The sequence below is a fragment of the Oncorhynchus tshawytscha genome, linkage group LG02, assembly GCF_018296145.1.
Source record: "Oncorhynchus tshawytscha isolate Ot180627B linkage group LG02, Otsh_v2.0, whole genome shotgun sequence".
Lineage (NCBI taxonomy): Eukaryota > Metazoa > Chordata > Actinopteri > Salmoniformes > Salmonidae > Oncorhynchus > Oncorhynchus tshawytscha.
The window spans coordinates 45,313,606-45,384,697 of NC_056430.1; the positions used below are offsets into that span (position 1 = coordinate 45,313,606).

Genomic DNA, 71,092 nt, shown 5'->3' on the forward strand with positions numbered 1-71,092 from the left:
TTCTCCTCGTCTTCAACTCACTCTGCTTACACTTTCTACCATTCTTCTTTAACAAACCATCTCCCCTTTTTCCCGCCATTTTCAACCGACTCAAGCTCACCCTCTTCCTCCCATTCTCTCCCATGCTCTCTCTTAGACCTCCTCTGCCTCTTTTTCCCTCCATTCCTCCTCCATATTCTAAGTATAACGCTCCTTATGAGAATTACTGCACTTCTCCTGACATACATCTTGTTCTTGCCTTGTCAAGGGATGCCATTTAACCGCCTGTCACAATCTCTGTACAATCAGCACGAACCCCTCGGGATGTAGCGTTTCAACAGTGCATCCCATTTATAAAGCCTTAGTGTCCGACCATAAACACTTCATATGTTTTATAGGCCTACACCACAGTAAGAATTAAGCATTTCCTCTCACAAAATGTTGGACCCTACTTTTTCAAAATACTATTTCAAATAAATGGCAAACATTTGGTATTGCTAAATATGCATCAAAATCATCTTGTTTTATTAAAATGTTGATATTTACCCCAAATTTGTACAGTACAATCACAAAAAAAAAGAAAAAATGGCACACTCACTGTTCATTGAGATGTTTATTAGTTGATTGTAAACATTAAGAAAATACACTTTGTTGCGTCACCCCTCTCTGAACAACCATTTCAGATATATTTAATTGGGAAAATATAGTTCAGTTGGTTTTATTGCTATAACACAGTCGTACCTTAAGGGACAATGGAGGCTCAAACCTACAGGGACGATGATAAAACCATACATAGACACACACATGCATAGCTTTATGCATTAACACCGGATAATAAAAACACATACGTCAGAGAAAACACACTCTGGTACATATGTTTATATGTGTAAACACTTCCTTTTAAGTGTGTGTTAAAAGGTATACGAGCATCATGATGGCCACGACTATTTTGCCACATAAACACTTCCCCTATTAGCTCTAACAGAGCCAAGTAAAAATAAACTATGACACAAAGAGAGAAAGAGCTCTGACGGAGAGACACCGTACTGTGGTAACTGATAGATTTCAGACCAAAATGATCAGGGCAAAGCAATCAATCAATCTTGGTGACAAGTCCCTTAGTTAACTCCAGACTACATTTAAAAAAAAACAACAACAAAAAACTGACCAATCGAATCTTATCAATTCCTTATCAATTATTTCCTATGAATAAATAACTACATTCCATTTCAGAGAGCCATAGCTATATAGGAAGTTAGTCAAGGCTTAGTATGTAGAAGCAGCAGGTTACAGCTTGTCATTACAGTACCATTATGTTCCATCTACAGCACAAGCAGCAGAGCAGAGTAGGAGTGGTCTGGTTGAGACACATTTAGAGCATGTCATATTTCAGCCATACCTAGAGTGGAGGTTACTGTAGATAAAGTGTAGGGAAGAAAGCAAGGTCACAAGTAATGGCGAAAGCGAGGTCACAAGTAATGGCGAAAGCAAGGTCACAAGTAATGGGGAAAGCAAGGTCACAAGTAATGGCGAAAGCAAGGTCACAAGTAATGGCGAAAGCAAGGTAACAAGTAATGGGGAAAGCAAGGTAACAAGTAATGGGGAAAGCAAGGTAACAAGTAATGGGGAAAGCAAGGTAACAAGTAATGGGGAAAGCAAGGTCACAAGTAATGGGGAAAGCAAGGTAACAAGTAATGGGGAAAGCAAGGTAACAAGTAATGGGGAAAGCAAGGTAACAAGTAATGGGGAAAGCAAGGTAACAAGTAATGGGGAAAGCAAGGTAACAAGTAATGGGGAAAGCAAGGTAACAAGTAATGGCAAGAGCAAGGTAACAAGTTGTGCTCAGTCAGAGAATCACAGCCATAGATATTAAGGTAAATGAGGCTGATGTAGCAGCATTGCCATTGCAATAAATAGTGAGTACTAAACTAACCTCAAAGCCTAGAATGTATTATTGTCAGAGGTCTGGTTTCCAGGACACAGATTAAGCCTAGTTAATGTAGATTCTCCATTGAGCACGCTTTTCAGTGCAGAACTTGGCTTAATCTGTGTCTAGCAAACTGGACCAGAATGTTTTGTTATCAGTATAATCACCTAATTTGTCTTTTCTTTGAACTGTCTTAGTAACATACTGTAGAGGCCATGCCAGGTGGTGAGGAATAAGAGTGAGTGATCAAGACACATGAATAGACTGAAAGTAAGAAGACATATACAGCACACCAGTCCCAGGGTTACAAGACCCTCCGTTCACACCGCAGTTTGGTCCCTCAGTACAAGGGAGCACATTTAAAGCACAATGCAGTATGCTGTTGGGTAACACTTCACTTGAATCCTGTGTCATAAGAGCTACATAGCATTATCATAATCATGACACGACGGACGCAATAAACCGCCGTGACAGCTGGTGCTCATGCCATCTCTTATGTCATAATTGTAAAAAGTGTGACGGAGGGTTGTAAACACTCAGAAACTAAGTAGCTGACTACAGTCCTTCGTCAACCCTAGGAAGCGCCACAGTACCATCTTTCGGGAATAAAGGAGACAGACTACCGGCTCATGAGTGCACAGCACCGCTGTCATATTCGGTCGTCCTAGGTGTCTCTGATCTGAGGGAATTCCTTGTAGATCTCCTGCACTATTAGCTTATCCATCTGTTTGGCCGTGGCCCCGCCCTCGTCCACTCCCGAGTCGTCCTCTCTTAGAATCCTTTGCAGCGCACCCTGTAGGTCGGAGAGGCGGTGCCGGTGCTCCAGGTAGTCTGTGGAGCGCATGACGGAGTGCATGAGCGCGAGGTACTCCATTCTCAACTGGGAGGAGGAGGGAAAAAAGAAAGAAAGATCGGAAGGCGAAAGAGAGAGAGCGAGAGGTCATTAACACAGTCACTATACAGCAGACATTCGCTTTCCTGTTCGGGATGATGTCATGGCGAGGGTTCCTGCTGGTGTAACAGTATATCTTTAGTCCGTCCCCTCGCCCATACCTGGGCTCGAACCAGGGACCCTCTGCACACATCAACAACAGTCACCCACGAAGCATCGTTACCCATCGCTCCACAAAAGCCGCGGCCCTTGCAGAGCAAGGGGAACCACTACTTCAAGGTCTCAGAGCAAGTGATGTCACCGATTGAAGCGCTATTAGCGTGCACCACCGCTAACTAGCTAGCCATTTCACATCGGTTACACTGACTGGCCATTGGAAAGAGGCGTGGTGTGTGTGTGTGTGTGTGTATCAGTCTCACCTTTTCCCCAGGTGAGAGGTCAGAGATGCATCGAACAGCGATATCTATCATCACCATCATGTCCGCGCGGTAGAAGATGTTAGCAGAGCCTCTGCTGGCGAAGACATCCTGCAGGAACTTAAGAACTGAGTGTGGGGCAGGGGGAGCATGTTTAAAGACACACACAGGGTCATCTGGAGAGGAGAGAAAGACCAAGTAAGAGAGAGAGAAAAAGAGAAAAAGGTAAGCATAGAATGTAAAAACAGAAAACAAGAAGCAAAGGAATGAGAGTAGGTTGGGGAAAAAATGATTGCATTGAAATGAATTGAATTGCATTGAATAAAATCCATGTTAACAAGTGTGTGCCTCACCTCCTCGGTTTAGTAGCAGCACTATTTTCTCAGAAAAGAGCTTCACGTTTTTCTTGATCAAAGTCTGCATTATCACGTTGCTGCTGGGCACTGAGAGAGAGACAGAATACAGTACCCACCTTCAAATACCACACTTCGAAGGTCAAACACACACAGTTAAAGTAATTCAAAATCTTTCAAAAAAGGAATCGGGTCTCCATTATCCCAAAGCATAAAGCAGTCAATAGGCAACATTCCCGATTCACTATTCTGATAGCACATTAAAGGGGCCCTTCACCATTTCTTCACCTCGCATTGATTAAATACATTATTAAATTGGTGTGGTGCTGCAGATCACGATGAACACGAGGTTGAAAAGTAGTGAAGTAGCCCTTTAAAATGGCAATCCGCAGTTGAAACACTAACGAAGCGTTTACCCGCCAATGTTTCGGGAACAAAGCTGAGGGGTGGGGCTGGAGAATTGTAACCACTCTCACATTTATAGACAGATCTATGGATGCAAAGAATGACCATCCATGATATAACAGTTAAAGTTTTAACCTTATTTTGAGACTTCACAGTGTTTGTTTACTACTACTTTTGTTTACAAACATTGGAGTAAAACAAGATAATATTTTGGGTTCTGACGGGGTACGACGGTTTAACTAAGCTCGTCATGAGGCGTTTACAAGTTATATCCTTCAGGAATCAATGGGTACATATTAATCACTTAGAAGTGACGTCCAAAACGGATGCAGCAACTGCAGATGGCTAAAAACAAAAAGGTGTTTGCTCTGTTTAAAGCCTCTGTCGACTCACCTGTGAGGTGCAGGTTGAAGGCCAGGATGAGGTTGACGCAGAGGTCAGGGAGCTGTTCCGTGTGGTCAGAGGGAAGACCCTCCTCTACCACATCTAGCAGGAACTGAACAAAGCTAGCGTTTAAGTGCTCTGCGCAGGGAGGGATGGAGAGAGACAGAGAGACGCAGAGAGAGAGAGAGATGAGAAAATGTCAATTCTATCAATCAATCTATACATTTTGGACTTTTGTTTCTATAGCTGATACATTTGGCTTTTAAAGCAATATCGTGGTGATATTTAAGGGGGTTAGGGGATATTGCACGTACCATAGTGGTGATATGGCACCTGCTCCCCCATAGAGAAGATCATAGTCAGGACCAAGGCTGTGTAGCACATCTTCTGATGCTCTAATGAAAGAGATACAGGCACACACACACGTTAATGAAGGAGATACAGGCACACACACACACGTTAATGAAGGAGATACAGGCACACACACGTTAATGAAGGAGATACAGGCACACACACATTAATGAAGGAGATACAGGCACACACACGTTAATGAAGGAGATACAGTCACACACACGTTAATGAAGGAGATACAGTCACACACACGTTAATGAAGGAGATACAGGCACACACACGTTAATGAAGGAGATACAGGCACACACACGTTAATGAAGGAGATACAGGTTAGATGAAGGAGATACAGGCACACACACACACACACGTTAATGAAGGAGATACAGGCACACACACGTTAATGAAGTTAATGAAGGAGATACGTTAATGAAGGATACAGGCACACACATTCATGAAGGAGAGACAGGCACACACACATTCATGAAGGAGAGACAGGCACACACACATTCATAAAGGAGATACAGGCACACACACACATTCATAAAGGAGATACAGGCACACACACACATTCATAAAGGAGATACAGGCACACACACACATTCATAAAGGAGATACAGGCACACACACACATTCATAAAGGAGATACAGGCACACACACACACATTCATAAAGGAGATACAGGCACACACATATTAATGAAGGAGATACAGGCACACACATTAATGAAGGAGATACAGGCACACACACATTAATGAAGGAGATACAGGCACACACATATTAATGAAGGAGATACAGGCACACACACATTAATGAAGGAGATACAGGCACACACACATTAATAAAGGAGATACAGGCACACACACATTAATGAAGGAGATACAGGCACACACACATTCATGAAGGAGATACAGGCACACACACATTCATGAAGGAGATACAGGCACACACACACATTCATAAAGGAGATACAGGCACACACACACATTCATAAAGGAGATACAGGCACACACACATTCATGAAGGAGATACAGGCACACACACATTAATGAAGGAGATACAGGCACACACACATTCATGAAGGAGATACAGGCACACACACACATTAATGAAGGAGATACAGGCACACACACATTCATGAAGGAGATACAGGCACACACACATTCATGAAGAAGATATAGAGGGGCACAGATATGCTGAATAATAAAGGCTGAATCAGAAAGACATAAGGAAGGACACAGAGGTCCCAAAGAGAGAGAGAAGAGAAAGAGATGGATGCCAGAGGAATAAATGGATACATTAGAGAGAGTGAGAGAGAGAGAGAGAGAGAGAAACAGGCAGACGGAGAGTGAGACGGAGAGAAAGGCAGAGGAAGAAAGAGAGCGAGAGAGAGAGAGAGGGGAGGCCTCCTCACCCTGCGTGTCAGTCTGCAGGTCTCTGGCCAGCTCCATGGGCAGGATGGAGTTGAGGAGGGTGGAGATGAGGGCAGAGTCCAGGCTACACATCGCCCCAAACACCTTGAGCAACAGCAGGCGTAGAGACACTCGGTGCTCCTGCACAGTGGCACACAGGAAGTAACACACAGTTACACATCGCTTACAACGTGCCAGTGAGACGTCACTCAATCTATGATAATGAAGTACATTCCTAGCACCAACAACACATTTAACAATAGTGCGGTCCTCTTGGGTGGGCAACAGGAGAACAGTAGCGACGGTGTGGGAGTAGAATCTCTTACCATCTGATAGTAGGACACTAGTGACAGCACTGGCTCAGAGTGGTTGACCCTGCACATCCTCTTACACACCACTGGATCTGCATCCGTCTGGACGGACACACACACACATAAACACACACACTTCCTTAGATCCAACAATTACCAAAGGTCTCAGTGGTCCTCTCACATCAAACCCCAACAGGTAATCAAGGAAAGTGTTTGGCTCCGTTCCAAGCAGAACCCTATTCTCCATATAGTGCGCTAAACAGGAAATAGGGTGCCTTTTTGGGATCCAGGTGCCAGCCCTGAGTCAACTGTCCCCGAGTTCACATGTCTCACCAGTATCTTCAGCAGCTCCTCCAGGTAACATGCGATGAGGGAGTGGTCTTCGTAAAGGGCCCAGCTGCGCTGCTGAGAGTCGTCAACGTGACGGGCGAGGTCGCCTAAGATGACCTCCAGGCGCTGTTCATCGTGACACACTTGTCCCTGTGGCAACGCAGATCTCTGATCCTACAGGGAGAGGTTGGGGGAGGGGGTATGTTACGTGCACGTGGAATCTGTTTGAGCTGACAGAGCCACTTCGGATGGAAACATTGTCACAGTTATAGTCGGTATAAAGAGCATTGTAGTTTTCAGGCTTTCCGGGTTTCTTTGTGTACAGTTTCTCGTCGGGCGCGGATGTATAACGTGCGCATTTGACAACGTCACTTCCCAGAGCAGGGGTCGTCAACTAGATTTCAGCCGCGGGCCGATGTTTTCTTGAGTGAATGGTCAGGGGGCCGGTATATAATTTAAAATTCATTTGTAGACCGCAAATTGACGGCAAGAAGCCCAAACATAAATAATATTTGACCCAAACGTAATAATTTGATACAACAGTAGCTAAGATGGGGAGAAGTCTGTCCACAATGAAGCGCTACTCTGCCTTCTTAACATCACTATCAACAAGGCAGGTCCTACAGGCCCTAGTTTTGTCGCACCGGGACTACTGTTCAGTAGTATGGTCAGGCGCCACAAAGAGGGACTTAGGAAAATTACAATTGGCTCAGAACAGGGCAGCATTGCTGACCTTTAAACGTACAAGGAGAGCTAACATTAATAATATGCATGTAAATCTCTCCTGGCTCAAAGTGGAGGAGAGATTGACTTCATCACTACTTGCTTTTGTAAGAAGTATTAACTTGTTGAATGCACAGAGGTGTCTGTCTAAACTACTCGCACACAGCTCGGACACCCATGCATACCCCACAAGACATGCCACCAGAGGTTTCTTCACAGTCCCCAAGTCAAGAACAGAATCTGGGGGGCGCACAGTACTACATAGAGCAGTTGAATCAGATTTCAAAAACAGATAAAAATACACCTTATAGAACAGCGAGGACTGTGAAGAGACACACATACACAGGATACGACACACGCTCTACAGTACACACACGTACACATGGATTTTGTAATGTAGATATGTGATAGTAGAGTAGTGGCCTGAGGGAACACACTTAATGTGTTGTGAAAAGTGTTATGAAATGTAATGTCATGTAATATATTTTTTCTTGTATATAACTGCCTTAATGTTGCTGGACCACAGGAAGAGGGAGCCTTAATACAAATCTTGCTTACATTTGTATAGGATCACATATAATCTCTATTATTACTTTGGAACAGATTTCTAAAATTATAATCAGTTTGAGCTGATTTGCTGGTGTTTTTACAGTCTTTTATGTCCAACAATAAAAATGAATTAATTTATTTTTAATGACTCTGAAAACTTAAAATCATTGCAGCCCAAATTCGGTCAGAGGGAGAACCCTGTTCTGGAAGGTGTGGTTATAACACATTCCTAAAATTGAAATTCCATATATTGGAGCAAGTTAGTTGACATCCTACAACTACACGGTTACGTGACTGACCTTGCTCTCTACCAATGAGAGGAGGACCTTCTCTAAGGCAGAGGAGGCTTGAGGAAGGGTGGTCTGCAGGTGACCCACGACCACACCCACCGCCACCCGAGACAGCTCGTAACTCAGGCCCGTGTTGCTCCGAACCAGCTCAATAAGCTCCGCCCCTGTTGTCCCGGGAACAGACTCTGAGTGAGAGGGGCTTCCAGGGGTGCTTTCAGCGACAGAGGGCGGGGCAAGAGGCCAGTCGGTTTCTGTTTGGTCCTCGGTGCTGGGCTGTGGTGGTGGAGTGGGCTGTGGTGGTGGAGTGGGCTGTGGTGGTGGAGGTTGGGGGGCATGGCCCTTCTTTGAGGGAACTGGCTGGGGAGAGGGGGTAGAGGGGGCAGGTCATCTGGAGGATGGGGTGGGGGCTTCACACGGCTTGGCACTGGGGGCGGGGTGCTGGCAACGCTTGTCAGGCTGACATCAGAGGACACCACCGAGTGGGAGGAGACAGAGTCCAGGGAGGCGGAGCTGACCGAGGGGGACAGGCCAGTCCCGGCAGGAGGGGTAGGGCCAAGAGGAGGAGGAATGGAAAATTCTGCTGAGAAAGAGAGAACAAGGGAAACTAAGGATGTGCGGGAGAGGATAGAGTCAGTGTAGAAGTAATGTTGCAGTAGACTGCATGAGTAGTGTACATATGTGTGTGTGTGCTTGTGTGTGTCCGGATAGAAGATGAGTAGCTCTGCGTATCCATTGTGATGGTGAGACAGTCACCTGGGCGTCGGCTGGCTCTTTGTTTCTCAGGAGGGGGAGGGGTTATGGGTGCTGCACGGCGGGGCTGAGGGGGCACCTGCAAGAGAGGAGAGTAAATCAGAGTAAATATCAGGATATTTATGTACATGCACTTGTCTCAGGTTCCTCAAAAAATGGACTATGAAGTATTCTTGCTCAGGTGTGTACGAATACTAGTCTGCAATACCTGGTAAAGCCCTTGAACATTGTCGGTACTCTCTGACAGGGTGCGGCTGACACCATTGGGTGGTTGAGGGGTGTGGCTGAGGGACAGTTCGCTGGTAGATGAGGGCAGGCCCTGCTTGTGACTGGATGGAGTTGGACTTCGCCTTGACAGGGTCTCCTTCCTGTGATGGATCAACTTCCTGTTCCAGACAGACACAGAGAGAGAGAGAGAGAGAGAGAGAGAGACAGTAGCTATGTCTGAAATGGCATTTAATACTACTAAAATAGTGGACCAGGCTATATAATGAATAGGGGGCTATTTCAGATGCAGCTTATGAAGAGAACTCATCACGATGCAGAAGATGCACCAATCAGGAACCTGCAGTATGAAAATACTACATAGTGACCATTCAATATCTGACAACATGAGACTAGTTTGCATGCGTGGTTGTGTATGGTATAACAATAGGAGCAGGGCCGTGCACAGACCTTTTCAGGGGACAGGTGCTCTGAAATGCCTCTGTAACCAAAACATTTTTTTTGTTTTAACCCAGGCCAATTTATTTCTGCAACACTCACTCATCATCACAAATTGTAATCAAGCTAGTTACAATGCCTCCTAAAGACATTATTGACATTGTGAAAAAAAGGGTGGGCTCACATACGGAAAAACACATGTATTTGACGTGTACACATGTGTAGTTCCAAAAACACATGTTTTCATGTGATCTTGTGTGAAGTTAATGTGATAGCATGTGACAAAATGTCAAGCAACGTGATAACATGAAACCACACGTGAAAGCGGGCCCGATTTCATGTAAAATCATGTGGTTTTTCTGTAAAGTCCATCAGCTGATCATGACGTTGATGACTGATGTAAATCTGCTAGTTAGCTAGCTTGATTTATTTTACTGATTGTGATTTACCTCTGCGTCATTCAGAAAGACATTCCACTCCAGCACAAGAAATAGGATTTTGACACCCACCATCTCAGATTGTTCTAAAATCATTTCTGTAGTTAGAAACAGATAAGACTAGAATTCCTTCAACATTATTTTGTTGTGCTCTGCACAGGTAGAGTCCGATCTGTGCACGTGCCTGAATGGGAAAATGTGTGTGTGTGTGTGTGTGTATGCGAATGTTTGCACTCACTGTAGCACGTCTCGCTGCTCCAGGTTGTATTTGCCCCCGTTCTTCATGGCCACGTTATGGATCCCTTCGATGGCCCTGTCGATAGACTGTAACACTTCATCCTGCTCCGGAGCCTGATGAACAGAGGAAAGGAAGGCAGGGAGAGAGGTTGAAAGAGAGTGAAATATTCATAATCAGCATTCATTATTACGAAACGGGAAACAAAAACAAACAAAACATTTGGCTGGAAGGCAAAATGGGACTCCGGGCGGAAAATCTGGGACAGCACAGTTATCTAACCAAAATCAAACCCTCTTGAACAGGAACATACCTACTACACGGCCCAGGCAGGGACACACTCGGACAGACACAGCAAATCCCGCTGCAGTCAGAGAATCCACACTGAATATTGATCTGTTTCAGCATGGTTTCATTTGACGAATTAGTCAGGTGAAATTTCAGCAAAACACACTCAGAAACAAGCAGTTCACACTGACTCAATAGAAGTGCATTGGAGCATCCATCTGTGTGGCTATTTTGATGTGATATGAAAGTAAAGGGCTTTATGTTACTAGAACTGTATCTCAGTAGAGAATTGATTCACGTTTAGATGGAGCATTTGGCTAAGGAAGAAAAGAAATCCCCATCAAAATCCGTCAGTTTAAGCTAGAGACATATGCATCTCAATCTACTGCATCTGCCAATGCCGGCCTTCCGCATCTGCGGTCAAAGTTGGCCGAGCTACACCGGTGTTTGCCAGACCATGAGACCAGTGGCGATTTTAGCATGTAAATCTTGGTGGGGCAAACAAACAAAAACATTTTGGGGGGATGCGTGCCAGCAAAGCCACTACACAACACAACACTAAACAATACATGAATTGCACTATAACAGTGACAAACGGTGCCCACAAACTGTTAGGACCTACATAATGCTGTCCCAACACCTTACCACTGCTATACCTGGCTATCAGCGGAGCCCTGTCTGGCAGCGAAACGGTTCATTTAGACTAATTGACTTTAAAAAAAACATAGCTGATATGGCTGACTTGCTTAAACAAATGTGGTTTCTACTGACAATTCAAATGTACAAACTATGGCATAAGGGAACGATGAGCGGATAAGAGGCAACACGTAACTTCAATTAAGACATTAATGAGTGAGCTAGGAGGGACGTAGTCAATATAACTATATGTTCAGCACTTTTGAAATGTACCGCAACAGAATTCATAACTTCGGTTTTCTTACAGTGTTCTCCCTGTACACCAAGTCAGATCCATATGATAAATAAAGGGGGCATATAAGCAGACAATGAAAGCTCTTACAATATTCACTGATTACATTTCTCTAAAACAGGTTATAGGCTGCATGTGCACCACCAAGTCTGAACAATAGGCAGAATTAAGTAGTATTACTTTCTTAGCTACAGTATACATTTCTCCCTGGCATATTACATAATTTATGCAGCAGCATACAACACATTTTTGGACTCGCCTTGTTGTGCTGTGCTTACTTAAACAGGACAGTGGCACAGCGGTCCTTTGTGGGCAAATTTTGCCATCAAAGTCTGGCATTCTCTGGATTTTTGGGTGGGAACTTGGGAAAAAAACAAGGTCGAATCAGGATGACATCAGTTATCTTCAGGTCGTAGCTCTAGAAAGAGGCTCGAATTCCCGATTTACAATTCTGAGTTGGATAACCATTCAAAAAGTACTTTCCCAATCAGAGAGAGTTTTTCCCCCCCGAGTTCCCAGTTGTCTTGAACTCAATTTTCAACTTATTGTGTAATGTTTATGTCCAATGGCCGATGAGTACTGATGAGTTTTATCTATAATTTTTCTTCATATGACATGATTAAAAAAGATGTGTCAATAGATTGTTGACTTGACTGATAATGATGACTGCTAGCTAAGATTTTGAAAGTATGATGTTAACATCGGTCCAATCAAAGCTACAGCAGATATAACATGATTTGACATTTTATCTGTGGCCAATGACATTGAGCCTTCTTGGATGGTCACTTCTAATGTAACTATGGCAGCACCCAAGGGGCTTGCATTTTCGAGGTCTACCCTTAGATTTGGAAGTGAGGTAGCATCCCCATGAGTGACAGAACACTGAGCATCTAGAGAACATTACCTCTACGCTCTGTATTTTCAGCTGGCTGCTCCACAACCATAGAAAGCACTGAGCTAGGCTGAAACACCTACCTTACTCAAGAAAGCAAAAAAGAGACCATGTTTGTATGGAGGGTTTATAAACTCAATGACTCCAAAAATATTGTTATGAATTGAACTTAAATTAAATTAGTTGACTCTTCACATGGGATGATTTCACTGAACAACATTTTTGAATGATCCCCAATGATCCGTCACATCTCTCAAAAACATTTTCAACATAGATATGTAAAATGATAGTCTAGAAACTAAAGCTATGGTTGTCTTCTTCTCAGGCTTCCATGTATTCTCCCTGGACCTCCTCAATGTCCACCTCTTGAACATCAGACTCTGAGGCCCCATCTTCACTGTCACTTTCCAACCTTGTTGAGGCTGGCTCGTTGTCAGGCTCAAAAAGCCTGAAACTTGCCTGGATGCCCACCAATTTTCACCCCTTGTATTGGTTAGCCTGTAGCATGCTTTGGTGTGTGTGTTCCCAAACAAGGACGAGTTGCACTCTGAGGTGGCAGAAGTTGGTGGGATTTGGAGGATGATGGAGGCAACAGGGGAAAGAGCCTCAGATCCACAAAGTCCCTTCCACCAGGTGGCTGATGAGATATGTTGGCACGACTGCCATATTGCATTTCCATCCCAAAGCCCTTGCTTGGAAGTGTACGTTGCCAGACTGCCAAGAATCTTACCCTTATCCAGGCCAAGGAGGCAAGACACGGTAGTGATGACACTATAGGCCTTGTTGATCTCTGCACCAGACAGGATGCTCTTGCCAACATACTTGGGGTCCAACATGTATGCTGCGGCTTGTATGGGCTTCAGGCAGAAGTCTTCATGCTTTTTGATGTATTTCAGAACTGCAGTTTCCTCTGCTTGGAGCAACAGTGAAGTGGGCAGGGCAGTACAGATTTATTCTCTTACATCTGCAAGCAAAGTCTAAACATCAGATAGGATGGCATTGTCTCCCTCAATCCGTGCAATGGCTACTGCTATAGGTTTCAGGAGTTTCAGGCTGCTTCCCACTCTCTCCCAAAATACATCATCCAAAATACATCATCCAGAAGGATCCTCTTGATGGGGCTGTCCATATCGGCAGACTGTGATATGGCCATTTCTTGGAAAGACTCCTTCCCCTCCAGGAGACTGTCAAACATGATGACAACACCACCCCAACGGGTGTTGCTGGACAGCTTCAATGTGGTGCTCTTATACTTCTCGCTTTGCTGCTATAACTTGATGACCCTTCACATAACCATTTCCTTGGCTCTCTTGTAGAGTGTATCCATTGTTTTCAGTGCCATGATGTCCTTGAGGAGCAGATTCAATGCATGAGCAACACAGCCAATTAATTTTTTTATTTTACCTTTATTTAACTAGGCAAGTCAGTAGTAAGTAAGAACAAATTCTTATTTTCAATGACAGCCTAGGAACAGTGGGTTAACTGCCTGTTCAGGGGCAGAACAACAGATTTGTACCTTGTCAGCTCAGGGATTTGAACTTGCAACCTTCCGGTTACTAGTCCAACGCTCTAACCACTAGGCTACCCTGCCGCCCCGATGGGTGTGATGTGATGGTAGGACTCCTCCACTTTAGACCAAGCAGCCTTCATGTTCGCAGCATTGTCTGTCATCAGTGCAAATACCTTCTGTAGTCATTGATAACTGCCTTCAGCTCATCTGCAATGTAGAGACCAGTGTGTCTGTTGTCCCTTGTGTCTGTACTCTTGTAGAATAGTGGTTGAGGGGTGGAGATGATGTAGTTAATTATTCCTTGCCCACGAACATTCGACTCCCATCAGAGATGTTTGCAATACAGTCTGCTTTCTCTATTATTTGCTTGACCTTCACTTGAACTCTGTTGAACTCTGCATCCAGCAAATAAGTAGATAAAGCATGCATGGTTGGAGGGGTGTATGCTGGGCGAAGAAAATTCAGAAATCTCTTCCAATACACATTGCCTGTGAGCATCATGGGTGAACCAGTTGCATACACAGCTCGAGCAAGACATTCATCAGCATTTCTCTGACTACGTTCCTCCATTGAGTCAAAAAACTTTCTGATTCCAGGAGGACCATGATGCTATGACCTGTTGCTATGATAAGGCGTCTGATTCATCATTTTCACCTCGAATAGAAGTAGAGGGACTTTTGTCAGAGGTTGCTTGTTGTGAGCGCTGAGGGAACTTTATGCACTTGGCAAGATGTGTTGCATTCTTCACATGTGATTTGGCACAGTATTTGCAAATGTACACAGCTTTTACTTCTACATTTGCTGCAGTGAAATGTCTCCAAACATCAGATAGTGCCTGTGGCATTTCCTGTAAAGATTAGGAAAACATTTGTAAAAAAAAAGCTAATACAATTCCATGTACAGATAAATAGTTAGCAGATAGATTAAACAACTCCTTTGTAAGATAAATGTTTTAAAATGAAACATGTATGGAAACAGGTGAATTAACACTCCTCAATTAGCAGGCTCAAGCAAGCTAAAACCCACATGGTAGCAAAAACCAACTAGCAGAAATAGTTAACAAGCTAGAAATGATTTAAACACACTTTGCTATAGGCTACTATTTACTAGTTAACAAAAAATTATGTATGCCATAAATATATTTACCCCACCCAGTCTTGTAATCAAAACTTACCAGAAAGCATGTAGTCCTTGGCTCAGACAGTGTAGTAGTGTGGGCTCAATAGCATATCATTAGTGTGCAAGATCTTGAGAATCAGCTGTACATGTGATGGAAGAATGCAGTGCGCATGCAGAGGGTTGCAATTCCATTGAATTGGGGATAGTTTAACCAAAATATGCCCCAAGACCTAGAATTCCCTTATGTGTATACCACAAAAAAAGGTTCACTGCTATAAGCTAACTTTTTTGATGAATTTAAGCAAAATGGGCTTAATTTTCCAGAAATTTACCTGATAGTTTCCAACCCTTTGCAACCCTAAATATGACTCCACTGTGGAAAGGGGACACTCTCACAAACACGATGGTGTAACCCATACAAATGAATGGAAGTATGGAGGTAGGTTTGTGTCCACAAACATAAGAGGTTAAATATGTATCTGAAAAAACAAAAAGTATTTCCTGAGCCATTAATGAATGTGTTATTCAATGCATTTCTACTGGCTATAGTAGTAGTTTTTCTTATACCTAAATGGGTCCTAAAATTCAGTTTTTTAAGGAGCAACGGTAGGCTCCTTAAGAGTACATCTCGGGCTAATGGATGCATGCATGAATCTCTGAGAGTAGCTGTATTCTGTCACAATCTAAGCATAGCTCTAACTCAGGGGTTCGCAAACGTTTTCACTAGGGCCCCCCCTTCCAGCATTGGGGAACATCTCACGCCCCACCTGCCGCGCACGTGCCACATCTATTTTTATGGGCACAAGCACTGTTCATGACACACACTGTGCACACCTCTCTTGTTAGTGGAGAACATTTAGCAGGTTGTGTACTGTATTTGTTATAATCTCACATCAGTCACGAGATCTGAGATGCGCGTGACACACAAATGACAGACGCTGCGCCACATTTTCATGCAATTTTGGCTTATGTCGCAACGACCCCTGCGGTGCACACCCAGATGGCATTGCGAACTTGCCAAGCCTCTCTGAGCCTCTCTCATTAACCCATTTGAAACATTTTGATTTATTCTAAACATATTTTTGTTAACATGTAAACGTTAGCATAGCGTATTGAATGTGGAAAATACTGTTTAATAATGCAGCAAAAAGTCTAGTATGATAATGTTTACATTCTGCTTTACTCATTTCATATGTATGTACTGTATTCTATTGTACTGTATTTTAGTCAATGCCACTCCGGCATTACTCGTCCTAATATTTATATATTTCTTAATTCCATTCTTTTACTTTTAGATTTGTGTGTATTGTTATGATTTGTTAGATATTACTGCACGGTTTGAGGTAGGAAAACAAGCATTTCGCTACACCCGCAATAAAATCTGCTAAATATGTGTATGTGACCAATACAATTAGATTTGATTCATGAGAAATAACTGAGGCACAGGCAATGCAGTAGAGCAAAATGGGAGAACTGTCACATGAAAGCCACAAAAGTAACTGAAGTAAGGTCTATTGGAATGCACGCACCAATTGGACCTTGCCTCCTCGTTCAATTCTCTGTGGTCCACTCTTTTTTTTATCATGCTAACAAGCTAGCATGGAGGACCTGCTTGTCAAAATCCACGTCCCACTTTCACTAATCGAGAAAGTGAAAATCCGTTAAATTAAATTAAACCTACCTGAATCCTTTCGATGTAAGAAGCGGGAACGTAGCCGGTTTCGCCCGAACTGCAGCGCGATCCGAGCCACCAGTGTTTGTTGCTGCGTTCCAGGATCAGAAAGCCCTCCCCGGCCCCGAAGTGGAGCGAGTTGGGCTCCGCGGATCGGAAAGCATACAGAGACCGATACATAGTTATTCTGTTTTAAATCCCTTGTAATTCCTAAAAACACCGATATGACTGTTTCAGCAAATGCACAATTAGCTGGTTCAGTAAATAACTGATGTACCCAGTCTAAGGTTATTTTAAATAGATATTTACGACTTCGCGAATGATTCTCCTACTTTCTATTTACATTGTAAAATCAAATTTGCGACTTGACCGTTTCAAGCTTGTCCCGAAAACACAGTAGGGGGCGCGCACGCACCCACGCAGAATAACACACAAGCGGGCACGCCTCTTTGGTATTCAGGCGAATTCATCAATGGCAGAGGACGAGAAGCCTTCTCCGACAGCTATCGTTCTTTGTTGTTTTGCAATATAATTCCACCGTATGCAAGCTTGCTTCCCATATAGGGCCACATATAGGGCCATAATTATGACTGTCCATCCTATCATGTTCCATTGGAGGACATGATTGGAAACTATTTCCAGATTAGAAATATATACTTTTTTTATGTGCTTTATAATGTTTTTTTTTTTTGTTTTTTTTTACCACATGCAAGTAATCTTCCTCCTCTGCCATTGATACAATTAATCACTGATTTCTAGAATGTATCTACACAAGACCCGTTACGTTATAAAATAACCGGATATACCCAAACGGAAGTACCAAACGTTGTGCTACACATAATTAGTTCCTACTCTGGTTTTAATGTCTTTGGTTCCAACGGGCATTAGGTACTTAACTGCCAACAACATGGCTGTCACTATGTGTGCACGACTGTTTTTCCACAGATCTTCACAGGGTCTTCTGCTCAGCCCTCTGACACCACCCGCGTTCACAAGGTACAGTACTGCTGAGAAACGAGACATCTAGAGAATAGAAACGACGATTGTTTTAGTGCTAACTGCTACTAGCTACGCAATTTGACATATGTACCCCCTGACTGGCTATTTAGCTTTTGGCAGATGCTGATGTCAAAGCTTGCTACTTGAAATACATCCCGGGCAGAATAGACACATTCTATGGTTATTACATCTTGCTAGGTCCAGAGAGCCCCATTTGATAATTCAGAGAGCCCCAGTTAATCAAATCTGATTTTTAAAAATGGCTATGGCATCCCAATACATGTTTGAAGGTAAAGTCAACCCCAATATCAAAGTTTGTCAAAGTTTTTAGACATACACTAGGTCTGATGTCCCTATCTCACGTCATCCAGTTGTAGCCATTAGCCAGGTAATGGTACAGTATGTGATGGAAAGGCAACTTAATGTCTCTCCTCCTCCAGCCCCTTTCTATCTCGCGCCCACAGGCTTGGTCCCAGTGATGATGAGATGTACCAGCGTACCACAGTGTCTGTCATGCAAAAAGAACCAGGAGCTGGAGCAATGATCCACAGCTACAGCCCCAGAGGGTTCAACATCGATGGGAACCGTGTTTTTGGGCCATGTGCTGTGCTACCTCCAGCCATCCTCCAATGGAATGTAGGAACATGTTTATTTATTTATTTTTTAACATTTCCTCTAATCCCCACCAGAAGTCAACCTTTTATGATGGTTCTATTTTTTTCATCTCTCTTCAGTTTACCTGCTCCCTGTAATACTGTTGAGTGCTGTGTGAGAGTGAGATATTTAACTGGCTAAATGAGGAGTGATGATGAGTAGAATATGAGATGTAACAGTGTATTATGTGGATTGTCCTTTTGGGTACTCATCTGTCGCCCCCTGCAGGTAGGCAGCTATAAAGACATCACTGTAGAGAGCATGGCCCTTTTCCACATGCTGGAACCTCGAATTGGTGAGATAATTCAATTATACTGTAGTCACGCTGATACGAATTATGAGGATAGACAGAAAGTCACATACTCTAATTTATGAATGTACAATCTCATGCAAGATGCTGTTGGGTTCTGGTACAAATCCAGTTGGACACCAGAGGAAGCTCAGACTAGATTTATTCCACCCAAACTGGAGGCTACAGCTGCATACCACCCATGCAATTCATGCAAGCATATATTTATACCTTCCGATTAGGCGGAGTCACCTCCTTGTATTTCTATCAGCCTCTGTTGCTGGGCAACAACTGAGTGATCCCCTATTGGTATTATCATGGCCCAGCCTGAGTCCAGAACCTTCGTGGGCAGGTGTGTGTGAGAGAGAGATAAGACTACAGTTGGGGTGTTGTTGGGATGGGCCCCCCCCTCCCCTCTTAAATAGTTGCCAGTTCATGTTTGATTGTCAGAGCTTGACTATGATGATGATTGTACGGTGTTATCACCTGAACAACTTAATGATTGTGTATGACCATAATGTGTCTCAAGAATGCGTTGTATCCACAGAGGTTCTGGTCCTGGGCACAGGGGGTCGGTCAGAGCGGATTGACCCCAAAGTCCTGGCCCTCCTCAAGAGCAAAGGCATCGCTGTGGAGGTGCAGGACACGGTAGGGACACCTGACCTCACCTGGCATCTGTCAACAGTAGAAGGATTGGGCTTGTGCAATAGATTTCAGTGCGTGAGCATTCATAGGCCGGTTTGCCCAAGCCTGGTTCAGAATGTCCTCTTGAGATTTCTCTCACATCAAGTTACTGTGTGCCACCACCTGGAAAGTAGCTATCCATCCATACACAGACATGGGCAGCCCCTGCCTATAGAATAAGGTGAAGGGCAGTTATAATTTAGCATTTTTCCTCTCCCTCTCTCTGACACTCATCCCTTTACCTTCCTCAGCCAAACGCTTGTGCAACCTTTAACTTCCTGAGCAGTGAACGGCGAGTGGTGGCGGCAGGTCTGATTCCACCTCCAATCAGCACGGAGCTGGAGTAGCAACAACAAAAACGACAGAAGGAGGTCTCGATGGAAAAGAGGAACTACTTTCACCACTGGGATGGAAGATTTGGAAAAGTCTGTCCTCATTCAAGTGCTGAATTATGTTTTTTAACCTTTGCAAACTTTGTGCTTGTGTGACCTTTCCCCACAGAGGAGAAGGGGGGGATTGGTTGGTTATGAAATGTGTAAATGAAAAAGAGAACAGGATTTCTAACGAGTATTGAAGGATATGATGTGGTGGGAGTGTTATTTAATGTTTCATATATCTGTATCATGGTAAATACATAAGGCCAGCTACCAATGACGCAATAAACTATATATATATATATATATATATATATATACACACACACAATGTTTTGTATTCATTTAATTGTCAGTGAAAGCATGTATGTGTATGTAATCTACCCAAGGTGTCTGTCCTTCACTGGGATTAGTAAACCTCTCTAATCTCATTGTCTGTCTTGTCCATTTGGCTTCCACCCCCATCTCTCTGAACCACCGCTTTATCTGTCTCAGAATAGAACATAACGCAACTCCAGCGGCTTTGTCCTTCTTGGAGTTAATCTGTAGGGTAAGGGTATCCCTAATTACTCTGCTCTGATGCATTTAGCATCATCCATCCAGTTCTACTTCACACAAACACATGGCCATTCATTCACACTCGAGCACACTAAACACAATCTCAGGCCACATTTTACATTTACCACAGTCTAATAAAGTGTGGTGTTTATTAGACAGGGTATTAAATCGACTGAGTTATTTCACTTTACCACTCTCCAGTCTCAATGCCATCAGAGTACGAGAGCATCTACCACATAAAGCACATGATAAATAGGACTGATAGATTAGCTGTGAAGCTGGGCATTTTGGGAGATACGAGGTGAATCGAAGGGTTGCTTCAAAAAACAGTAAAAACCAGGACATTTTAGACAGCCGCAATATAATAGTAATGTCATATTTGCTGACGTTGTTATACATGAGTGTGCATACATTTTTGGATGGGTGGCCCGCCCTAGAGGGAATTGAACCCAGGATCCTGGTGTTGCAAGGACTATGCTCTGTCAACTGAGCCACTCAAGACAAAAATGGTAGCAACTCCACTTAGTGTCCCTTAGTCCTCGTCGTCATCATCATCACCACCACAGTCTTTGCGTAAGTCACCAAAGATGAATTCTGATCCTGTGATGCGGCGATACATATCCTTGATGTCCTCACACTCCATCTCAAAGTGTGTCGTGGCATCATAGGAGCGAGACACAAAGATCTGAAAAAGGGAGACAGGATCACAATGAACAAAACCCAGAGACTCCACAATTTATAATCCTGGTACAAACCAATGGCCAAGAAATATGAACACATGTTTGTATATTACAGTGCATTCAGTCAGTAGCCTCAACTGGGACTCGAACCCAGATCCAGCGACTGTAATCCCAACACCTCAGCCATTACACCAAGTGAACTGAACTGAATCTCAGTGAGGACGTTAGTTGTGTGGTTGACCCTTACTTGACTGTTCCTTCCATCGTCAATGGGGACCATCATGTTGCTGATAGAAACAAATCTGTAGACCAATCACATTCAGTCTTTAGTGAACTGTTTTTGTATGTATGAAATTAGCCTTGCATCATTACAATAGACAAATGGCTTTGGTTGTAAAAGTCTGCAGTGGGTTGTGTGGAACTTACTTCTGCTGAATGGGCTCTAGTAGTTCTAACCCAGGCTGCACTTCCTTCTCTGGGTTACTGGTCTCTACAGTGGTGCTCACCATTGCAATATACATCCCCTCTGATGCCACATTGTGAGCGTAGGACACCATACATACATAGATATCTGAAAAACAAAGAGGGTCCATTTTCGATTCATCCCAAGGCTAAAATACTGCAATCATATTTTCCCTGTTTGGTATATGGGGTCCTAGGCCTTTGTCTAACTTCTTGTGTATATCTGATCTATCTGTGATGTCATACCTGATTTCCTGTGGACTTGTGTTTGAGGGATAATGATTTGACAGGAGTTGGCATCATGGGTGTTTTTGATTGGATGATTCAGTAAACAGATGACCCGAATGACCCGGCCCACCTTCTTCACCCGGTTGGGCACGTAGCTGGGGTCACAGATCAGCTGTTTACAGCGGAACAGCTACACAAAGAGGAAGCGAAAGAAGACAGAAAGATTAGGTCCAACTACTAATTCACGACACTGATATTCAGCCCATGTTCCGGTTCATGCTCTACCATTTCTCATTCATTCATTCCCTCTTCAACTCTCTCGCTCTCTCTTGTCCACTCTCTACTTCACCAGCCACTCACCGCTCCCTCAGATTTCACTGCTACCACTTTGCCCTTGTCCATCACAATCTCCTCCACTCCCCTGTTTAACATGTAGGATCCTCCATGCACTGCACTTAACCTGAGACAGACAGGAATAGTAAGGGTTTACATTGCGGCCATGTTCAATACCATAACAAAAACTTGAAGTTAATGTATTTATGCATTCTTGAGTACCTTTACGAGTCTGTTATGTTACCTGGCAAAGCCCTGAGGTAATTCCCCTAGCCCATACAGTGGATAGAGGTACGGACTGAAGTTATACCGAGCCAGAGACTCAGAATACAGCTTGATCCGTCTGATGGTCTGGATGCACGGCTGGTCCAAGTAACTGTGAAGACAGGGACACAACCATTGAGATAGGTGTGTGTGTGTCCGTCTTTCTGACTGTCTGTGTAATATTTGTACTGACTCGTCACTGCGGTACAGGGCCATGGCGTGACCAGTGAACTCCATGATGTCTGGTCCCAGGTCAAAGTGGCGGAACAGCTCCCTCATGCTGGTCCTGTTGGGGTCCATGTCCTGGTAGGTCCGCGGGTCTCTCTCCTCAAAGTTCAGAAGGAACAGAAGAAGCTTCCTGAACCTGCGCTTGTCAAACATCCCCATCAGATCTGAAACACAGCACCATGTTACAACCACTGTTTGAGACCTTGAATGATTGTATGTATTTGAAATCAAGTTAATCAATTTGTCATGTCCATGAATTTCAGTTGGCTTTGATTGTTATGTGGCAATCCTTTGTATAGAATCAATAATTCGGAAACACAGGATTTGTAAGTTACAAATATTGTTTATTTTGATGGGTATGCGTTACCTGAAGCTAGGGCTTCTGCCTCAGTTGAAGGGACCTTGTGGACTTTACCAGCCCTGTACACATAGCTGCCCTCCACCACCTTAAAGTCCAGATACCGAGTTACCTTGGTGTACACCAGCATTTTAACCAGCTGACCTGAACAAACACACAAACACAGGTTAAAACAATATGAATGAACTCTGACCTTGACACAGTTAAACACATTCACATTCATATTTAGACGTATGAAGACAAGACAGATGTACATAATATTAACCATAGTCCTCACCACTGGCAAGTAGAAATTTGGGAACAAGGTCCACATTCCAGTCCCTCCCACGTCCCATTGGCTTAGCTGGACATGGAACCTGAAACCTCTTATATAGCTACAAAATACATTCACTCTCATTAACACTATACAATAACCCTCCAGTGCCTTGTATGTTTGTGTGTTTGTGCATGCATTCATACAAACCTCTTCTAGGGAGGAGATAGAGGCACTCTCTCCACCATAGTAAGGGTTGCGGTCAATGTGAAGGACCTTCTTCCCACCCACTGACATCAAGCCAGAGAGAATACATTCCTGAGGGAGATAGAGTCAGAGCTATTCATATCCAGAGCAATTAGGGTTAGGTGCCTTGCTCAGGGGCACATCAACTGATTTCTCACCTTGTTGGCTCTGGGATTCAAACCAGTAACTTTGTGGTTACTGGCCCATTGCTCTTAACCGCTAGGCTACCTGCGCTCCAGTAGACAGGTAAATGATGATGATAATTCCTTAGACAGCCTGCAAGGCTTTGAACGTTCCTCGAGAGCCCAGGGATCACCTGTGTGCTTGTGTGTTTGTGTGCGTGTGTGTGTGTTTGTATGTGTGTGTAGGTTAATTAATTCATGAATACACATTTATCACACTTGATATTATAGAAAATACACATGAAACACATAGCATTGAACTGAAGTAAAATATTATATTTTAAAGAAATGTGATCACTAGTGGTAGGTATTATATTTAATCATTATTAGTTTGTCCATGGTACCATAAATATACAATATTTTGTGAAAGTCTACACACACCCCTCTTCACATTTTGGGATTGCATTTTATGTTTTTCCTACAGATCTATAACACCTACTCCACATTTTAAAGTGTCAGAAAGTTATAGACTATTTTCCAAATTAATTAAAAAATATATTAATGGAGATGTCTCGATTGCCTAGGTCCTCACACCCCAGGGTTAATATTTGGGGCAAGCACATTTGGCAACCATTACAGCTGTGAAACATTTTGAATAAGATCCTACCAACATTACACAACTCTTAGGGCAACATGTATACGTTGTTTTTGTCAAAATTGCTTAAACTCTGTAAATTTGGTTGAGAATGTGGAGTGAATTCAGTGTTGTTGATCCATTTGTATTTTCAAGTTTTGTGGTGGCAGCATCGTGTTAATGTTATGCTTGTCACCGGCAGGGACTGGGGAGTTTGTTAGAATTAAAATAAATATGAAAAGAGCAAAGCCCAGGTAATAGAGTTGTATGGTTCTGCGGGAGAATTATACAAATTCAAATTCCAAAGACACACCAGAATGACTTTCCAAGAGGTGTTCGAAGAGTGTTTCTGACTGGTCCAGTCTCAGTCCTGATTTAAATCTGCTTGAAGAATCAGAGACAAGGTTTGAATATTGCTGTCCATAAAAGATTCCCAGACAAATTTACTTAGCTTGAGCAATTTTGACAAAAACAATAGATGGTATGTCCACGAGCCATTTGTTCAAAGTAAGTGCTACTTTCAACATCTATACATTGTGTCATCAGCACTCACACTCCAGAAACATCCACATATGTATTTAGTACAGGGATAGATAGGTGTTGGGCCACCACAAGCATATACTCTACTGTCTATTGGACTATTGAAGGGATGCAATACCATTCTTCCACTAGAAATGCCACAATTTGGTGTTTTGTTGATGGTGGTGGAAACGCTGTCTCAGGCGCCGCTCCAGAATCTCCAATAAATGTTCAATTTGGTTGAGATTTAGTGGTGCACATGCCAGCCTGGTCTCAGACTAGACGTAACATAGTAAATGTAAATCCTAATCTGGGACACTCAAATTAGTATGATATGTTACGTTTGGTATGGTTACATAAGACAAAAGGTTACTTACGGCAATCATTAAAGTAGGGTAGTTGGTCGGGGTGGATGGATAGGCGTATAACTTGAACATCTAGCAACCCAAAGGTTGCATGTTCAAATATCGCCATGGGCTACTTTAGCCCTTTAGCAACTTTGCAGCTACTTGCTACTTTCAGCTACTTTGCAACTACTTAGTATGTTAGCTAACCCTTCCCCTAACCCCAACCTTAACCCTTTAACCTAACATTAACACCTAACCCCAAGCCTAGCTAATGTTAGCCACAACCAATTGGAATTTGTAACATATATGTTTTGCAGATTTGTAACATTTTGTACGAATTGCAATTCGTAACATAATGTATGAAATGGATGATGGACATCCACAAATGAATACATACCATATGAAACATACCATACTAATTGGAGTGTACAGGATTCACATTTACTATGTTATGTCTACCTCTGAGTCCAGGTTGCCTTTGAGACCCCTCTTTCAAAGTTACTGAGATCTCTTATTCTAGCCATGGTAGCCAAAATAATGGGCCACAGGGCATTTTTAGACATTACCCTAAGCATGATGGGATGTTAATTGCTCATCTAAATCATAAAACCACACATATGTGGAAGCACCTGCTTTCAATGTACTTTGTATACCCAGTTTACCTGTGTTTCCTTTATTTTGGGAGCTACCTGTATGTTGCCCAAGGAGTTGTGCAAGGTTGGTAGAATCTTTGTTTCACTTTGAAAATGTGAAGTCGGTTGTGTAGATTGTAGGATTTAAAAAAAATTTAATCCTTTTTAGATTTAATTTTAAGGCAGCAAATGTGAAGTCTGTGCAAGGGGTGTGTAGACTTTCACTAGCGACTGTATATAATAATACTGTTCTATCACAGGAGGTTGGTGGCATCTTAATTGGGGAGGACAGGCTGGTGGTAATGGCTGGAGCGGAATCAGTGGAATGGTATCAAATACATCAAACACGTGGTTTGATGCCATTCCATTTGTGCTGTTCCAGCCATTATTATGAGCTGTCCTCCCCTCAACAGCCTCCACTGTGTACTATGTACCTTATCTCTAAATTCTCTGACTTCTGTTTCTTTATTATTTCATGCTGATAGAATTCACTGTGATTCTTCTATACTCAAATTCGGACAAAAACCTGGCAAGTACAGTAGTCCATGATACATTAATCAATGATACACATTAACACCATGAAAAACATTAAGACTCTTTAAAAAAATGTCCCTACATATGAATAAATTGCCACGCGTACGATTGTAAGTGTTTTTTTATAGTATTAAGTCTTTATGGTATCTTTATTGGGTAGTTCAGAGAACAGAACTAAATATGTGTGAGGGAATGTGAGTTTCTCTTACCTTCAGTCCTGTACCCAACACTATGATATCAAACTCCTGCATGGTGACTGATCAGTGCCCAGGGCCAAGTCCCTCTGCTACTACTGAGCACCAGTATGGATAAGTATGGCTGTGTGTGTGATTCACTCTCTCCATCTACACCTCATTATCATGTCTTCTCCGTCATGATAATCCTCTCAAGCGTCACAGACACGACAAGTAATTAGACAGGCACTGAACTTTATCTCTGTGTGTCTCAATAATAAATCACCAAAATCAATGGAATCATGTTCAAATTCAAATCATATTCCATGACATGCCCAAACCTGTTATTTAATATAATTTCTTGCTACAAATATTTGACACATAAACTCCAAGCTTTTAAACAACTGAATATACTCTGTTCTGCAGTTCAACAGCAACGTACAGTAAAAAACACAACAACAAAAAATATATCAGCTGAAGAACGTTCAAGTCTAAATATAAAAAAATAATCTGCGTTCCTTTTGTGGAGACACAAATTGTAAAAACTCCCTGAATCAATTAAGCTTGGTTAAGCATTGAAATGTAGTGGTATAACCTCAGTCCAGTGAAAGTATAGATAGATCCTCTCTGTAAATGTGTGTTTGTAAGTGGTGAGGCACTTGTTGTTTTGAACAGGATCAGTGTTACATCTGAGCCTGCCACGCTCTCTAGTGCTCATCCTGTGTCTCCCTAACCTGCCGCCACTCCCCCAGTGCTCTCTCCCTCTTTCTCTGTCTCTCTCTCGCTCTCTCTGTGTGTGTGTGTGTGTGTGTGTGTGTGTGTGTGTGTGTGTGTGTGTGTGTGTGTGTGTGTGTGTGTGTGTGTGTGTGTGTGTGTGTGTGTGTGTGTGTGTGTGCGTGTGCGTGTGTGTGTGTTTAAAATATATGTCAAACAAAAACCAATGATTGCAAAGTTAAACAAATAATACAACTCTATGTACAATGACTACTTTGAACCATTTCCACTAAAGATTTTACAAAAACACATTTACTTGAAGAACTGTGCAGATGCAAAGTTTGGTAACAGAATATCAGTTTGTGCCTTCATTCTTATCAGGACTGGAAAATGGTCCAATTTACACACTTCTCAATAGAACATCCCTAGTCATCCCTACTACCTCTGATCTGGCGGACTCACTAAACACACATGCTTCATTTGTAAATGATGTCTGGGTGTTGGAGTGTGCCCCTGGCTATCAGTAAATTACAAAAAAATAACAAGAAATTTGTGACACCTGGTTTGCTTAACATAGAAATTTGAAATGATGTATACTTTTAGCAATTACATTTACTTTCTTTAAGTATATTTAAAACCAAATACTTTCAGACTTTCACTCAAGTAGTATTTACTGGGTGACTTTCACCTTTACTTGAGTCATTTTCTATTATGGTGTCTTTACTTTTACTCAAGTATGAAAATTGGGTACTTTTTCCACCACTGACAACAGGCACAATAACTAAGTCGTTCTTCTCAACGTTGCCAGAATTCCCACGGGGATCCACTTTTATCAGTACATTTGTAAAAGCCTAAACATTATGAAACTTCTAATCGACATTCTCTCATAGACCTCCGTACAAAAAAAGGCTTTATCTCAAGCGGACAGATTGGGCGGGGCCATCATGACAGCATGCCTTCATTTCCCAGCATCCCCAAGAAAATACGGCAAATGTCCTTTTACCTCACGAAACGCGTATTTCAAGTTCTTGTTTTATTGTGTTGAGGTCTCTTGCTTGACCGATTGAGTATCCGCGGGCAGCTAATGCTTGCAAGTCTATTTTGAATCAAGGACGTAAATAGCCAACTGCAAACTTCTTTAACTTCATCACTTTGCTGATACACGGTTGGGCGTGGACAATGTCGGCTCCAACAGTAAGTTTTATTTCTTTATTAACCTTACCATAGCCAGCCTTGCCATTTGTCAGTGCAATTTCGTGCATTTTATCAGTCATTCTGATATTCATTTTCATCCAGCTACACAGCCCTAAAAGTGAGTAGTGATGGACAGGCGGTTCAGGACGGTTCAGGACAATTCACGACAGTTGAAAATAAAATATTTTTGATTATGGAAAATGTCAGCGGTTTGGATGGTATAATGATTCTTTAAACTTGCTTGTTTCTTCACATAAACTGAAATTAGGCGAATTATTGGAACGTTAGCAACCAGGAAATGGCGGAGCGATATCTGCATAGTGCATATTTCAAATGCTTTTGGGAAACCGGGCCCTGCATATTTCTTCTGTCCTTCTCACAGTTAGCGGCAGAACATGACCAGCACACGCGGACAACCAGCCGTTCCAAGCCCGGCTTCCTGGAGCGTCTGAGTGAAACCGCAGGGGGAACAGTTACTGGTGTTGTACTGTTCGCCCTCTCCTTTTACGTCCTCTTCACCAATGAGGCGAGTAGTTTCAAACAGTGTGTGTAGCAGCACAGTTTAAGTGTTTATGTCAGTGGACATTTCTAGAATATTGCATAATTGAAACGAAAGATGTCTGGAATATGACAATTACATGGGGTGGCACATTTCAAATAAACCATTTATTTGAGTTGTGTGCAGTGTGTGTATAATAGGCTATTTGCCAGGTATAGGCCTCCAGTAGTCCAACAGTTGGTTTCCCACACAGGGAAGGGCCCTGAGAACGGCTACCTCCCTGGATGAGGGTCTCTCTCAGGTGGTGTCCCTGCACCTGTACTCCAGCCCACTGGACCATAACAACAACCATCTGGTTCACCTGACAGGCGCACTGCGCACCTTACAGGTATAGGCCTACAATACTTACCACACTGCATTACTATTCCCCTTACCAGTCTCATCACCAGGCCCAAATTCTATAAAAGGTGCTGTTTCAACTGAGCGCTGCTGTTACTCTTGGGTAATAATAAACCAATCTAGGCCTACCACTTACTATTCAGTTCTCCTACTTCTCAAATGCTTTACAGAAGTGTTCCCTTAAGCCTCTTTCTGATCTGTCATGTCTTTGACTGGGCCCATATCCACAAAGCATTCCAGAGTATGTGCTGCTGATCTAGGATCTGTCCATATATTCTTATTTATTATGATCTACAAGATCAGCACTCCTACTCTGTCACTTTGTGGATATGATCCCTGATCTTAACCTGTTATCACGTCCTCCTCCCATCCCTCCCCTCTCTAGCCTCTCCATGACCCAAACTACAGAGTGGCGGTGCAGGCGGTGAAGCTGAAGAGACAGGTGGAGATGTACCAGTGGGTGGAGTACAGCGAGAGCAGGTGAGTCAGGGTCTTATGATCTGGTAGGTACAGTGCATTCAGAAATTATTCCTACCCCATTGACTTATTTCACATTAGGTTGTGTTACAGCCTGAATTCAAAATGGATTAAATAAATTAAAAATGCACGCATCTACACATCATACCCCATTGTGTAGGCAGATAGCCTAGTGGTTAGAGCCTTGGGCCAGTAACCAAAAGGTTGCTGGATCAAATCCTCGAGCTGACAAGGTAAAAATCTGTCGTTCTGCCCCAGAGCAAGGCAGTTAACCCACTGTTACCCTGGCGTCAAAGATGTGGATGTTGATTATGGCAGCCCCCCGCACCTCTCTGATTGAGGGGGTTGGGTTAAATGCGGAAGACACATTTCAGTTGAAGGCATTCAGTTGTACAACTGACTAGATATACCCTTTCCCTAATGACAAAGTGAAAACATAATTTTAGAAATGTTGGCAAATGTATTAAAAATTAAATATCTCATTTACATCCCTGAATTAATACATGTTAGAATCACCTTTGGCAGTGATTGCAGCAGTGAGTCTTTGAGTAAGTCTATAATAAGAGTTTTGATAACTGGATTGTACAATATTTGCACATTATGCTTTTTAATATTTTTCAAGCTCTGTCAAGTTAGCCATTTTCAAGTCTCGCTATAGCTTTTGAAGGCAATTTTATTTGTATTGCTATATTTTTTGGGCAACTTTAACTAAGACATTCAGTAACATTCCATGTCGACTTGATAAGCAACTCCAGTGTATATTTGGCTTGGTGTTTTAGGTTATTGTCCTGCTGAAAGGCGAATTTGTCTCCCAGTGTCTGTTGGAAACTGAACCAGGTTTTCCTTTAGGATTTTGCCTGTGCTTAGCTCTGTTCCATTTTATGTTTATCCTAAAAAATCCCTTGCCTATTACAAGCAGACCCATAACATGATGCAGCCAGCACCATGCTTGGAAATATGAAGAGTGGTACTCAGTGATGTTGGATTTGCTCCAAACATAACCCTTTATTCAGGATTTCAAGTTCATTTCTTTGCCACATTCTTTGCAGTTTCACTTTAGTGTCTTATTGCAAACAGGATGCATGTTTTGTAATACTTTTATACTGTACAGGCTTCCTTTTCACTCTGTCATTAAGGTTAGTATTGTGGAGTAACTAGAATGTTATTGATCCATCCACAGTTTTCCCCTATCACAGCCATTCAACTCTTAACTGTTTTAAAGACACCATTGGAGTTATGGTGAAATCGCTGAGTGGTTTCTTTCTTCTCCGGCAACTGAGTTAGGAAGGACACCTGTATCTTTGTAGTGACTGGGTGTTTTGATTCACCATCAACAGTGTAGTTAATAACCTCCCCATGCTTCAAAGGGATATTCAATCTCTGCTTTTTCATTTTTACCCATCAACCAATAGGTGCCCTTCTTTGCGAGGCATTGGAAAACCTCCCTGGTCTTTGTGATTGAATTTGTTAGAAATTCACTGCACGACTGAAGGACTTTACAGTTCATTTTATGTGTGGAGTACAGCGGTGAGTTAGTCATTCAAATATCATGTTAAACACTATTATTGCACACAATGAGTCCATGCAACTTATGTGAGTTAAGCATATTTTTACTCCTTAACTTATTGAGGCTTGCCATAACAAAGGGATTGAACACTTATTTACTCAAGACATTTCAGTTTCTTTAATTTGTGAAAATGTATAAAAACATAATTCCACTTTGACATTATGGGTTATTTTGTTTAGGTCTGTGACACAATCTCAATTTCCACAAAGTGTGGAAAAAGTCAAGGGGTGTGAATACTTTCTGAAGGCACTGTATGTAGGGTTGGACTAACTGGTGGACAGGACTATGATAATGTAACCTTGTGCGTACAATTATTTATTTTAATTTTATTTCACCTTTATTTAACCAGGCAGGCCAGTTGAGAACAAGTTCTCATTTACAACTGCGACCTGACCAAGATAAAGCAAAGCAGTGCAACACAAAACAACAATGCAGAGTTACACATGGAATAAACAAACATACAGTCAATAACACAATAGAAAAGACTATATACAGTGTATGCAAATGAAGTAAGATTAGGGAGATAAGGCAATAAATAGGCCGTAGTGGTGAAATAATTACAATTTAGCAATTAAACACTGGAGTGATAGATGTGCAAGTAGAGATACTGGGGTGCAAAGGAGCAAAAAGAAATAAATAACAATATGAGGTAGTTGTGTGGGCAATTTACAGATGGGCTATGTATAGGTGCAATGATCTGTAAGCTACTTTGACAGCTGATGCTTAAAGTTCGTGAGGGAGATATGAGTCTCCAGCTTCAGTGATTTTTGCAATTTGTTCCAGTCTTTGGCAGCAGAGAACTGGAAGGAAATGTGGCCAAAGGAGGAATTGGCTTTGGGGGTGACCAGTGAACTATACCTGCTGGAGCGCGTACTACGGGTGGGTGCTGCTATGGAGAGCTGAGATAAGGCGGTGCTTTACCTAGCAAAGACCTATAGATGACCTGGAGCCAGTGGGTTTGGCGACGAATATGAAGTGAGGGCGAGATCATACAGGTCGCAGTGGTGGGTAGTTTATCAGGCTTTCGTGACTCAACGAATGGCACTGTGATAGACTGCATCCAATTTGATGAGTAGAGTGTTGGAGGCTATTTTGTAAATGACATCGCCAAAGTCAAGGATCGGCAGGATGGTCAGATTTACGAGGCTATGTTTGGCAGCATGAGTGAAGCAGGCTTTGTTGCGAAATGGGAAGCTGATTTTTTTTTTTAAATTTAATTTTGGTTTGGCGATGCCTAATGCGAGTACAAAAGGAGAGTTTACAGTCTAACCAGACACCTAGAATATGTGGACAACTACAAATACCTAAGTCAGAACCGTCCAGATTAGTGATGCTAGTCGGGTGGGCAGGTGCGGGCAGCGATCGGTTGAAGAGCATGCATTTAGTGTTACTTGCATTTTAAGAGCAGTTGGAGGACACGGAAGGAGAGTTATGGCATTGAAGCTCATCTGGAGGTTTGTTAAGTGTCCAAAGAAGGGCCAGAGGTATACAGAATGGTGTCGTCTGCGTAGAGGTGGATCAGAGAATCACCAGCAGCAAGAGCGACATCATTGATGTATACAGAGAAAAGAGTCGGCCCGAGAATTGTACCCTGTGGCACCCCCATAGACTGCCAGAGGTCCGGACAACAGGCCCTCTGATTTGACACACTGAACTCTGTCTGAGAAGTAGTTGGTGGACCAGGCGAGGCAGTCATTTGAGAAACCAAGGCTGTCGAGTCTGCCAATAAGAATGTGGTGATTGACAGAGTCGAATGCGTTGGCCAGGTCGACGAATATGGCTGTGCAGTATTGTATATTATCGATGGCGGTTATGATATCGTTTAGGACCTTGAGCGTGGCTGAGGTGCACTCGTGACCAGCTCGGAAACCAGATTGCATAGCGGAGATGGTATGGTGGAATTCGAAATGATCGGTGATCTGTTTAACTTGGCTTTCGAAGACCTTAGAAAGGCAGGGTAGGATAGATATAGGCCTGTATCAGTTTAGGTTTAGTGTCTCACCCTTTGATGAGGGGGATGACTGCGGCAGCTTTCCAATCTTTAGGGATCAGTCAGTCAGTCACTCATCAGTTACCTGTTACTGACGGATCTCTTTTTACCAACCTTCACTGGGTATGTTCACATGCACACAATAATTTGATTATTGTCAATATTCAGATTAAAGGTAATAGTTTGATTAAAACCTTTACATGCTTTGCAAGGAACAATTTCCCTAATAATCCTGTTAACATGGACACACTTGAAATCAGGCTACGTGCTGGGACTTTGATAAATGCTGAAAATCGGCAATCACACAGCGACCATTATTTTTGTGAAGCCTGTTAGATTCTGAGTTCGGACATATAGAGTTTGTATGTGAAAACTATTTTGAAGATGCATATGTGTTCAGACCACTTGTTATGTTACAGCCTTATTCTAAAATTGATTAAATAATTTTTTTTCGATCTACACACAATACCCCATAATGACAAAGTGAAAACAGGTTTTTAGATTTTTTTTGCAAATGTTTAAAAATAAACATACTTTATTTATATATGTTTTCAGACCCTTTGCTATGACTTGAAATTGAGCTCCAGTGCATCCTTGTTTCAATTGATCGTCCTTGAGATGTTCCTACAACTTGATTGGAGACAACCTGGGGTAAATTCAATTGATTGGACATGATTTTGGGAAGGCACACACCTGTCTATGTAGGTCCCACAGTTGACACTAAATGTCAGCAAAAATCAAGCCATGAGGTCGAAGGAATTGTCCGTAGCGCTCCGAGATGACAGGATTGTGTCGCGGCACAGATCTGGGGAAGGGTACCAAAAAATGTCTGCAGCATTGAAGGTCCCCAAGAACAGAGTGGCCTCCATCATTCTTAGTAGGAAGAATTTTGGAACCATCAACCCAATTCCTGGAACTGTCCGCCCAGCCAAACTGATCAATCAGGGGAGAAGGTCCTTGGTCAGGGAGGTGACCAAGAACACGATAAATTTGATGTTTCAGTTTGACATTTTTAACACATTCGCTAAAAATTATGAACCTGTTTTTGTTTTGTCATTATAGGGTATTGTGTGTAGATTTGAGAAGTGGGGGGAAACAATTTAATATTAGAGCAAGGCTGTAACGTATCAAAATGTGGAAAAAGTCCAGAGGTCTGAATACTTCCCGACTGCACTGTACTTTCAGATTTTCCAAAACTCACTTCACTTGCGCAAAAGAGTGGGAGGCTCGTTAGTCTGGTGCTAACACATGCACAGGTCAAATATACTCTTGGGGTTCACATTTCCTAATCATTTAAAAGATTACTTAAAGTCCAGGTGCTTTAATCAGCATATGCTTACTTCAATTATGACCTGACGCAGAGTAAGGTGTTTACATGACTCTGCCTATTGCCGTAATCAGTTTTAATATTGAATTATTAGTATGCCTGTAAACACTCATTTTGTCTTTGCTGAACTGGTTTTCAGGCACATGCAATTTTTTTTGTTCGTTCACTCACTACTTAACAGCCGATTTAAAAAAAAAAAAAAGTTATTTTCTTTTTAAAAATATTTTATATATATATATATATATATACACACACACGAAAAATATGTTCTCAAGACAAGGGTGGTTCTCAGGACGCATGGGAAATTGAAAAAGAAGTACAATATTAATGAGAAGGCAGCTGGGGAGAAAGAGATATATATTTTTTTTAAGGAATCCATAGCTCGTACTCATTCAGAATTAATACCGTGGTTGGGTTTTGGCAGCTACATGTGTTAGATGTGTATATTTGAATTTGTAACCTGCTAGTGACCATTCCTCAGAGACTATGACGAAGATGGAGAGTCCAAGACTGAGACTACGTACAACTACAGTAAGTACAGACCAGTGGAAGATGGCTCATAATAATGGCTGGAACGGCGTGCGTGAAATGGCAAACGCATGGAAACCAGCCATTACCCATGAGCCCGTCCTCCAATTAAGGTACCACCAACCTCCTGTGGTACACAGTGAAGTACTATAATAAGGGAAGTACTATAAACACGACAACGTGTTTCAAATTTATCCTAACTCTTTCTTCAGATTCAGAGTGGAAGGCAGAGCTTATCAACAGCAGGAACTTTGATAAAGAGATTGGTCACATCAACCCGAGGTACTCCAATTATTTTGTCCTCTGTCTCATTTCTTTCTGTCTCACTCATTCTTAGTCACAACTACAGCCGGTATGATGTTGATAAACTGGTACAGAGGTATTTGGTCATCTCTGTACCTGACATGCTGTTTTTTTTGTGTTTTTTTTTAACAGTGCCATGGCAGTGGAGAGTGTAACAGTGGTGGCTTCTGATGTTCAGGTTGGACCTTTCTCGCTCTCCAAAGGTATCTACAGGCTAGCAGCTCCATTGCTTGTCTAACAACCTTTTTGAATTGTATCCCAGTAATATTCTTAATGATTGGTTAATTGATGAATTCGTTTTATTTTCTCCTGAGGATTGGTGGATCAGATTGAGAACTTCCAGACATTGAGTCTGAAGGGACTCCCCGCCCCTGATTCTGACTCCTTTCTCACGGTGGATGAGGACTACTTCTACCACACCCAACACCCCCGCAGACCAGAGGTGAGTGTCACTCTCAACACAATGGCTGTGTTTAAACAGGCAGCCCAATTGGGATATTCCCCCCCCCCCACTCATGTCAAAATGCCAAATCAGATCTTTTCAGAGCTGTTCTGATTGGTCAAAAGACCAATTAGTGGGGGAAAAAAGATCAGAAAATGGCTGGCTGCATTTAGACAGGCAATCTCTTACACTCAAACAAAGCTTTTCTAACGATGGCTCACTACGCAAACATAGCTTTTTACAATGACTTGCATGCACAAATGTATAGCTTTTTACAGACTCACCAACACAAACCTACAGTTTTTCACACAATAACTCACCTTCATAAACCTATAGCTTTTCACATAAAGGCTGGTATGCACAGGCTCATGACACTCATCCATTCTATTCACTTGTATCCATTCTATTCAAAAATTTGGTGATTTGTTTGCTTGTGTTTAGGTGGGAGATGTGCGTGTGAGCTTCTCCTATGCAGGACTCAGTGGGGAAGGGACCTACCCTGGGCCAGCCCAGACAGTGAGTACATAGAGCTCAGGCGCTTTATACTGATCTCAGGTTGGTCAGCTTGTAGATTGCTGTTGTCAACTTGTGAAATTTCCATCTCCCAATAGAGAAGTTATTTTCAACTCTATCAGTCATTATTTAGCATCAATCACTGTACTAAATGCTGCCCCCATGTACCCCTTGTCATTGTATATACTATATAAGTCCATAATCTTCTTCAAATGAGCTGTCAGTGGAACACCTCTTGTCATCAACTGATTGCTAACTGGAGTACTGTAACTGATCTGAGAGCCTGGTGTCCCACAGGTCAGTGTTGTGGCCATGCAGAGTTATGACACCCTGAAGCCCTTTAGGACCAAATCAGGAGACACACTGGAGATCATTTATCTGGAGGAGCTCACTGCTGAGGTGTTTTTTTGTTTGTTTGAAGGATGTGACTTTTCCTGATTACTTCTGACAATATCCTCTATTCATCCATCACTGAAATGTACCTACACTGAATCATGTCTTGATTTTTCTATGCTGCCTTGATCACATCCCTGTTGGTTTTGTTTGTAGGAAGTGTTTGAGAGGGAGCATAATAACAATGCTATGCTGACCTGGGCTCTCAGGGCTGGAGGCTGGTTACTCATGTTCCTTGGCATTAGTTTGATGATCCGCATCATCCACACACTAGGTAACACACAGTATTGGTTAACTCCAATACCTCATTTTACTTTTCCTAAGCATAGACCATGTGGTTACGTTCCACTCAAATGAACTGCTCTGCATGCATGTCAGTGTCTCTTAACTCGTGTATTTTGTTATCCAGTGGATTGGATCCCTATTCTTCGAGAGCTGATCAGCGTGGGGCTGAAGCTCTTCGCCCTGTGTATTTCATGCTCCCTCTCCCTGCTCACCATCGCCTCTGGCTGGATCTTCTACCGCCCCCTAGTGGCTGTGGGGCTAATCGCCATGGCTGTGATTCCAGTCGTCATCGCCCGCTCTCGCGCCCCGGCCAAGAAACACCAATGATGTTTAACGCTTTGAACTGAACGAGCCTCGTCATCAGCTCTCCAATCCTTGCAGAACAATCATTTGAGATCCATTGTCTTGTCACCTCACCAAGTAGTCCCTTAGCTCTTTGACAGACCCCTCAGGAATTTAGATGTGGTTAATCTAAGAAAAGTGCAGAACAATGTTACATAAGACAAATACATTTGCACATTATTGAACAAGTTTAGCAATAATACCAAAGACTTTAGAAGGGATATTTAAGCATGTAAGGCATTTGATTGTATACTGCTTATGAATGAGTGTTACAAAATGTTAAATAAAATGTGCGTTAAGTTGTCCACCCTCTGTGCTGAAAACTTAATATGGGTAGATAATGGAAGCAGAACTCATTGTTCTTGTGACACAGATAATGATACTGTGGTGACCTTAAACCAATACATAGCCACCTTTTTCAAGATGCTCACACATCATGGTGTAACGGTCAAGGTGTTTCTTTGAGTCGCTGGATCAAGGGAAGGCTACATTAGTGTTAGAAGTAGGATGGTACCCATGTAAGGTCAGTCTCCTGAAGGAAGGGGTAATGAAGTACTCGGAACCTTTGCTGGACCTGAGGTTAGAGTCCACACCCCCAATACAGTATCTCAAGTTAGCTTCTTACAAACATGTAGTTTATTACACAGACATTTGTGTGCGCATATGAATAGATGCACATAGGGCTTTATATGAAGCACATTTATTTAAAAAATGTTAAGCCTGTATGTGCATAACAAACACAAAATTATCAAGCCTTTGGATCAGTGTATGGGTACCCCACCCTGATTGGCTATGGAGACATTCCTCAGTTCAGTGGGTGGGGCTCAAGCACTTAATTGGCAGGTATGACAATAGGTTGATATGGCAGATTCACTCATGTACAAAAAAAAAGCTTTCCCATAACCCCATTGAATACTGACAAAAACATGACTCACTTTAAGACAAATTAAAAGCATTACACCTTTAGTAGAAAATGGGGAGCACAGTCTTTTGTGGGGCAGAGGGAGAATAGATCTAATTTCTTCTGCCTTGCCCCCAGTAGGAGGCAGAGTCCCTCATGCCTCCCTTTACAGTAGGAGGCATTTATTTCTCTGCTTCCCCCGCCGGGCCTGTAGCGCCGCCCTGGTGGCCATCTCAAACACTTCCCTCACGCCATCCTTGGTCTTTGCAGAGCACTCCATGTAGCCGAAGGCACTGATCCGGTTCGCCATGTCACGTCCCTCCTCTGGCTTCACAGGCTCCTGTTGTGGGGTGGGGGAAAATTAGGCGTGTGTTTTCCTACATTATCAGGTCCCCAATGTCCCCCCCAAAAAGGTCATAAAATAATTACTTTTCTAAAATGTCCTTAATTTGTTAATTCTGACTTAAGTCCTATTTTAAACTTAAAGCTACATGTATCCTTTTGGGTGACCTGACCATATTCATATAGAAATGTGAGTCTAAGAAGTGATAGATCTGTTCTGTGTGTGCTACTTCTATGCTTCTTACTTTTGGTTTTGTACACCAGCTTCAAACAGTCTGCTTTTCAAATTCATCCCAAAGGTGTTCGATGGGGTTGAGGACAGGGCTCTGTATGGACCTTGCTTTGTGCACGGGGCATTGTCATGCGAAACAGGAAAGGGCCTGCCACAAAGCTGGAAGCACAGAATAGTCTAAAATGTAATCGTATGTTGTAGCGTTACAATTTCCCTTCACTGGAACTAAGGGGCCTAGCCTGAGCCATGAAAAACAGCCCCAGACTATTATGCCTCCTCCACAAAAACTTTACAGTTGGCACAATGCATTCTGGCAGGTAGCGTTAACCTGGCATCCACCAAATCTAGATTCGTCCGTCAGACTGCCAGATGGTGAAGCGTGATTCGTCACTTCAGAGAATCAGTTTCCACTGCTCCAGAGTTTAATGGCAGTAAACTTTGCATCACTCCAGCAGACGCTTGGCGATCTTAGTCTTGAACACCCATTTCATGAAGCTCACAACTAAGTTATTTTGCGGACGATGCTTCCAGAGGCAGTTTAACTCTGTAGTTAGTGTTGCAACCGAGGACAGCAGACTTTTACGTGCTTCAGCACACGGTTTTGCCGTTCTGTGAGCTTGTGTGGCCTACCACTTCATAGCTGAGCCGTTGTTGCTCTTAGACGATTCCACTTAATAACAGCACTTGTTGAACGGGACAGCTCTAGCAGGGCAGAAATTTGACAAACTGACTTGTTGGAAAGGTGGCATCCCATGACAGTGCCATGTTGAAAGTCTTTGAGCTCTTCAGTAAGGCCATTCTACTGCCAATGTTTATCTATGGAGATTGCATGCCTGTGTGCTCGATTTTATACACCTGTCAGCAATGGGTGTGACTGAAATGATCGAATCCACTAATTTAAAAGGGTGTCCACATACTTTTGAATATATAGTGTATATGTGATTGTATACAAATGCAAGCAAGGTTTGAAATTATTATGCTTTAGTCATATTTTTGTTCAGTTAAGCAACAAATTATTTGAAATTATGTTCCAGCCCCCTGACCATCCGCTCAAGAAAAGATAGGCTTGCAGCTGAATCTATTTGATGATCCCAGCCCTACACAACTAAGGTGAGTTTGTCTTCTTTTCTTAGAATTGTTCTCAACAAGTCAATATAACCTACAGGTGAAATTTGCTGTTATACTCAATGGCAACATGGTCTGGGTAAAGGCGCAACTGTTTTCTAGATGTCTGGCTTTTTTTCAGACTCGGGATAGGTCAGACTGGATTTGAATTCAAGCCTGATGACAACTGTAGTGTGTGTGTGTGTAACTGACTGTACCTGCTTCATCTTGGCTAGCTCTCTGCGGGTGTGCTCGTCGTTACGCAGGTCCTTTTTGTTGCCCACTAGGATGATGGGAACGTTAGGGCAGAAGTGTTTGACCTCTGGAGTCCATTTCTCTGGGATGTTTTCTACACAGGAGAGAAGGGCAGAAATTAAGAGAATACTAATCAAGGCTGTCCAGGTACAATTCCTCTTATTGTGTGTGTGTGTGCCTTACAAGTCTGTCAAAGCTCTGTCACCAAAACAAGGGCCCGTGTCACAAAACAGAATCTCCATGCATGTGTATATACAGTTGAAGTCAGAAGTTAACATGCACTTAGGTTGGAGTCATTAAAACTTGTTTTTCAACCACTCCACACATTTCTTGTTAACAAACTAGTTTTGGCAAGTCGGTTAAGACATCTACTTTGTGCATGACACAAGTTATTTTTCCAACAATTGTTTAAACAAGTGAAATAATCTCACAATTCCAGTGGGTCAGAAGTTTACATACACTAAGTTGACTGCCTTTAAACAGCTTGGAAAATTCCAGAAAATTGTCATGCCTTTAGAAGCTACTAATAGGCTAATTGACATCGTTTGAGTCATTTGGAGGTGTACCTGTGGATGTATTTCAAGGACTACCTTCAAACTCAGTGCTTCTATGCTTGACATCATGGAAAAATCCAAAGAAATCAGCCAAGACCTCAAACATTGTGGACCTCCACAAGTCTGGTTCATCCTTGGGAGCAATTTACCGGTACCACATTCATCTGTACAAACAATAGTACGCAAGTATACACACCATGGGACCACGCAGCCGTCATACCGCTCAGGAAGGGCTCTGTCTCCTAGAGATTAATGTACTTTGAGTGAAAAGTGCAAATCAATCTCAGAACAGCAAAGGACCTTGTGACGATGCTGGAGGAAGCAGGTACAAAAGTATCTATACCCACAGTAAAACGAGTCCTATATTGACATAAGCTGAAAGGCCGCTCAGCAAGGAAGAAGCCATTGCTCCAAAACCGCCATAAAAAAAGCCAGACTACGGTTTGCAACTGCACATGGGGACAGAGATTGTACTTTTGAGATATGTTCTCTGGTCTGATGAAACAAAAATAGAACTGTTTGGCCATCGTTATGTTTGGAGGAAAAAGGGGGAGGCTTGCAAGCTGAAGAACACCATCCCAACCGTGAAGCACAGGGGTGGAAGCATCATGTTGTGGGGGTGCTTTGCTGAAGGAGGTTCTGGTGCTCTTCACAAAATAGATGGCATCATGAGGGAAATCGTGTGGATATATTGAAGCAACATCTCAAGACATCAGTCAGGAAGTTGAAGCTTGGTCGCAAATGGGTCTTCCAAATGGACAATGACCCCAAACATACTTCCAAAGTTGTGGCAAAATGGCTTAAGGACAACAAAGTCAAGGTATTGGAGTGGCCATCACAAAGCCCTGACCTCAATTCTATTGAAGATTTGTGGGCAGAACTGAAAAAGCGTGTGCGAGCAAGGAGGCCTAGAAACCGGATTCAGTTACACCAGCTCTGTCAGGAGGAATGGGCCAAAATTCACCCAACTTATTGTGGGAAGCTTGTGGAAGGCTACTCGAAACATTTGACCCAAATTAAACAATTTAAAGGCAATGCTACCAAATACTAATTGAGTGTATGTAAACTTCTGACCCACTGGGAATGTGATGAAATAAATAAAAGCTGAAATAAATCAGTATTATTCTGACATTTCATATTCTTAAAATAAAGTGGGGATCTTAACTGACCTAAGACAGGGAATTTTTTACTAGGACTAAATGTCAGGAATTGTGAAAAACTGAGTTTAAATGCATTTGGCTAAGGTGTATGTAAACTTTCGAGTTCAACTGGATCTGCGTGTTGCGGCATTAAATACTCACCCAAACTGTCAGGGCTATCGATGGAGAAGCACATGAGGATGACATCTGTATCTGGGTAAGATAGGGGGCGGAGCCTATCATAGTCCTCCTGGCCTGCTGTATCCCATAGTGCCAACTCAACCTGCCATAGGATTTCAAGAGACATCAGCCAACTGTGCTCAACTTACCAGTTACAGCTGATACAGTGTACGTGACCTACTTGAAAAGGCATGATGCCGAATGGCCAACCTAACATTTCATTATTGATGGAGTCCGCAACATGACATCATTACACTGCATTGAGAAATCAAATTACTATCTGCCAACACTGTCTGCCACTATTGGCAATGTATGTAAGCCTTGAGGGAGGATGCAAATTGGGAGGAGGCAATGGCAGATGTGAATTCTGTTGATTGTCCTACAGGTTGAAAAAACAAAGGGAGGGAACATTTCACCTGTTTGCTGTCGACCTCAATGTCAGCGACATAGTTCTCGAAGACAGTGGGCACGTAGACCTCGGGGAACTGGTCTTTACTGAAGACGATGAGCAGACACGTCTTCCCACATGCGCCATCTCCCACTATGACCAGCTTCTTTCGGATGGCTGCCATGACTGGACAAATGATAGAGAACATTGAGAGACGGGCATAAATACATTGCAGGTCAAAGAGTTGGAGCATGGATGGTACTGACAACAGATTTCAAGTTCTGCATGGGCCACAGATTACGTAGTTTAGGTGTCTCCAACCCTGTTCCTGGAGAGCTAACCTCCCGTAGGTTTTCACCCCAACACCAATTGTAACTAACCTGATTCAGCTTATCAACCTGCTAATTATTAGAATCAGGTGCGCTAGATGAGGGTTGAAATGAACACCTATAGGACAGTAGATCTCCAGGAACAGGATTTGAGAGCCATACAGTTGATAATTAGGATTTGTTGTTAGATGTAGCAAATGGTGGAACTGTCCTTCGAAAATAAATCCTTGTTAAAAGCCTAGCTCTCTCACTTCAAAATATTATACTTTTTTTTTTTAATCACTGATTAATTCATATGATTGGGAAAACTCTCCTGCAAGATTTGTGAATCCTGAAACCAAGCCATAGTTGTGTCTTGTCATGAAACCACTTAGTTAACATTTCAGTCATAGAATATTATTTAAATTTAGCCAGAACATAACGTTCGTAGCTAGCTATCTACCCCCTGACTAGTAAACAACTTTGAAGAAGTTAACGTTAGTTTGATTAGCCACAATATGATGATGAATTCAGCTAGACAACCAACAAATGGTGTTTTTGACTTGTTAATTGTTTACTCTGTGTAACTCTGTGTTGTCTGTTCACACTGCTATGCTTTATCTTGGCCAGGTCGCAGTTGTAAATGAGAACTTGTTCTCAACTATCCTACCTGGTTAAATAAAGGTTAAATAAAAAATTAAATAAATAAAAAACATACCCAGCTAGCTAACTTGGCTAGGATAGTTAGTTAGCAACTTTAATTTTGTATTGTGCTAGTTTAGCTAACGTTAACTATGTATAGCTAGCTGGTCAACAAATGTGTGATGAATAATTCCTGCGGACCATATCTGATAGTACAGGGCACGAATACCACGTAAACAACAGAACTAACTATTTGAATCAGGTAATCAAAAATAACTGATTTGCTAACGTTAACCTAGCAAGCCATTAGAGGCGGAAGTGATGGGGTGGCTAAAGGAGGAAAATACATGTATATAGCGATACCGGATTAACTAGCTAGCTTTTAATGCAGTTATATTACTGCAATATTGGTTAATGAGTTATGTTGGTTAGATAATTAGCCTTACCTGACCAATATGTAGCTAGATTGTTGTTTTCTGGATAATGTCTCGGCCTCAGGCTTGACTTGCTAGCTCTGTCCCAACCTTATTTGAGGGGGTGCACTGAAACAGACACCTATGTGAACTAGCCACAATAAGGATTATCCACAATAGTGGAATTTGCAGGTTGCATTTAAAATAAAAGTCCCTCATTGAAAGTGATACAAATGGATACAAATATTGGAATCATGCCATATTTGGACTAGATCATGCTAAACAAGTTTGGAATGTCATATAAATTCAACAAAAGACAATAGTTAATTTGACAACAACAAATGAGTTGAAATCATGTTGCATTGCTTTTTCAAGCAGAAATTTGCATCCTGTAGCTCTAACTCCAAAACGTTTTGGGACACTGTAAAAGTCCATGGAGAACAAGAGCACCCCCCCCAATCCAGATCGCAGATATTTTGAAAGAGCTGCAAAACCTGGACCCGTACTAAGCAGCTGGGCTAGACAATCTGGACCCTCTCTTTCTAAAGTTATCCACCGCCATTGTTGCAAACCCTATTACCAGTCTCTTCAACCTCTCTTTCGTTTAGTCCGAGATCCCTAAAGATTGGAAAGCTGCTGCAGTCATCCCCCTCTTCAAAGGGGGTGACACTCTAGACCCAAACTGTTACAGATCTATATCCATCCTGCCCTGCCTTTCTAAAGTCTTTGAAAGCCAAGTTAACAAACAGATCACCGACCATTTCGAATCCCACCGTACCTTCTCCACTGTGCAATCCGGTTTCCGAGCTGGTCACGGGTGCACCTCAGCCACGCTCAAGGTACTAAACGATATCATAACCGCCATCGCTAAATGACAGTACTGTTCAGCCGTCTTCATCGACCTGGCCAAGGCTTTCGACTCTGTCAATCACTGTATTCTTATCGGCAGACTCAATAGCCTTGGTTTGACAAATGACTGCCTCGCCTGGTTCACCAACAGGGCCTGTTGTCCGGTCCTCTGGCAGTCTCTATGGGGGTACCACAGGGTTCAATTCTCGGGACTATTATTTTCTCTGTATATATCAACGATATCGCTCTTGCTGCGGGCAATTCCCTGATCCATCTCTACGCAGACGACATCATTCTGTATGCATCTGGCCCTTCTTTGGACACTGTTAACTAACCTCCAAACGAGCTTCACTCATGCCGCCAAACTTACCCTAGTAAAACTGACTATCCTACCGATCCTCGACTTCGGCGATGTCATCTACAAAATAGCTTCCAATACTCTACTCAGCAAATTGGATGCAGTCTATCACAGTGCCATCCGTTTTGTCACCAAAGCGCCTTATACCACCCACCACTGCGACCTGTATGCTCTAGTCGGTTGGTCCTCGCTACATATTCATCGCCAGACCCACTGGCTCCAGGTTATCTATAAGTCTATGCTAGGTAAAGCTCCGCCTTATCTCAGCTCACTGGTCACGATAACAACACCCACCCGTAGCATGCGCCCTAGCAGGTATATCTCACTGGTCATCCCCAAAGCCAACATCTCCTTTGGCCGCCTTTCCTTACAGTTCTCTGCTGCCAGTGACTAGAATGAATTGCAAAAATTGCTGAAGCTGGAGACTTACATTTCCCTCACTAACTTTAAACATCAGCTATCTGAGCAGCTAACCGATCGCTGCAGCTGTACATCGTCCATCTGCAAATAGCCCACCCAATCTACCTACCTCATCCCCATATTGTTTTTATTTACTTTGCTGCTCTTTTGCAAACCCGTATCACTACTTACAAACCACCATCTGCTCATCATCTTCTGCTCATCTATCACTCCAGTGTTAATCTGCTAAATTGTAATTACTTTGCTACTATGGCCTATTTATTGCCATACCTCCTCATGCCATTTGCACACACTGTATATAGACTTTATTTTTTTTCTATTGTGTTATTGAATGTATGCTTTTTTATCCCATGTGTAACTCTGTGTTGTTGTTTCTGTCGCACTGCTTTGCTTAATCTTGGCCAGGTTGCAGTTGTAAATGAGAACTTGTTCTCAACTAGCTTTACATGGTTAAATAAAAGTGAAATTAAAATTAAAATTGGGGGCATACTTACATTTTACTATACAGCCTTACCTATTCACGAAATTGGGTATCAGCCCACTCAATGACACCAACAAAAAACACAACTGTGAAGAGTTTTTGTTTTACAAATATTAGCGTTGTAGCACTTATTGTGGGACTTTAGCTGTGGGAATTCACCTCACTATTCAGCACATGTACGTATTGAACATTCATATTGCAATGTGGGAAATCCCCTCCCCAGTCAGCCACACTACGCTTACTAGTCAACCTACTATGCATATTAGACTTTCATATTGCACCGTACTGTCACTGAGTAGACTGATACCACATTTCAGTGATCCACAATCCATAGGTAAGGCTGTACAGTGCAATATGAATGTCCAATACACATAGTAGGTTGACTGGTAAGATTAACGTGGCTCATTTCACAGTGGTTTCAGAGTCCCGCAATATGAGCTTCGACACTAATATTGGTTTAAACTCTTCACAGTTGTGTTCTGTGGTTGTCACTGAGGAGACTGATACCACATTGGTAAGTCTGTACAGTGAAATGTAACTATATCCCCAATTCTGAAGCGGAATACATCCACAGTGCGATTTCAACTGATATGTGTTTTTTTGTTGTCAAATGAACTAATTGCTGTTTTTTTGTTGAATTTATATAACATAATTCCAACTTTCTTTTGCCTTATCTAGCCCAAATATGGCATGATTCCACAATTTGTATCCATTTGTATTACTTTCAATTAGAGATTTTTATTTTGAAGGCGAACCGCATATTCCACTATTGTGGCGAAGCCTTATTGTGGCTAGCTTTACATAGGTGAAACAGACCAACGAGGAAGAGGGAGGAGGGCTGGTGGTAGAAAAAGCTTTGATGGGAAAGAGTCGGACAGAAATGATTGGGTACAGTTAGTGTTTCCTCTCTCTCCGTAGAAACGGACTGAAACCACACAGTTCAGAACCTACGCTAGGGGTGCCCGTGCCCCATTGTCTAGACTGCAATATGTGTGTTTTTTGTTGTCACAAAATAGACTTAAGCCGGATTCATGTGCTAGGAGTCGGAACTATGAAACTCAAATTTCCGACTTGATAACTGGATGAACGCGGCACGTAAAGTTGACAAAATAGTCAGCCTGTCTCTAATGCTTCACAATGCTGTGTGTGTGTTTGTATGCGCTTCTGTTTGTACGTGTGAGTGAGTGTGAGTACACCCCATCCTCTGTTGGTGTATTAATAACCATGGCTCTGGCTCTAATCCTGATAAGAGATGTTCTAAGCATAGCTTAAATCCACTTCATGGAAACCACCTCAGGTATAATGTGTCCGTGGAAATGCTCCCAGCAATGCGCTCAATGCTAATCATGTTGCCATGTAAGTGTTTTATGAAACCTGTTGTGTTTCATTTTCATCAGCATCCTTCCATCTGTGAAAGATAATAGGGCGTACCGCGGTAAGGTGTTGGTTTTATTATTACACTATCTATAATTCCTGGTAGAGTAATTACTCCCCTTTTCAGTTTACTGCTACCTTCTATACGTCTGTTAGTGATGGTTTAGAAGAGATTATGGGTTAGACAAGATGAACAAGAGACATCTTTTATTACAATTTTTACTATAAAATATATTTATTTGCATTAATTGACAAATAATCCATATAATGTAATTCTTATAAAATCCTTGACAAAATATTAACGTAAACAGTATAAATGTTTATAGAAATTTCATTTTAGGAGTCTGGTTCATGTGTGTCTGTATGAGAAGCCCAAGGGCCAGTGAGATGTGTATAGTTCTACTCTTCCCAGACAACACTGCACTTTGCTTCCCATGGTGCCACTGTCCGGCTGAGCTGAGGCCATTTCTGACCCTATAAGCAAAAGGTAATAACCTCTGGCCCTCAATGGGAGGACGCTAGAGCTGCTGTGTGCCCTTCCTTGGGCAGGGATGGTTGCCAGATGACCATCATACGTCATACCTGGAAGGGGTAGTCCTGAAGGTAGCGCACTAGTGGGCATGGCAGGGGCAGCTGGTACGGACAGTCAGTGTGGTGGTTGATGGTGAGGCGGGTAAGGTGCTGGAGGGAGGGGAAGGCCTGGGGTAGGGGACGCAGCAGCTTGAGCAGTACTGCATTGCCCTTCACTGCGGGCTGGGGCGACCTGGGTTTGGCTTTAGGTTGAGAAGGGTCCTCCACGTAATGCTGTACAAGGCTGCAGACATCAGGGAAGGACAGCAAGTGAGGGGGGCCTGGAGAGCTGGAGTCCAGCCGGAACCGACCCCCGATGTACTCAATGCGTACATTGGTGGGGCCAAAGGCCGTCTTCACTGACAGGGTCAGCATGTAGTGGGGGTGGCTGCTATCGCGTACCAGGAAGGTTCCCGCTGACATCTTCAGGAGAGCGTCTCGAGCCTCACTGGCTGAAATAGACCCCCAGTACCAACCTGGAGCCAGAAACAGACCCATATGTTAGCATCTACACAGACTTTAACACTGACACACACACACACACAAACTAATGTCATACTTTCCAGGTCCATACCCAAACAGTTCGAACTACTACTTTAAAAAAATGAATCTCTCCAGAAATAAGTCTCTCACTGTTGCCGCCTGCTACCAACCACCCTCAGCTCCCAGCTGTGCCCTGGACACCATTTGTGAATTGATCGCCCCCCATCTAGCTTCAGAGTTTGTTCTGTTAGGTGACCTAAACTGGGATATGCTTAACACCCCGGCAGTCCTACAATCTAAGCTTGATGCCCTCAATCTCACACAAATCATCAAGCAACCCACCAGGTACAACCCTAAATCTGTAAACAAGGGCACCCTCATAGACGTTATCCTGACCAACTGGCCCTCCAAATACACCTCTGCTGTCTTCAATCATGATCTCAGCGATCACTGCCTCATTGCCTGTATCCGCTACGGGTCCGCAGTCAAACGACCACCCCTAATCACTGTCAAATGCTCCCTAAAACACTTCTGCGAGCAGGCCTTTCTAATCGACCTGTCCCGGGTATCCTGGAAGGATGTTGACCTCATCCCGTCAGTTGAGGATGCCTGGTCATTCTTTAAAAGTAACTTCCTCACCATCTTAGATAAGCATGCTCCGTTCAAAAAAATGTAGAACTAAGAACAAATATAGCCCCTGGTTCACTCCAGACCTGAGCATAAAAACATTATGTGGCGGACTGCAATAGCATCGAAAAGTCCCCGCGATATACAACTGTTCAGGGAAGTCAGGAACCAATACATGCAGTCAGGTAATAACCTCTGGCCCTCAATGGGAGGATGCTAGAGCTGCTGTGTGCCCTTCCTTGGGCAGGGATGGTTGCCAGATGACCATCATACGTCATACCTGGAAGGGGTAGTCCTGAAGGTAGCGCACTAGAGGGCATGGCAGGGGGTACCTTTTCAAGCAGAAATTTGCATCCTGTAGCTCTAACTCCAAAAAGTTCTGGGACACTGTAAAGTCCATGGCGAACAAGAGCACCTCCTCCCAGCTGCCCACTGCACTGAGGCTAGGTAACATGGTCACCACCGATAAATCCATGATAATCGAAAACTTCAACAAGCATTTCTCAACGGCTTCTGGTCAGACTCCGGAGACGGGCACACCGTGCACCACTCCCTAGCATTCTTCTTGCCAATGTCCAGTCTCTTGACAACAAGGTTGATGAAATCCGAGCAAGGGTAGCATTCCAGAGGGACATCAGAGACTGTAACGTTCTTTGCTTCACGGAAACATGGCTCACTGGAGAGACGCTATCCGAGGCGGTGCAGCCAGCGGGTTTCTCCACGCATCGCGCCGACAGAAACAAACATCTTTCTGGTAAGAAGAGGGGCGGGGGCGTATGCCTTATGACTAACGTGACATGGTGTGATGAAAGAAACATACAGGAACTCAAATCCTTCTGTTCACCTGATTTAGAATTCCTCACAATCAAATGTAGACTGCATTATCTACCAAGAGAATTCTCTTCGATTATAATCACAGCCGTATATATCCCCCCCCAAGCAGACACATCGATGGCTCTGAACAAACTTTATTTAACTCTCTGCAAACTGGAAACGATTTATCCGGAGGCTGCATTCATTGTAGCTGGGGATTTTAACAAGGCTAATCTGAAAACAAGACTCCCTAAATTTTATCAGCATATCAATTGCGCAACCAGGGGTGGAAAGACCTTGGATCATTGTTACTCTAACTTCCGCGACGCATATAAGGCCCTGCCCCGCCCCCCTTTCGGAAAAGCTGACCACGACTCCATTTTGTTGATCCCTGCCTACAGACAGAAACCAAAACAAGAGGCTCCCATGCTGAGGTCTGTCCAACGCTGGTCCGACCAAGCTGACTCCACACTCCAAGACTGCTTCCATCACGTGGACTGGGACATGTTTCGTATTGCGTCAGATAACAATATTGCCGAATACGCTGATTCGGTGTGCGAGTTCATTAGAACGTGCGTTGATGTCGTTCCCATAGCAACGATTAAAACATTCCCTAACCAGAAACCGTGGATTGATGGCAGCATTCGTGTGAAACTGAAAGCGCGAACCACTGCTTTTAATCAGGGCAAGGTGTCTGGTAACATGACTGAATACAAACAGTGCAGCTATTCCCTCCGCAAGGCTATCAAACAAGCTAAGCGTCAGTACAGAGACAAAGTAGAATCTCAATTCAACGGCTCAGACACAAGAGGCATGTGGCAGGGTCTACAGTCAATCACGGACTACAGGAAGAAATCCAGCCCAGTCACGGACCAGGATGTCTTGCTCCCAGGCAGACTAAATAACTTTTTGCCCGCTTTGAGGACAATACAGTGCCGCTGACACGGCCTGCAATGAAAACATGCGGTCTCTCCTTCACTGCAGCCGAGGTGAGTAAGACATTTAAACGTGTTAACCCTCGCAAGGCTGCAGGCCCAGACGGCATCCCCAGCCGCGCCCTCAGAGCATGCGCAGACCAGCTGGCCGGTGTGTTTACGGACATATTCAATCAATCCCTACACCAGTCTGCTGTTCCCACATGCTTCAAGAGGGCCACCATTGTTCCTGTTCCAAAGAAAGCTAAGGTAACTGAGCTAAACAACTACCGCCCCGTAGCACTCACATCCGTCATCATGAAGTGCTTTGAGAGACTAGTCAAGGACCATATCACCTCCACCCTACCTGACACCCTAGACCCACTCCAATTTGCTTACCGCCCAAATACGTCCACAGACGATGCAATCTCAACCACACTGCACACTGCCCTAACCCATCTGGACAAGAGGAATACCTATGTGAGAATGCTGTTCATTGACTACAGCTCGGCATTCAACACCATAGTACCCTCCAAGCTCGTCATCAAGCTCGAGACCCTGGGTCTTGACCCCGCCCTGTGCAACTGGGTACTGGACTTCCTGACGGGCCGCCCCCAGGTGGTGAGGGTAGGCAACAACATCTCCTCCCCGCTGATCCTCAACACTGGGGCCCCACAAGGGTGCGTTCTGAGCCCTCTCCTGCACTCCCTGTTCACCCACGACTGCGTGGCCACGCACGCCTCCAACTCAATCATCAAGTTTGCGGACGACACAACAGTGGTAGACTTGATTACCAACAACGACGAGACGGCCTACAGGGAGGAGGTGAGGGCCCTCGGAGTGTGGTGTCAGGAAAATAACCTCACACTCAACGTCAACAAAACTAAGGAGATGATTGTGGACTTCAGGAAACAGCAGAGGGAACACCCCCTATCCACATCGATGGAACAGTAGTGGAGAGGGTAGCAAGTTTTAAGTTCCTCGGCATACACATCACAGACAAACTGAATTGGTCCACTCACACAGACAGCATCGTGAAGAAGGCGCAGCAGCGCCTCTTCAACCTCAGGAGGCTGAAGAAATTCGGCTTGTCACCAAAAGCACTCACAAACTTCTACAGATGCACAATCGAGAGCATCCTGGCGGGCTGTATCACCGCCTGGTACGGCAACTGCTCCGCCCTCAACCGTAAGGCTCTCCAGAGGGTAGTGAGGTCTGCACAACGCATCACCGGGGCAAACTACCTGCCCTCCAGGACACCTACACCACCCGATGTTACAGGAAGGCCATAAAGATCATCAAGGACATCAACCACCCGAGCCACTGCCTGTTCACCCCGCTATCATCCAGAAGGCGAGGTCAGTACAGGTGCATCAAAGCTGGGACCGAGAGACTGAAAAACAGCTTCTAACTCAAGGCCATCAGACTGTTAAACAGCCACCACTAACATTGAGTGGCTGCTGCCAACACACTGACAATGACACTGACTCAACTCCAGCCACTTTAATAATGGGAATTGATGGGAAATGATGTAAATATATAAACAATGCTACCTTATATAATGTTACTTACCCTACATTATTCATCTCATATGTATACGTATATACTGTACTCTATATCATCGACTGCATCCTTATGTAATACATGTATCACTAGCCACTTTAACTATGCCACTTGTTTACATACTCATCTCATATGTATATACTGTACTCGATATCAGCTACTGTATCTTGCCTATGCTGCTCTGTACCATCACTCATTCATATATCCTTATGTACATATTCTTTATCCCCTTACACTGTGTATAAGACAGTAGTTTTGGAATTGTTAGTTAGATTACTTGTTGGTTGTTACTGCATTGTCGGAACTAGAAGCACAAGCATTTCGCTACACTCGCATTAACATCTGCTAACCATGTGTATGTGACAAATAAAATTTGATTTGATTTGATTTGTTACTAAAGCACCTTATACCACCCACCACTGCGACCTGTATGCTCTAGTCGTCTGGCCCTCGCTACATATTCTTTGCCAGACCCACTGGCTCCAGTTCATCTACAAGTCTATCCTAGGTAAAGCTCCACCTTATCTCAGTTCACTGGTCACGATGGCAACACCCACCCGTAGCACGCGCTCCAGCAGGTGTATCTCACTGATCATCCCTAAAGCCAACAACTCATTTGGCCGCCTTTCCTTCCAGTTCTCTGCTGTCTGTGACTGGAACGAATTTGCAAAAAATCGCTGAAGTTGGAGACTTTTATCTCCCTCACCAACTTTAAACATCTGCTATCTGAGCAGCTAACCGATCGCTGCAGCTGTACATAGTCCATCGGTAAATAACCCACCCAATTTACCTACCTCATCCCCATACGGTTTTTATTTATTTACTTTTCTGCTCTTTTGCACACCAGTATCTCTACCTGTACATGACCATCTGATCATTTATCACTCCAGTGTTAATCTTCTAAATTATAATTATTCGCCTACCTCCTCATGCCTTTTGCACACAATGTATATAGACTCTTTTTTTTCTTCTTCTACTGTGTTATTGACTTGTTTATTGTTTACTCCATGTGTAACTCTGTGTTGCTGTCTGTTCACACTGCTATGCTTTATCTTGGCCCGGTCGCAGTTGTAAATGAGAACTTGTTCTCAACTAGCCTACCTGGTTAAATAAAGGTGAAATATTTATATTTTTTAAATCAAAGCAAAACAAATCAAATCAAATTGATTTGTCACATACACATGGTTAGCAGATGTTAATGCGAGTGTTGCGAAATGCTTGTGCTTCTAGTTCTGACAATGCAGTAATAACCAACAAGTAATCTAACTAACAATTCCAAAACTACTGTCTTATGCACAGTGTAAAGGGATAAGAATATGTACATAGAGATATATGAATGAGTGACATACACACAAGTGGGGTGGGGGGCATGGATTAAAAGCGGTGTGTTAAGAGACTGAAAAACAGCTTCTATCTCAAGGCCATCACACTGTTAAATAGCCATCACTAGCACATAGAGGCTGCTGCCTATATACATAGACTTGAAATCACTGGCCACTTTAAGAAGCGGAACCCTACTCACTTTAATAATGTTTACATATCTTGCATTACTCATCTCATATGAATATACTGTATTCTATACTATTCTACTGTATCTTAGTCTATGCCGCTCTGACATTGCTCATCCATAGATTTATATATTCTTAATTACATTATTCTACATAGATTTGTGTATTGGGAATATGTTGTAACATTTTTAGATATTACTTGTTAGATATTACTGCACTGTCGGAGCTAGAAACACAAGCATTTTGCTACACCCGCAATAACATCTGCTAAACACGTGTATGTGACCAATAAAATTTGATTTGATTTGATTTAGCAGGCGTACCTGAGTTCTGCAGGTACTGGAAGGTGTTGGTTATGCAGCAGAGGTCCTCTGTAGAGTTGTAGAGAGGGGCCGCTGGATTCTGACATGACCCTCCCCTCTCACCATGATCCTGCTGCATGCTGCTCATCGCCCTGACAATCATATCCGAAGGTGGCCCTGGCAACAGAGCCCTGAGGTGAGGAAAGGATTGTCCATTTAGTGCATGGATAGGCTATAACACAATAGTTACTATGGAGACAGAAACATATGTCATAGGTGTGGCAAAATGGTTGTGAATTCCACCCTACAATGTTGCCAAATAAGATAAGTGGTGGGAGGGGGAGAGATTGCTCATGTAGCTTGCTTTGTGTTTGATGTTTCTGGAAATAAAAAGCATGAGCTGGTGGACACCCAGAGAAAATCATGACTGATGAAAATCAGTGAATATCAGACTACAAAAACAGTATTTCAAGACTTGGCAAATGGGGATATATGAACCACAGGATATTGGTGGCACCTTAATTGGGGAGGACGGGCTCATGGTAATGTCGAGTGGAATCAGTGAAATTGTATCAAATACATCAAACATATGGTTTCTATGTGTTTGATTCCCTGCCATTCGCTCCGTTGCAGCCATTATTATGAGCCGTCCTCCCTCAGCAGCCTCCACTGATATGAACCCATAGGAGGCACTTTGTTAAACGGTCAGACAGGGTGCATGAAGGCACTGATGCTGCCATTACATAAAATGTGGCAAATGTTATGTATGTAAATGTGTCAGGAATCTGTAGCCTAATGAAGATTCTTTCCTACTTTTAGTATCAACCATCATAGCCGGGGGAAGTACGGTGCTGAGGGTGCTGCAACACCCCATGATATATCTAAATAAAAATATTAGTGGACAAAATTAGTACACTAGGCCTTTAGTACTCCTGTGTGAGTGGAGAAAAATACTCGTCAGCAGAGCAGAGAAAAATACTTGTCAGCTATCCCCTCCCCTGGAGGTCTGGCCCCCCAGATAGCACATGGACACCTCATATGAAATATATGTTTAGAATGACAGGAAATTAGCTTTAACACTAAACCATTTTCTCTCAGCCTCATGGCAAAATGCATAGAATAGCAGGAAATTAGCTCAGAGATTCTTGAAAGTTGGGACAATCCTTGTCTGGCAGGGAAACTTATTTCTATTGTTGAGAACAAAATATTTTGTTGCATTATTTGAGCTTAAAATGTACATTTATGGGGAATATTAGGGGAATATTCATGGGGAATTTTCCAAATACTTTCCATATTATTTATGTTGCTTCTATGCCTGGAAATGCTCTACTCCGGAGCAAAGAATCCCATTTTCAAACTATCCAAAAAGTGTTTTGAATTGTAAAAACTGCCTATAATGGATATTAATAATTGAAAAAACGATCTTATGTAGTTTTTTTCAATGGTCATTGGTGACTTTAAAGAATATTTCTCCCAAAACTGTGATTCCTAAAAGATGTCCAGAGATTTGGTCAACTTTGTCAGATTTGTCTAAAATCCTAAATCATGAATGAGCAGGGTCAGCCATACCATAAGGACCCCTTAGGTATGTCCTCATTACATGTCGTGCAATACATTTCCATCAGATTTTTGTTGAAAGAGCTGATAGAAAGGTTTTAATTGGGGATTTTCAAATGAATCATTTTCCATATTTTACAAATGTTTGTTGTGAACTTTTACATTTACATATGCAAAAATATGTCATCAACTCCATCAGTGGCTTGTTACTCTGTTACTGATGGAGTCAATATTTCTTTATATATATTCTGAAATAAATATTTGTATCACTTTTCAGCAACATATGCTTAAAGAATTGAAGTATTTGCTGTGCTAAACCTGTGGGGTAATGTTTGCTTTCTGCATTTTGTTTTATGTTCTAAATCTAGAAAAATAAACATGCCAAAATACTAACAAAATTTGCCCTGGAGCATTAAATAGTGTTATAAAACAAAACAAAACATGTTTGGAGATTTGTATTACATATTTTAATTAATCTAATGTTAGAATTAAACAATCAAAAAATTACATTGTCCCGTCTTTCAAGAATCCCTGAGCTCTAAAACTGCAATATTTTCTCTCAGCCTCATGGCAAAATGTGTTTACTAGCATGAGATATATGAGTCTATGTAGGTCACAAGGTCAAATCCGAATTCTTGACCTGCAATCGCTTCCATTCTGGATAAAAGGTCCATTAACATTCAAAGTTTCAGCTAAAAATACAGCCATAATGTGCCGACATTTTTCGATTAAAGGCCTAATTTCATCTTCGAATATAAAATCATATATATCATAAACCCTTTAATAATTATCCTGGCTTTGTTTACACTCCGTCTGATACAACGAATACGATCTCTGCTAATACTGAATTTTGATGTCAAAACTGAAGCTACATTTTCTCAGCACAAGTCAAAGTGTGAAATTAAAATGAGCATATAGGGAGAAAGCATTATTACCTAGCCTAATAATTGTTCCAACAATACATTTTACTTACCTTTGAACACACAATCATAATGAAATTCAATCCAGTTGAAAAAATGTGATAGGCTATATAATTATTTAACAGATCCAGTGATTCTTAATTTGTAGGAGCAGTCGCTGAGTTCATGCTGTCATGGCGCCAATAATCCGACAAAAAAATGTTTCTCATTATCTCAGACTATTCTGATATTTTGCCAAAAATAAAAAATCTTAACATCTTTTGGTGATAAGGAAATATGTCAGTGTCAACCTTGGCAGAGATAGATAGGCTAGGTCCAACGCAGTGATCCACTCGCCAGACACAACTGTTCTATGTTTTATTCTACAGAAAGACGGTGAGAAAACGCCTCTCCTGTAAATTCAGTTTTGCGGGTTGACGGAAGTTCTAGGAATCTAATTCTAAGAATAGCTTTGTATTTCAGCGGCGGCGGTGGCAGGGGCCAATTTTGCCCACTCGGTTTCTCGGAACTGCGCTTATGACCTGCGCTGCGTTTCGATTGGCTCCATACGTGCTCCGTTTACTTCTCTGCCGCGCGACAGGGCTATGGAAGCGGCCCAGCTGGCTTCACAAGTAATGCGCAGCTGATGACTTCCAAGTAGAGGACTTTCCAGAAAAGCTGACTCAAATTGACTGGGCCGCCCCTTTATAATGCTCCGCCCCCCTAATGTTCTATAGCAGGGATCATCAACTCAGTGCCAGCAAAGCCACTACACGACACTAAACAATACATTAAATTCACTATAATGGTGACAAACGGTGTCCACAAACTGTTAGGGTCTACATAAAGCTGTCCCAACAGCTTTCTTTTCAGCACCATGGAGTGAATCCTTACCACTGCTACACCTGGCTATCAGCGAAGCCTTGTCTGGCAGCAAAACAGTTAATTCAGCCTCATTTACTGCCTTTAAAAAAAAACACACCTGATATGGTTAAACAAATGTGGTTTCCACTGACAACTGAGATGTACAAACTATGGCATAAGAGGATGACGAGCGGATGAGGCAATCCGTAATTTCAATGAAGACATTAATGAGCGAGCTAGGATGGAGGTAATCAATAACACTATTTGTTCAGCACCTTTGAAATGTACAGTGACAGCATTCAGAACATGGGCCGTTCTTACAGTATTCACTCTGTAGTCAGAACCAAAGGATAAATAAAGGGGGCATACAGTGCATTCAAAATGTATTCAGACCTATAGATTTTTTCCATATTTTCTTACGTTACAGCCTTATTCTAAAATGGATTAAATAGTTTTCCCCCCTCATCAATCTACACACAATACCCCATAATGACAAAGAAAAAAACAGGTTTTTATCAATTTTTGCAAAAAAAAAAGAACAACTGAAAAATCACATTTACATAAGTATTCAGAGCCTTTACTCAGTACTTTGTTGAAGCACCTTTGGCAGCGATCAAGCTCTGTCAGGTTGGATGGGCAACATCACTGCACAGCTATTTTCAGGTCTCTCTAGAGATGTTCGATCGGGCTCTGGCAGGGCCACCCAAGGACATACAGGGACTTGTCCCGAAGCCACTCCAGAGTTGTCTTGGCTGTATGGTTAGGGTCGTTGTCCTGTTGGAAGGTGAACCTTTGCCCCAGTCTGAGGTCTTGAGCGCACTGTAGCAGGTTTTCATCACTGGGCCTCTCTTTACTTTGCACCGTTCATCTTTCCCTCTATCCTGACTTGTCTGCCTGTGCCTGCCACTGAAAAACATCTCCACAGCATGATACTGACACCACCATGCTTCACTGTAGGTATGGTGGCAGGTTTCCTTCAGACGTGACGCTTGGCATTCAGGCCAAAGACTTCAATCTTGGTTTCATCAGACCAGAGAATCTTGTTTCTCATGTTCTGAGTCTTTATGTGCCTTTTGGCAAACTCCAAGCGAGCTGTGCTATACCTTTTACTGAGGAGTGGCTTCCTTCTGGCCAATCTACCATAAAAGCCTGATTGGTGGAGTGCTGCAGAGATGGTTGTCCTTCTGAAAGTTTCTCCTATCTCCACATAGGAACTTTGAACCTCTGTCAGAGTTATCATCGGGTTCTTTGTCACCTCCCTTCTCTCCCGATTTCTCAGTTTGACCGTGTGGCCAGCTCTAGGAAGAGTCTTGGTGGTTCCAAACTTCTTCCATTTAAGAATGATGGAGGCCACTGTGTTCTTGGGGACCTTCAATGCTGCAGAAATGTTTTGGTACCCTTCCTCAGATCTTTGCCTTGACACAATCCTGTCTCGGGAACTCTATGGACCTCATGGCTTGGTTTTTGCTCTGACATGCACAGTCAAATGTTGGAACTTATATAAACAGGTGTGTGCCTTTCCAAATCATGTCCAATCAATTTAATTTACCACAGGCAGACTCCAGTTAAGTTGTAGAAACATCTGAAGGATGATCAATAGAAACAGGATGCCCCTGAGCTCAATTTCGAGTCTCATAGCAAAGGGTCTGAGTACTTATGTAAATAACATATTTATGTTTTAATTTTTTATACATTTGCAAACATTTAAAAAAACAGTTTTCACTTTGTCATTATGGGGTATTGTGTGTAGATTGAAGATGATTTTTATTTATTTCATCCATTTTAGAATAAGGCTGTAATGTAACAAAATGTGGATAAAATCAATGGGTCTGAATACTTTCTGAATGGAATGTACATATATATATTTTTTGTTGTGTTGTTGTATTTAAAAAAAATGTTTTACCCCTTTTTCTCCCCAATTTCGTGGTATCCAATTGTTTTAGTAGCTACTATCTTGTCTCATCACTATAACTCCCGTACGGGCTCGGGAGAGACGACGGTTGAAAGTCATACGTCCTCCGATACACAACCCAACAAAGCCGCACTGCTTCTTAACAAAGCGCGCATTCAACCCGGAAGCCAGCCGCACCAATGTGTAGGAGGAAACACCATGCACCTGGCAACCTTGGTTAGCGCGCACTGCGCCCGGCCCGCCACAGGAGTCGCTGGTGCGCGATGAGACAAGGACATCCCTACTGGCCAAGCCCTCCCTAACCCGGACGACGCTGTCGTGGCCGGTTACGACAGAGCCTGGACGCGAACCCAGAGTCTCTGATGGCACAGCTGGTACATATATATTTTTGAGCTAAACAGGTGGGGCTGAATGATGGGTCTTGACTGCATCAACTAGATTTCAGGCTGATTTTTTTCTTGAGCAATCGCCAGCGGGCCGGGAACTTAATTACAAATAATTTGTAGACTGCAAACTGACCCCAAGAAGCCCAAACATATACACTTCTCAAAAAAATAAAGGGAACACTAAAATAACACATCCTAGATCTGAATGAATGAAATATTCTTATTAAATACTTTTTTCTTTACATAGTTGAATGTGCTGACAACAAAATCACACAAAAATTATCAATGGAAATCAAATTTATCAACCCATGGAGATCTGGATTTGGAGTGACACTCAAAATTAAAGTGGAAAACCACACTACAGGCTGATCCAACTTTGATGTAATGTCCTTACAACAAGTCAAAATGAGGCTCAGTACTGTGTGTGGCCTCCACGTGCCTGTATGACCTCCCTATAACGCCTGGGCATGCTCCTGATGAGGTGGCGGATGGTCTCCTGAGGGATCTCCTCCCAGACCTGGTCTAAGGCATCCGCCAACTCCTGGACAGTCTGTGGTGCAACGTGGCGTTGGTGGATGGAGCGAGACATAATGTCCCAGATGTGCTCAATTGGATTCAGGTCTGGGGAACGGGCGGGCCAGTCCATAGCATCAATGCCTTCCTCTTGCAGGAACTGCTGACACACTCCAGCCACATGAGGTCTAGCATTGTCTTGCATTAGGAGGAACCCAGGGCCAACCGCACCAGCATATGGTCTCACAAGGGGTCTGAGGATCTCATCTCGGTACCTAATGGCAGTCAGGCTACCTCTGGCGAGCACATGGAGGGCTGTACGGCCCCCCAAAGAAATGCTACCCCACACCATGACTGACCTACCGCCAAACCGGTCATGCTGGAGGATGTTGCAGGCAGCAGAACGTTCTCCACGGCGTCTCCAGACTCTGTCACATCTGTCACGTGCTCAGTGTGAACCTGCTTTCATCTGTGAAGAGTACAGGGCGCCAGTGGCGAATTTGCCAATCTTGGTGTTCTCTGGCAAATGCCAAACGTCCTGCACGGTGTTGGGCTGTAAGCACAACCCCCACCTGTGGACGTCGAGCCCTCATACCACCCTCATGGAGTCTGTTTCTGACTGTTTGAGCAGACACATGTACATTTGTGGCCTGCTGGTGGTCATTTTGCAGGGCTCTGGCAGTGCTCCTCCTTGCACAAAGGCGGAGGTAGCGGTCCTGCTGCTGGGTTGTTGCCCTCCTACGGCCTCCTCCACATCTCCTGATGTACTGGCCTGTCCCCTGGTAGCGCCTCCATGCTCTGGACACTACACTGACAGACACAGCAAACCTTCTTGCCACAGCTCGCATTGATGTGCCATCCTGGATGAGCTGCACTACCTGAGCCACTTGTGTGGGTTGTAGACTCCGTCTTATGCTACCACTAGAGTGAAAGCACCGCCAGCATTCAAAAGTGACCAAAACATCAGCCAGGAAGCATAGGAACTGAGAAGTGGTCTGTGGTTACCACCTGCAGAACCACTCCTTTATTGGGGGTGTCTTGCTAATTGCCTATAATTTCCACCTGTTGTCTATTCCATTTGCACAACAGCATGTGAAATTTATTGTCAGTCAGTGTTGCTTCCTAAGTGGACAGTTTGATTTCACAGAAGTGTGATTGACTTGTGTGATTGAGTTACATTGTGTTGTTTAAGTGTTCCCTTTATTTTTTTGAGCAGTGTATATTATATTTGACTAAAACAATCATTTCAAACCTTTCTGACATTTCTATACAACCACGAACAGTACACTGAGTGCACAAAACATTAGGGACGCTTGCTCTTTCCATGACATAGATTTCACCTGGATAGTCTATGATCACGTATTGATGTCACTTGTTAAATCCACTTCAATCAGTGTAGATGAAGGGGAGGAGACAGGTTAAAGAAGGGTTCTTAAGCCTTGAGACAATTGAGACATGGATTGTGTATGTGTGCCATTCAGAGAATGAGTGTGCAAGAGAAACGTTTTAACTACGGGTCTTTGAACAGGGTATGGTAGTAGGTTGACACGCTTGACACGCTTTGAAGGTGTTCCTAATGTTTTGTACACTCAGTGTATACTGTATCTCTCTATGTATGGGAATACTTTGGAACAAATTAAAATCACTTGGAGCTGACTTGCTGGTGTTTTTATAGTCTTTTATGTCCAGAAAATATTAGGGGACAAATAAAGTCCCCCATGGGCCAAATTCGTTCTGCGGGCCGTCAGTTGGGAAACCCTGTTGCTTCTTTAACTTTGTGAATACTGTTTGTTAGCATATAAGAGGTTTAAATGTGTTTAGAAACAAATACGTCTCCAATTTAGCTTTTTTAAGATATAGACCACTATCTTTTTTTTTACAAGACAAACAAGCTGAGATATGCAAGCCTATCGGGTAGACTAAGCTACTTGTGTTCTTTTCCAGGTAGAGGCCTTTCAAACAAATATTTCTCAGACATCATTTAACCTCATTCAGATGATCACTGTGGCATGTACAAACACACATGCCGCACGCACTGTTGTATGTCCCACTTAATCATCGATTGTTGGATCCCTTACTACCAAACATTTTAGTAAAAACAGAAGACAAATTAAATACACACTAAATATATTTTATTGTAAGACAATGTAAACATAATGAGCATTCTAAAATACTACAACCTGTTTTTGATCAAACCTTCATCTGACTGGCCTTTTGGGGATAGGCAATAAGAAGGTGTGTCTATTTTAGAATGGGGGACAGGTCACAGGTGGTGAAACAATGGAGTGAGTGGTAAAAGGGAACATACACAAGTTATGTTGCATGACATAAAAAAAATAGGTCTTGAGACATTGTTTATCTTCAAACAAGCACTATCCATAGCCACAGGAAGGTAAGGTGCTGAGCCTAATGAATCCAATTTAGCGCACAATGCCTTTATCACTCCTGTATTAGCAGAGCAAAATACTCATCAGCAAAGCGGGGAGAAATTTCAGCACTGCCCCACCCCAAAACATCTTCTCGCCTCCATGGCACTATCAGGTTCACAAGGGAAGAAAAAGTTGAGTAAAAAGAGGCTTGGTTATACATGGAGGTTTGTGTGTGTTTCTGTTCCTGTCACTCTCTAGCACTATTCTCCGTTCTCTCCAGAACCCTTGATGAGGCGCTTTTTGCCCCACACTGAAATACACACACACTCACAAACACACGCACGGAAGGAGAGAGAAAGCACGAAAAATGGAAGGAGAAAGAGAGAACACAGTCGGGGGGCTAGGGTCAGTTTGTTATATCTGGAGTACCTCTCCTGTCCTATTCGGTGTCCTGTGTGAATCTAAGTGTGTGTTCTCTAATTCTCTCTTTCTCTCTCTCTCTCTCTCTCTCTCTCTCGGAGGACCTGAGCCCTAGGACCATGCCCCAGGACTACCTGACATGATGACTCCTTGCTGTCCCCAGTCCACCTGGCCGTGCTGCTGCTCCAGTTTCAACTGTTCTGCCTTATTATTATTCGACCATGCTGGTCATTTATGAACATTTGAACATCTTGGCCATGTTCTGTTATAATCTCCACCCGGCACAGCCAGAAGAGGACTGGCCACCCCACATAGCCTGGTTCCTCTCTAGGTTTCTTCCTACGTTTTGGCCTTTCTAGGGAGTTTTTCCTAGCCACCGTGCTTCTACACCTGCATTGCTTGCTGTTTGGGGTTTTAGGCTGGGTTTCTGTACAGCACTTTGAGATATCAGCTGATGTATGAAGGGCTATATAAATAAATTTGATTTTGATTTGATTTTGATTTGAAAAACAAGATTAGTATACATGCACACTCACTTTTAACTGGGATATTATAATGTAAAATAAAGATGGGTAAGATGGAGAGCGTGTAATTGTTGAACATTTTTGGCGATTTCTAGACACTATTCTCTTTCCACCTCATCCAGTGGCCGGTTCTTAGGCTGGAGTACAACATCCGCTCTTTAATGCTACAGCTGTACCCTGTCATGGAGTAGATGAACACTGAGAGAGACAGAAGGATGACGAGAGATCCTACAACCTTTCAGTTGTGTGATTTTTGGTGTGTGTGATGCATGACATCGATCCTCCTGTTGCCGGTGTTTGAAGATGAGGAAGTGATATCTGGGAGTGTTCGTAGGGATCCTGTAGGGGAGCTCACGGGTCTCTGTGGGCTTAGTGTGGACCAGCTAGATCTCCTCTTTCTCTGTGTCCACACACAATCACAATACTGATCAGGCTGTGTGAGTCAGTTGAGGCTCCTCAGAGTGAATTTCAGAAAGTAAAAATGGTGAAACATTTGATCCTTTTTATATACAACTATACTAAATATATTCACGTCACAAAATAAGAGATTAAAACATGCTGTTTCGGAATTAAATATCATCTTGTCCATCCAATCAAACGATCAGAGAATAAGAGCACCTCCTCTCAGCTGCCCACTGCACTGAGGCTAGGAAACATTGTCACCACCGATAAATCCATGATAATCGAGAATTTCAATAAGCATTTTTCTATGGCTGACCATCCTTGCCACCTGGCTACCCCAACCCCGGCCAACAGCTCCACCCCCCCACAGCTACTTGCCCAAGCCTTCCCAGCTTCTCCTTCACCCAAATCCAGATAGCAGATGTTCTGAAAGAGTTGCAAAATCTGGACCCGTACAAATCAGCCGGGCTAGACAATCTGGACCCTTACTTCCTAAAATTATCCACCGCCATTGTTGCAACCCCTATTACTAGTCTGTTCAAACTCTCTTTCATATCGTCCGAGATTCATAAAGATTGGAAAGCTGCCGCGGTCATCCCCCTCTTCAAAGGGGGTGACACTCTAGACCCAAACTGTTACAGACCTATATCCATCCTGCCCTGCCTTTCTAAACTCTTTGAAAGCCAAGTTAACAAACAGATCACCGACCATTTCGAATCCCACCGTACCTTCTCTGCTGTGCAATCCAGTTTCCGAGCTGGTCACGGGTGCACCTCAGCAACGCTCACGGTCCTAAACGATATCATAACCGCCATAGATAAAAGACAGTACTGTGCAGCCATCTTAATCGACCTGGCCAAGGCTTTCGACTCTGTCAATCACCGCATTCTTATCGGCAGACTCAACAGCCTTGGTTTCTTAAATGACTGCCTCGCCTGGTTCACCAACTACTTCTCAGACAGAGTTCAGTGTGTCAAATCGGAGGGTCTGTTGTCTGGACCTCTGCTAGTCTCTATGGGGTTACCACAGGGTTCAATTCTCGGGCCGACTTTTTTCTGTATATATCAACGATGTCGCTCTTGCTGCGGGTGATTCCCTGATCCACCTCTACGCAGACGGCACCATTCTGTATACATCTGGCCCTTCTTTGGTCACTGTGTTGACAAACCTCCAAACGAGCTTCAATGCCATACAACACTCCTTCCGTGGCCTCCAACTGCTCTTAAACGCTAGTAAAACTAAATGCATGCTCTTCAACCGATCGCTGCCCGCACATGCCCGCCCGACTAGCATCACTACTCTGGACGGTTCTGATGTAGAATATGTGGACAACTACAAATACCTAGGTGTCTGGCTAGATTGTAAACTCTCCTTCCAGACTCATATTAAGCATCTCCAATCCAAAATTAAATCTAGATTTGGCTTCCTATTTCGCAACAAAGCATCCTTCACTCATACTGCCAAACATACCCTCATAAAACTGACTATCCTACCGATCCTCGACTTCGGCGATGTCATTTACAAAATAGCCTCCAACACTCTACTCAGCAAACTGGATGCAGTCTATCACAGTGCCATCCGTTTTGTCACCAAAGCCCCATATACCACCCACCACTGCGACCTGTATGCACTCGTCGGCTGGCCCTCGCTACATAGTCGTCGCCAGACCCACTGGCTCCAGGTCATCTATAAGTCTTTGCTAGGTAAAGCTCCGCCTTATCTCAGCTCACTGGTCACCATAACAAGACCCATCTGTAGCATGTGCTCCAGCAGGTATATTTCACTGGTCATCCCCAAAGCCAACAGGCTAGTAATAGGGGTTGCAACAATTTCAGCAGATCATTTTAGAAAGAGAGGGTCCAGATTGTCTAGCCCGGCTGATTTGTAGGGGTCCAGATTTTGCAGCTCTTTCAGAACATCAGCTACCTGGATTTGGGTGAAGGAGAAACAGGGGAGGCTTGGGCGAGTTGCCGTGGGGGGTGCAGGGCAAGCATGGCCAGCTGTTGAAAAAAATCGAAATTCTCAATTATCGTGGATTTATCGGTGGTGCCAGTGTTTCCTAGCCTCAGTGCAGTGCTGGGAGGAGGTGCTCTTATTCTCCATGGACTTTACTGTGTTACAGTTTGTGCTACAGGTTGCCATTTTCTGTTTGAAAAAGCTAGCCTTAGCTTTCCTAACTGCCTGTGTATATTGGTTCCTAACTTCCCTGAAAAGTTGCATATCACTGGGGGTATTTGATGCTAGTGCAGTACGCCACAGGATGGGCAAGAGCAGTCAGGTCTGGAGTGAACTAAGGGCTATATCTGTTCCTGGTTCTACATTTTTTGAATGGGGCATGCTTATTTAAGATGGCGAGGAAGGCACTTTTAAAGAATAACCAGGCATCCTCTACTGACGGGATGAGGCCAATATCCTTCCAGGATACCCAGGCCAAGTCAATCAGAAAGGCCTTCTCGCTGAAGTGCTTTAGGGAGCATGTGAAAGTGATGAGGGGTGGTCATTTGACCGCAGACCCATTACGGATGCAGGCAATGAGGCAGTAATCGCTGAGATCTTGGTTGAAGACAGCAGAGGTGTATTTGGAGGGCAAGTTGGTTAGGATGATATCTATGAGGGTGCCCATGTTTACAGATTTGGGGTTGTATCTGGTAGGTTCATCGATGATTTGTGTGAGATTGAGGGCATCAAGCTTAGATTAGTTTAGATCAAGCTTCGGGTGTTAAGCATGTCCCAGTTTAGGTCACCTAGCAGCACGAGCTTTGAAGGGGGGCAATCACTTCACATACGGTGTCCAGGGCACAGCTGGGGGCAGAGGATGGTCTATAGCAAGCGGCAACGGTGAAAGACTTGTTTCTGGAAAGGTGGATTTTTAGAAGTAGAAGCTCGAATTGTTTAGGCACAGACCTGGATAGTATGACAGAACTCTGCAGGCTATCAAGACTAGAGGCTCTACAGTGAAATAAGACAATAATCACTAACCAGAACAGCAATGGACAAGACATATTGACATTAGGGAGAGGCATGCATAGCCGAGTGATCATAGGGGTCCAGTGAGTAGCTAAGCTGGCTGAAGACATGACGATTCAGACAGCTAGCAGGCCAGGGCTAGCAAGCTAGCAGTCTAGTCTCCTTGTGCGGGGACATCCTTGTGCGGTTATAGGTATAGTGGCCCAAGAAAGATCTTTAAGCCACAAGACACATTTTATATGGTTTTCACTTGCATCTCTTTTTTTTATTGATTTGTTGTGTAGAACCACTTTTTCTTGTGCTGTAACTTGTTCTTTGTAGTTAATGTCTAATTAAATCCATTATTGATGTGTGCTATATGGTTATATGTTGCCCCCTACAGGTGACAATGGAGTTTGGTTTGGACAAAAGGCACCAGACTCTTACGGGCCTGGCATTCCCTTTACAGGAGGAGGCCAAACGCTCTCTGAAGCAACTCAAACAGAAACGTATCAACTCCGTACAGCTGGTGAGCTGGCCTCACATAACAAACATACAAAACAAATATTTTCCCTTCGTTTGTGGACTTCAGTGAATAACAAAACAGCTTTCTGTGACCAGACGCTAAAACTTCTCCAAGTGAAACCTTCATCAAATCAAAGTTTATTTGTCCCGTGCCCCAAATACAACAGGTGTAGTAGACCTTACAGTGAAATGCTTACTTACAGGCTCTAACCAACAGTGCAAAAAAGGCATTAGGTGAACAATAGGTAAATAAAGAAATAAAAACAACAGTAAAAAGACAGTGAAAAATAACAGTAGCGAGGCTATATACAGTAGTGAGGCTATAACAGTAGCGAGGCTACATACAGGTACCGGATAGTTGTGCTGATTAAGGTAGTATGTACATGTACAGTCGTGGCCAAAAGTTTTGAGAATGACACAAATATTAATTTTCACAGTCTGCTGCCTCAGTTTGTATGATGGCAATTTGCATATACTCCAGAATGTTAGGAAGAGTCATCAGATGAATTGCAATTAATTGCAAAGTCCCTCTTTGCCATGCAAATGAACTGAATCACAAAAAAACATTTCCACTGCATTTCAGCCCTGCCACAAAAGGACCAGCTGACATCATGTCAGTGATTAACACAGGTGTGAGTTGACGAGGACAAGGCTGGAGATCACTCTGTCATGCTGATTGAGTTTGAATAACAGACTGGAATCATTGTTCTTCTTCTGTCAACCATGGTTACCTGAAAGGAAACATGTGCCGTCATCATTGCTTTGCACAAAAAGGGCTTCACAAGCAAGGATATTGCTGCCAGTAAGATTGCACCTAAATCAACCATTTATCAGATCATCAAGAACTTCAAGGAGAGCAGTTCAATTGTTGTGAAGAAGGCTTCAAGGCGCCCAAGAAAGTCCAGCAAGCGCCAGGACCGTCTCCTAAAGTTGATTCAGCTGCAGAATCAGGGCACCACCAGTAGAGCTTTTTCAGGAATGGCAGTAGGCAGGTGTGAGTGCATCTGCATGCACAGTGAGGTGAAGATTTTTGGAGTATGGCCTGGTGTCAAGAAGGGCAGCAAAGAAGCCACTTCTCTCCAGGAAAAACATCAGGGACAGACTGATATTCTGCAAAAGGTACAGGGATTGGACTGCTGAGGACTGGGGTAAAGTCATTTTCTCTGATGAAATCACTTTCCGATTGTTTGGGGCATCTGGAAAAAAAGCTTGTCAGGAGAAGACAAGGTGTGCGCTACCATCAGTCCTGTGTCATGCCAACAGTAAAGCATCCTGAGACCATTCATGTGTGGGGTTGCTTCTCAGCCAAGGGAGTTGGCTGACTCACAATTTTGCCTAAGAACACAGCCATGAATAAAGAATGGTACCAACACATCCTCCGAGAACAACTTCTCCCAACCATCCAGGAACAGTTTGGTGACGAACAATGCCTTTTCCAGCATGATGAAGCACCTTGCCATGAGGCAAAAGTGATAACTAAGTGGCTCGGGGAACAAAACATCAATATTTTGGGTCCATGGCCAGGAAACTCCCTAGACCTTAATCCCATTGAGAACTTGTGGTCAATCCTTAAGAGGCGGGTGGACAAACAAAAACCCACAAATACTGACAAACTCCAAGCATTGATTATGCAAGAATGGGCTGCTATCAGTCAGGATGTGGCCCAGAAGTTAATTGACAGCATGCCAGGGTGGATTGCAGAGGTCTTGAAAAAGAAGGGTCAACACTGCAAATAGACTCTTTTCATCAACTTCATGTAATTGTCAATAAAAGCCTTTGACACTTATGAAATGCTTGTAATTATACTTCAGTATTCCATAGTAACATCAAAAGTATCTGAAGACACTGAGGCAGCAGGCTTCGTGAAAATTTATATTTGTGTCATTCTCAAAACTTTTGGCCATGACTGTAGATAGGGTTAAAGTGACTATGCATATATGATGAATAGAGAGTAGTGGTAGTGTAAAAGGGGGGTTGGTGGGTGGAGGGACAGATAGCCCGGTTAGCCAATGTGCAGGGGCACTGGTTGGTCGGGCCAATTGAGGTACTATGTACATGAACGCATAGTTAAAGTGACTATGCATATATGGTAAATAGAGAGTAGCAGCGGCGTAAAAGAGGGGTTTGGGGGGGGCACACAATGCAAATAGTCCGGGTAGCCATTTGATTACCTGTTCAGGAGTCAATCATCTCCTTAGTCTTGGTTACGTTGAGGGATAGGTTGTTGTTTCCTCCACCACCTGGCCAGGTCTCTGACCTCCTCCCTATAGGCTGTCTCGTCATTGTCGGTGATCAGGCCTACCACTGTTGTGTCTTCTGCAAACTTAATGATGGTGTTGGAGTCGTGCCTGGCCATGCAGTCGTGGGTGAACAGGGAGTACAGGAGGGGACTGAGCACGCACCCCTGGGGAGCTCCAATGTTGAGGATCAGCGTGGCAGATGTGTTGCTACCTACCCTCACCACCTGGGGGCGGCCCGTCAGGAAGTCCAGGATCCAGTTGCAGAGGGAGGTGTTTAGTCCCAGGATCCTTAGCTTAGTGATGAGCTTGAAGGTACTATGGTGTTGAACGCTGAGCTGTAGTCAATGAATAGCATTCTCACAGCCTACATCGTTGTCACCATATTAACGTTATAGTCAACAAACGAGAACTCACATGTTAGTAAACCCACAGACCATTTTTTGGAAAGTTGGAGCTAATTTACTGCATTTCTATGTAATCAGAGAACTTTAAAATGCTATTTGGAGAACAGCAAAAACAAGCAGATATGAGCCCAGCCATTATCACCTTGGCTGCTGTAGGTTCATTCACCTCAGTTGATCGACAAACACATAGCCTATTAGCTATACAATTGTAATGTTATACCCCCGAAAGGGGGGAAATATGAGAAATGACTCACACTGACACGTAGCATCAGCAACTGTTCAATCAGTTGTAATGATGAAGTGGATCATCAACTCTTTACGTAGCTAGTTATTTTCTCAAATTACACAGCATTTACATTTGTATTCCTAGGCATTAATAATCCAGCTCCACACAAACAGACATTAATGGAGCACACAGATGATCGTATTATCACATTCACATGAATTATTACAATATTTCTTACGATTCTGTATTGCTATCAGTGATGTAGTGGTAAAAAGGTGGGTAATGGGTAAACTATGGACTCCAGTGGGCGATCAAGATAATTGTTTTATTTTTTTAACCTTTAACCTCTAAATCTTATTTACAATGACGGCCTACCCCGGCCAAAACCGAACGACGCGGGGCCAATTGTGTGTCGCTCAATCACGGCCGTATACAGCCTGGATTCAAACCAGGGACTGTAGTGACACCTCTTGCACTAAGATGCAGTGCTTTAGACCGGTGCGCCACTCGGGAGCCCAATATTAAGACAAACAACCACAGATATAAACGAAAACGTATTTCATTTTTGGAACTGTATTGATTGCATTTTTATGCAGGTCTATAGGGAAGATAGGCCATGTGGAGATGTTCATATTGAAACATGTCTTCTTTTCTTTAAGTTCCTAACTGGTTTGATAAGATTAGTGCCAATTTCCCCTGCCCCACATTTGAGAACCACTGTACTAACCCCTCTCTCTGCTTGATTCCACTCTCTCTCTCTCTCCTCTGCTTCCTCCTGAATGCATTGCAGCCTGCCTCAGCCTCACCACTGAGTGCCACATCACTCTG

General features: G+C 43.1%; 6 protein-coding genes across 7 annotated transcripts; 2 read left to right on the plus strand and 4 right to left on the minus strand.

Moving 5' to 3' along the window:
- Positions 1-577: 577 nt before the first annotated feature.
- Positions 578-17,594, minus strand: LOC112244855 (NCK-interacting protein with SH3 domain). The gene is given in 14 exon segments (XM_024412689.2): positions 578-2,786; positions 3,218-3,390; positions 3,568-3,657; positions 4,366-4,494; positions 4,671-4,751; positions 6,119-6,257; positions 6,443-6,529; positions 6,761-6,931; positions 8,329-8,705; positions 8,708-8,899; positions 9,073-9,148; positions 9,278-9,455; positions 10,408-10,520; positions 16,823-17,594. Coding segments are annotated over 14 exon segments (2,193 nt in total). The 5' UTR covers positions 16,994-17,594; the 3' UTR covers positions 578-2,570.
- Positions 17,595-17,651: 57 nt separating this feature from the next.
- ndufaf3 (NADH:ubiquinone oxidoreductase complex assembly factor) lies at positions 17,652-20,141 on the plus strand. 2 transcript variants are annotated; one of them, XM_024412693.2, is made up of 5 exons: positions 17,652-17,809; positions 18,277-18,448; positions 18,695-18,761; positions 19,303-19,403; positions 19,691-20,141. In XM_024412693.2, the coding sequence occupies exons 1-5, from the start codon at positions 17,676-17,678 to the stop codon at positions 19,784-19,786; spliced, it is 570 nt and encodes a 189-aa protein (XP_024268461.1). In that variant the 5' UTR covers positions 17,652-17,675; the 3' UTR covers positions 19,787-20,141. The 2 variants fall into 2 exon arrangements, with proteins under 2 accessions (XP_024268461.1, XP_024268460.1); XM_024412692.2 differs by having other exon boundaries at positions 17,657-17,809; positions 18,253-18,448.
- Positions 20,142-20,484: 343 nt separating this feature from the next.
- zgc:112334 (uncharacterized protein LOC619199 homolog) lies at positions 20,485-26,545 on the minus strand. Its single transcript, XM_024412691.2, has 11 exons — positions 26,421-26,545; positions 23,388-23,495; positions 23,202-23,298; positions 22,934-23,068; positions 22,532-22,730; positions 22,319-22,450; positions 22,102-22,201; positions 21,760-21,931; positions 21,478-21,622; positions 21,299-21,353; positions 20,485-21,056 (listed from the first exon to the last, which is right to left on the minus strand). The coding sequence occupies exons 1-11, from the start codon at positions 26,460-26,462 to the stop codon at positions 20,904-20,906; spliced, it is 1,338 nt and encodes a 445-aa protein (XP_024268459.1). The 5' UTR covers positions 26,463-26,545; the 3' UTR covers positions 20,485-20,903.
- Positions 26,546-28,042: 1,497 nt separating this feature from the next.
- On the plus strand, positions 28,043-37,662 carry LOC112244889 (transmembrane protein 43). The gene is made up of 12 exons (XM_024412751.2): positions 28,043-28,292; positions 28,675-28,818; positions 29,045-29,179; positions 29,576-29,670; positions 35,033-35,082; positions 35,292-35,361; positions 35,515-35,585; positions 35,697-35,824; positions 36,266-36,340; positions 36,635-36,736; positions 36,887-37,004; positions 37,140-37,662. Exons 1-12 carry the CDS (start codon positions 28,278-28,280, stop codon positions 37,340-37,342), a joined length of 1,206 nt encoding a protein of 401 aa, XP_024268519.1. The 5' UTR covers positions 28,043-28,277; the 3' UTR covers positions 37,343-37,662.
- A 308-nt stretch (positions 37,663-37,970) lies between these two features.
- LOC112244890 (transforming protein RhoA) lies at positions 37,971-43,985 on the minus strand. Its single transcript, XM_024412752.2, has 5 exons — positions 43,849-43,985; positions 42,481-42,638; positions 42,047-42,167; positions 40,155-40,285; positions 37,971-38,598 (listed from the first exon to the last, which is right to left on the minus strand). The coding sequence occupies exons 2-5, from the start codon at positions 42,634-42,636 to the stop codon at positions 38,425-38,427; spliced, it is 582 nt and encodes a 193-aa protein (XP_024268520.1). The 5' UTR covers positions 42,637-42,638; positions 43,849-43,985; the 3' UTR covers positions 37,971-38,424.
- Positions 43,986-47,508: 3,523 nt separating this feature from the next.
- On the minus strand, positions 47,509-54,240 carry LOC112244835 (cytokine-inducible SH2-containing protein). Its single transcript, XM_024412638.2, has 2 exons — positions 54,099-54,240; positions 47,509-48,343 (listed from the first exon to the last, which is right to left on the minus strand). The coding sequence occupies exons 1-2, from the start codon at positions 54,238-54,240 to the stop codon at positions 47,874-47,876; spliced, it is 612 nt and encodes a 203-aa protein (XP_024268406.1). The 3' UTR covers positions 47,509-47,873.
- Positions 54,241-71,092: the final 16,852 nt, after the last annotated feature.

Coding starts and splice junctions, on each gene's coding strand:
- LOC112244889 (XM_024412751.2), top strand. Junction 28,819..29,044: donor ACGTCCTCTTCACCAATGAG/GCGAGTAGTTTC, acceptor TTTCCCACACAG/GGAAGGGCCCTGAGAACGGC. Junction 29,671..35,032: donor GTGGAGTACAGCGAGAGCAG/GTGAGTCAGGGT, acceptor ACCATTCCTCAG/AGACTATGACGAAGATGGAG.
- LOC112244835 (XM_024412638.2), bottom strand. CDS start 54,240: ATGATTGTCAGGGCGATGAGCAGCATGCAGCAGGATCATGGTGAGAGG. Junction 48,344..54,098: donor CCAGTACCTGCAGAACTCAG/GTACGCCTGCTA, acceptor TTCTGGCTCCAG/GTTGGTACTGGGGGTCTATT.
- LOC112244890 (XM_024412752.2), bottom strand. CDS start 42,636: ATGGCAGCCATCCGAAAGAAGCTGGTCATAGTGGGAGATGGCGCATGT. Junction 42,168..42,480: donor TTGAGGTCGACAGCAAACAG/GTGAAATGTTCC, acceptor ATCCTATGGCAG/GTTGAGTTGGCACTATGGGA. Junction 38,599..40,154: donor AGCTAGCCAAGATGAAGCAG/GTACAGTCAGTT, acceptor ACCCCACAACAG/GAGCCTGTGAAGCCAGAGGA.
- zgc:112334 (XM_024412691.2), bottom strand. CDS start 26,462: ATGCAGGAGTTTGATATCATAGTGTTGGGTACAGGACTGAAG. Junction 21,932..22,101: donor CAGTGAAATCTGAGGGAGCG/GTGAGTGGCTGG, acceptor CTCTTTGTGTAG/CTGTTCCGCTGTAAACAGCT. Junction 21,057..21,298: donor ACGATGGAAGGAACAGTCAA/GTAAGGGTCAAC, acceptor TCCCTTTTTCAG/ATCTTTGTGTCTCGCTCCTA.
- ndufaf3 (XM_024412692.2), top strand. CDS start 17,676: ATGTCTTTGGTTCCAACGGGCATTAGGTACTTAACTGCCAACAACATG. Junction 17,810..18,252: donor ACACCACCCGCGTTCACAAG/GTACAGTACTGC, acceptor CTCCTCCTCCAG/CCCCTTTCTATCTCGCGCCC. Junction 18,762..19,302: donor CATGCTGGAACCTCGAATTG/GTGAGATAATTC, acceptor TTGTATCCACAG/AGGTTCTGGTCCTGGGCACA.